Source organism: Gossypium arboreum, chromosome 8 (assembly GCF_025698485.1).
Source record: "Gossypium arboreum isolate Shixiya-1 chromosome 8, ASM2569848v2, whole genome shotgun sequence".
NCBI lineage: Eukaryota > Viridiplantae > Streptophyta > Magnoliopsida > Malvales > Malvaceae > Gossypium > Gossypium arboreum.
Window position 1 is genome coordinate 89,567,812 of NC_069077.1, and position 72,089 is coordinate 89,639,900.

The 72,089-nt window shown below is 36.9% G+C and overlaps 1 non-coding gene across 1 annotated transcript; it reads right to left on the reverse strand.

The window, feature by feature from the left end:
* Window positions 1-29,995: 29,995 nt before the first annotated feature.
* On the reverse strand, window positions 29,996-30,102 carry LOC128279772 (small nucleolar RNA R71). The gene has a single exon (XR_008269968.1). It is a non-coding gene; the product is annotated as a small nucleolar RNA R71 (small nucleolar RNA).
* Window positions 30,103-72,089: the final 41,987 nt, after the last annotated feature.

Consider the following 72,089-nt stretch of genomic DNA (forward strand, 5'->3'; position numbering starts at 1 on the left):
TTATTTTGAAAATGATGTGTATAAATAACTTTTTATATTAATAAATTATTTTATAAGAATTTAATGAATTATTAATATTTGGGTTTTAAGTTAATATATTCTATTTATGAAGTTGTCATATTTGAATTTATATGCCATATGAAATGTATATTGTTTTCAAAATGATGATATTTCTTTTACCTTATTAAAATAACAGCTAAATTATGTTTTGAATCTATAACTTTGTAAGGATTCTTCAATGCTTCTACTGAAATGTATTTAAGTCAATATGTTTTCAAGTAGTAATACACCAATCTTAGATCCCATTTAGGGTCAGGTTTGGCGTGTTACAATCTAAACCACTTTGTCTGGCAGTCTGTAATACGAAATATCCCCTTTCTTGTATAACCATGTAAGATAGTCCCAACGGACTTCCTTACGACAAGGTAGTCTTTGTTGATATTCCTATCTTCAAGTTAGTCATTGGTAGATTTTTGAACGTTCGATAGTCCCAATGGACATCCTCTTCCTTTGTTAATCCCTGGCAAACATTTCACCTCAGATTGCCCTTGGCGGACATTTCACCCTACATTGCCCTTGCTGGACTTTTCACTTATCCTTGGCAGACTTCCCTCTTATGATAGTCCTTGGTGGACTTTCCACTTACGATGGTCCTTAGTAGACTTTCCACTTACGATGGTCCTTGGTAGACTTTCCTCTTAAGATAGTCCTTGGTGGACTTCGCTTTTTTGGCATCCTCTTTGCCAATAAATACTTGGAATTAAAATTTTAAAAAATCATATCACTTTCTTATAACCCATTTTGGCTTATTTGTTATCTCTGGCGTACTCTTAGTGGCAGGTACTTATTCGAAAATACCTTGAAGGAAATACCCCTATTTCCATACATATCCACGCATAAGGTGCTTTCACATATTCCTCCTACCTTTGCAACCTGGTTGGATCTCTTATCATCATGCTCGCCTATATTCCCATAAGCACCATGACCTTTATGACAAACATGCCATCATGCGAATCACATAGTATTTTTCACGTACATGCCCGAGCGGGCTTCTTTACCTACTGTCTTGGCAGACTTAATTTTTTCATAAGGCGTACCTATCCTCCACTAAATCATGCCATGGCTCACCCTAGAATTTCAACTTCGAGGAGTCAGTAAACTTCTTTCAAGGTATCATTCCATAAGGCCAGTAGAGAGCTTGTAGACTATTTCCATGGTGTCACTCTGTAGGGCCTATAAACTGTTTCCATGTTGTCACGCCTTAGAGATCGTAGAATTTTTCCATGGTGTCGATCCATAGAGCCTATAAACCATTTGTCTAACCAAACCATCCTCAAATTCCCCTTTCAATCTGTCTATTCCTCCATTATGCCTATTTACCTATCTTCAACTAACCTGCCAAAATTACTCCCTCCATACTTCAAAGTACATATATTTCACACATAACGTTACCCTTACTAGTATAACACGTAGTACACCACATGTCAATACATCAATACAACCATATCTTGCATCCAGAGAACATACTTGCAAGCATTCTTATATTAAATTACTTTATGTAAACATAACTTTCTGATTCACCATAATCATATACAAGCATGGAATTCAAACTAAACTCAAAACAAACATACAAGCAGAACATGCAAGCACCAAAACAACCAGCAAACACCCAAAGGTGTAGTACAAAAACTCACTTTCAATCCTTCATCCTCGTTAGCTCAGCTTTTCCAAATGCTAGAGCCTCTTTTGTCCTAACAGCTAACCAAGACAACCAAATATACCAGTTAAATCGAAATCTTTCTTGCAATAAAATCCAAAATCCAATAACATGAAGGACTTTTCAAAGATTTCATAAATCCTTAAGTTCATTTTTTTCTCAATTCCACGATTACAGAGAGATTTAGAAGCTTATCGGTTCTCCAAATTTACTACATTCTAGACTTAAACCTCACATCACTATCCCATGCAGTGCTTTCCTCAACTTTCTCTTCTTTAGAGCAGCTAAAGAACATGGTGTAGGAGAGAAGATAATAAAACAAAAATGAGAATATTTCTACCTTTAGGAAAATCCTTCTCACGTAAATATGTAACCTTTCACACACAGTTACCAAAGCCCCGAATAACCATTCGTCAATAATCATTCAGTCTCCTACTAAGGAACTAGTTGGTTCCAACTTAAATAAACCAGAAGTGAGACTCAACTAATTACCAATCAGCCACAAAAATTCCCATATTTTTCAATAGAGCCCACCAACTTACTATATCTTTCAATTTACCCCTAAATATTTCTAAATTCCATGACCTTAATGAAAACTGGGTGTAACATATATATATTAAACTTCTAATCATACTACGATAGTTACTAGGATTAGTTGTAACTGTCCTTACATTTGGGAATCTAAAATCAACATAGGAGTTCTAACTAGCCTTGAACCTTCAAGCCCAATTTTTTTTCTGAGTTTAGTGCTTACTTCTCTTATGATAAGAAAATTCCATATTTAAGATGTTTGATCTAGAAACCTAAAAAAAATAGGACAATTCTCCTACCATGCTCATCGAACTCAGATTGCATCATTTTCACAAATCCTTCTTTGGCTTGCTCGAAGTTGAGCCAAATATAATACCATCTACATATATCTAAACTACTTTAATAACACCCTTCTACTTCTTAATTAACATGGTCTTATCCATGCACCCTTGCTCGAGAAAAACCTTAGAAGCCTCTTATACCATACCCTTAAGGACTGCTTCAATGCATATAAAAAATTTATAAACATCATTGGGATGCTTAGGGGTCTTTGAATCCTTTTTGATTCTCCACTAACACCTTTTCATTGATGAAGCCATTCAAAAAATGCATTTTCACATCTATCTAAAATACCTTTATTTCCAAGTAGGTTGCAATTGCTAGTAGGAGTTTGATTGTTTCTAATTTTACCACAAGTTTGAGTGTCTTAGCAAAGAAAAGTCCTCCCTCAAAAGTGTAGCCCTAAGCCACTAATCTGGCCTTATTCATGGTGATGTTTCCATGTTTGTTAGTATTGTTCTTAAAGATCTATTTTGTCCTAGTTACTTTGCAATCCAAAGATCTAGGGACAATCTACCATACATCATTTCTTTCAAATTGATTTAACCTTTACTACATGGCTTGAATATAATTTTTCATATTTGTGATCAACGGAGGAATGTATCATGCCAGTCTAACCATATCACAATAGTTAAGCTTAGGCTTGCGTCTAACCCTGAATCCTCCCTCAACATCACTAATTACATCAACCAGTGGATGGATCTTACATACCCTTGAAGATGGTTGAGGTTGAGACACATGAATTATATGTAGATCCCCATTGTCTTCAAGCTCACTTGCATGATTAATTTTAGGTTCAATTGCAATTGATTCTACATCTAGTTTAATTAATTCTCTATCTACACATTCATTGGATAAACAACTTGCTTGTTGACGTTTAACATAACCTTATTTGTTTATTTTTTTAAAAAATATTTTTTCTAGCTTATTTGTATATGTATATAATATATCTTTCATTTGAAGACTTAAAACCAACTCATAAGTATATATGAAAAAGTAATTTAGAAATATTTCAAATTTGAGTCGTAACATTAAAACACATGAATATTGATACATATTAATACTAAAAATATTAAAAAATAAGTTCATCGACATATTAATACTAACTAATTTTAAAAATTATAACATAATATTTTAGAAAAATTGATTTATCTATAATATATATAAAAGCACGAGTTTAGAGAAACTTTTAAATCTACGACTACTCTTTATTTTTCATCATATTACTAAATTAACTTTAAGATAATTATAACTTAATTTAGAATTATTAATGAAAACAAATTGTTATTATCTTAAGAGAGAGTTATTACTTGAATAGAACTCTAAGCATAAAATATACAAAAATTTGTGGTAATTATAACTATAATTTAATTACAATTATTAATTAAAATTTTGTGTTAATTTTTTTTCAAAACTGTGTTAGTTTTATTAATGTAAAATAGAGTTATTACTTATATAAAAATCTAAGCATGTAACACCCCTAACCCGTAACCAACATCAGATTAGGGTTACGAGGCATTACCAGACAGACAGAACATTTCGGACCAATTCAGAATCACGGATACTATTTAACATCATTTCATAAACAATCATCTCTAATTATGGTCTACGAGACCTAAAATATACATTTAAAGAAAGGTCAGAACTAAACCGAACTTATTCAGAATTTTCAGAACTTAACCAATTCTTTCAAACTGTTAAAGTCACACGCCCGTGTGACTAGGCCGTGTGGTACACATGAGCACTTGACACGCCCATGTGAACCAGCCGTGCCAAAAATAGGTCCTATACTGACTTTTTCACACGGCCAAAAGGCACGCCCGTGTACGATGGCCATGTGATACTTAGCTAGCAACTGACTTTAATCCACGGCCATATGACTTGCCCATGTGTCGAGATCGTGTGATTCTTAGAAGAATACTACTTTTCTTACACGGCCACAAGGCACACCCGTGTACCTTGACTGTGTGGCATTAAACAGGCTTGGTTAAAGCCAATTTGCCACCCCTTTTTGGGTCCAATCCTACAAACAATAATATACAACATTCACACCAAAATTTCCAACCAATTCCATGCTTAATAATGACCAAAACACATTAGAACTTAGCACATTACAAACATACACCAAAACTATACACAACTCATCATTGTTAGCCAACTCCCATGGAAACGTATATACATAGACCTTTTAGCCTATACATGCCAAACTTTAAAATATTTATGCTTTCAAAAGTACCAAAATGAGATCGATAGTGTGAAGACGATCCTCGACTATCCCTGAGCCTTCAGTAGCTACGATAACTGTAAAACAGACAGTAAACACACAGAGTAAGCTACAAAGAGCTTAGTAAGCCAAATACAATTCATATAATTACTGAAGCATATATATACCATTCAAACATCTAGATTCATAACCATTTCATAGAATAATTCATAAACTTAACCATGCTCCTTTGTTTGCATATATGTCATGCTTCATTTCCATACATATTTCACAAAGACAGAGTTTTTCATATTTAGAAAATTTAGTACGATACAAATGTACCTGCATAGGTTATACAATCCATATACTCAATCTCAAATTTCGTACGCTATAATCAGTCGGGTCAGAAACGATACAGATGCTTATATTCAAGTACAATGCCAACGTCCCAGACGTGGTCTTACATGTAATTCAATATCGATGCCTCTGTCCCAGACAGGGTCTTACACGAAATCAGATGCGATGCCGATGTCCCAGACATGGTCTTAGACGTAAATCTCAATCGAGGCCTGTGTCCCAGACACGGTCTTACACGATGTCACAGACAGATGTCAACTTTGCTTAAGAACAAACAGAGTTTTTTAGATATTAATATATTATCATACTATACTCCAAAGATATACATCAGGCACTCAAGGCCATCCAATACAGATTACAGTTTATATGTGCAAAATTTATTTCAATTAACACATAATTGTAATTTGACTTACCTCATACGGATTTCAGACGGAACGAGTCGACTATTCAACTATTTTGGACTTCCCTCGATCTAAGTTCGATTTTATTTGTTCTTGATCTAATACAATTCAAATTCAACCATTCAATCATTCATTCACTCAAAATATTCCATGAACACATATTTAGGGCACTTTTCATTTTAGCCCTTATATTTTCACACTTTGACAATTTAGTCCATTTTTCACAAAATAAAAAATATGTAAAATTCACCAAGACTGTAGCTTGGCCAAATATACATAGCTTCCATACAAGTCCAAATAAAATAATTAATTCATAATTTAGTCCTTCAAAACTCCATTCTCACAAATTAGTCCAAATGACTCTATTACATCAAAATTCAAAGAGAAAACTTATAACCCATCTACCAAGCCTTCATAATTCATCCAAAAACATTTCAAAACTCATGATATCAACAATGGCATCTCATGAAATCTTTAACTGAAACAGAAATTCAGACATGGGCTTTGAAGAACATGAAGCAATGATCACAAAAACGTAAAAATTACTAAAAACTAGGTCAAAATGGACTTACAATTGCTTCCTCAAAGTGTCGAATTATTTTGAGCATTCAAACCCTATTTCCATGGTAATATTCGGCCAAAAAAATGATGAGCATGCAAAACCATTTCATGCTTTATTTTTATTTAATATATCATTTATACACTTTTTACCATTTTAGCCTTGTTAATAAAACATTAATTTTCATCCACTAATGTCCATAATTGTCCATACCATCTAACAATGGTCTAATTGCATCTTAAAGACCTCATATTTAACAAGATAAATCAATTAGATAGAAAGCTACTTTTGCATTCACTGCAATTAAGTCCTTTTTCATAATTAAGCACAGAAACAGACAAATTAAATCATAAAAATTTCATAGATATAAATTAACATATCGCAGATATAGAAAATAATATTAAAATATTTTTTTAACTCAAATTTGTGGTCCCGAAACTACTATTCCGAGTAGGTTCAAAACCAGACTGTTACAATTCTCCCCCTTAGGGATTTTCGTCCCTGAAAATCTTACCATTAAACAGATTCGGATACTGTTGTCTCATTGCATCCTCAGGCTCCCACGTAGCCTCTTCTACTCTGTGTCGATGCCACATCACTTTAACTAGAGAAATTTTCTTATTTCGTAACTCTTTAATCTCGCGAGCTAAAATACGGATCGACTTTTCTTCGTAAGTCATATCAGGTTGAATCTCAATTTCAGATGGGGATATCACATGGTACGGATCAGATCTGTACCGTTGAAGCATTGATACGTGAAATACATTATGTATCTTTTCTAACTCAGATGGTAGCCTCAATCTATAAGCAATCGGTCCAACTCGCTCGATGATTTCACACGATACAATGAACCTCGGACTCAACTTCCCCTTTTTACCAAATCAAAATAGTTTCCTCCACGGAGACACTTTCAGAAACACTTTATCACCAATCTCATATTTGATATCTTTTCGTTTTAAATCTGCATAAGATTTCTGACAATCATAGGCAGCTTTCAGACTATCTCGGATTACTTTGACTTTCTGTTCAGTTTCCTTTATCAAATCAATACCGTAAATCTTATTCTTACTGAGCTCAGACCAATATAACGGAGTTCTACACTTTCTACCATATAAGGCTTCGTACGGTGCCATTTTGATGCTCGATTGAAAGCTATTATTATAAGTGAATTCAATCAAGGGTAAGCATTGTTCCCACCCACCTTCAAACTCAAGAATGCAACATCTCAACATATCCTCGAGTATCTAAATAATCCATTTTGATTGACCATCTGTTTGTGGATGAAAAGCGGTGCTAAAATGCTGTTTCGTACCCATAGCATCTTGCAATTTCTTCCAGAATCGTGATGTAAATCTCGGGTCTCTATCAGACACTATTGACAATGGCACACCATGCAATCTCACAATATCAGAAATATACAACTTAGCTAGCTTATCAAGCGAATAATCAACCGAATTAGAATAAAATGAGCTGATTTTGTCAAACAATCAACTACAACCCAAATTGCGTCTATCTTTTTCAGAGACACAGACAAACCTGAAACAAAATCCATGGTCACACGATCCCATTTCCACTCCGGAATCATTATTGGTTGTAATAACCCAGATGGCACTTGATGCTCAGCTTTAACTTGCTGACAGATCAAACATCTCGAAACAAAGTCAGAAATATCTCTTTTCATTCACGGCTACCAATATAGTTTTTTCAAATCGTTATACATTTTCGTACTTCTCGGATGTACAGAAAATCTACTATTGTGGGCTTCACTTAAAATCATTTGAATCAAATCTGGATTTCTTGTAACACAAAGCCTATTCTGAACCTCAGACAGTCATCAACATCTATTTGGAATTCAGAATCAGAATCAGAATTACACTAAGTTCGTTTAGCCATAATCCCATTATCAATCTTCTAAGCTTCGATAATCTGTTGTAGAAACAAAGGTCTTGCTTTTAATTCAGCTAAAACTGAACAATCATCAGACAGAACTAAATGAGTATTCATTGAAAATAATGATTTTCGACTCAAAGCATCAGCAACCACATTTGCTTTTCCTGGGTGATAATCAATCACAAGTTCATAGTCTTTTAACAGTTCTAACCATCTTCTCTGTCGTAAATTCAAATCTTTTTGCGTCATTAAATACTTCAGACTTTTATGATCAGAAAACACGTGACATTTCTCACCAAACAGATAGTGACGCCAGATCTTCAAAGCAAACACAATGGCAACTAACTCAATGTCGTGTGTAGGATAGTTCTTCTCATGCGGCTTTAATTGTCTCGAAGCATATTCAACAACTTTTCCTTCTTGCATTAAAACAGAACCGAGTCTATTCAATGAAGCATCGCTGTAAACAACAAATTCTTTACCTGACTCAGGTTGTACCAATACCGGAGCTTCAGTTAACAGAGCTTTTAACCAATCAAAACTTTTCTGACATTTCTCAAACCATTTAAATTTCATATCTTTCTGAAGTAATTTTTTCAACGGAGTTGCTATCACAGAGAAATCTTTTACAAATCGTCTGTAGTAATCGGCAAGTCCCAGAAAACTACGGACTTCAGATACATTCCTAGTATAGCTGAAATCTTGCTCGGATCAACTCGGATACCGGAAGCTGATACAATATGACCCAGAAAACCAACTTCTCGCAACCAGAATTTACATTTACTAAACTTTGCATACAACTGTTTATCTAGCAAAGCCTTTAGCACTATTTTCAAATGTTCAGCATGCTCAGATTAATCACTTGAATAAATCAATATATCATCAATGAATACAACAACAAATTGATCTAGACACGGTCTGAAAATTCTATTCATCAAATCCTTAAAAAATGCCGGTGCATTCGTTAAACCAAAAGGCATAACTAAAAATTCATAGTGTCCGTACCTCGCTCGAAAGCGCTGAATGTCGAGTCCTTTACTTGCAACTGATAATAACCCGATCTCAGATCTATCTTTGAAAACACAGTAGCACCTTTCAACTGATTGAATAAATCATCAATTCTAGGCAGAGGGTATTTGTTCTTTACAGTCACTTTATTAAGCTATTTGTAATCAATACACATTCTCATTGTGCCATTTTTCTTTTTCACAAACAGAACAGGAGCACCCTAAGGTGAGAAACTTGGTCTAGCAAATCCTCAATTGGTCAATTCCTGGAACTGAGATTTTAATTTCTTTAACTCAGTCGGAGCCATTCTATACGAAGCTATTGAAATTGGAGTAGTACCAGGTACTAATTCAATGCCAAACTCGACTTCTTGAATTGGAGGCAAACCAGGTAGTTCTTCAGGAAACACATCAGAGAAGTCACAAACAACAGGCACTGATTCAACTTTCTTATCATTCACTTTCGAATCTAACACATAAGCTAAATAGGCGTCACAACCTTTCCTCACATATTTCTGTATTTTCATTGTAGATACCACAACTGGTAGTCCATTCAAATCACTAAACTCAATTCGAATTATTTCATCATTCTTACACCTTAAATCAATGACTTTTCATTTACAATTCATAATAGCATCATGCAGAGTTAACCAATCCATTTCGAGAATTATATCAAATTCGTCAAAAGGAAAAAGCATCAGATCAGCAGAAAAATAGACACATCGAATCATTAACAGGCAATTCTTGCAGACTTTATCAACCAGGACACTTTTTCCTAAGGGGTTCGATACTCTAATTACAAATTCAGTAGACTCTACATGCAAAGTCTTACTGTGTACAAAATTTATACAGATATAAGAATACGTTGATCCAGGGTCTATCAATGCAATCATAGAAGTATCATAAAGAGTAAAAATACCAGTAATCACATTTGGAAATGAAGCTTCCTCACGAGCTCGGATAGCATAGGCTCTGGCAGGTGCTCTGGCCTCAGATCTAATAGCAGTATCCCCAGTAGCTCTTTGACCACCACTTTCATTTCTTGAATTTCTGAAAGGTCTACCTCTAATTGAGGGGTTACTCGGTCTCGGATTCTGTACATTCTCTTGCTTAATAGGTTCAGAACAATCTTTTACAAAATGATCCAGAGATCCACATTGAAAACAGGCTCGATCATTCAATCTACAATTTTTCAGATGTCTTTTACCACAGTGTTTACATTCAAGTTTTTCAGATCGGACATTTCCAACACTTGTAGCAAAAGTAACAAGAGCTCTGGAATTCGAGTGCAATCTAGCTCGATCTCAGTTCGAATATCTTACATCAGTCTTTGAACAGTTTTGATCATCTCAAAATTTCTTTGACTCAGATTGAAATGCTCTACCCAAAGATCTCTTTCTAGCATCTCTAGCTTCAAAATTAGCTTTTCTTTTCTCTTTACTTAATTTTTTAGCTTTACAAGCTCGCTCAACGAGCACTACCATTTCTTTAATCTCCAAAATCCCAACTAACAAACGAATATCTTCGTTTAGTCCATCTTCAAAACTTTTGCACATTATTGCTTCATTCGATACACATTCTCGAGTGTACTGACTCAATCTCATAAACTCACGTTCATATTCAGTGACAGATATACGGCCTTGTTTAAGCTCGAGAAACTCTTTGCGTTTCTGATCGACGAATCTTTGACTGATATATTTCTTCTGGAATTTAGCTTGGAAGAAATCTCACGTAACTCTTTCTCTCGGAACCACAAATATTAAGGTTTTCCACTAATGGTACACCATATCTCTCAGAAGTGAAATTGCACATTTCAGACATTCTTCAAGATTCAAAGACATTTCATCAAACACTCGTATTGTATTCTCTAACCAGAATTCGGCTCTTTCAGCATCATCATTTGTTGTAGCTCAGAACTCTTCAGCTCCATACTTTCTAATCTTATCAACTGCTGGTCTACTCAACTGTACTGGATTCACCGGTGGCTTATCAGAAGTTTAAGGAGGATTAACCGGGGGTGGAGGTTGTTGTACAGCTGGATTGGTTCTAATATATTGAGTGAACCAATCATTCATCATCTGATAGAAGGCTCGCTTAGCCTCACCATCACAGCTACTCGTAGCCGATCGATAATCAGCTTGCACTGTCTCTTGCACGGGAGCAGGCGCATTGCTTTCAACATCGTCAGCTACAGCTCTATCGGGATCCATTGCTATACAAAAGCACATTTCAATTTCAGGATTCATCACACTATCGCAGTTTCAGATATATATGGCATGTATAGCTAGACTCACATATGCTATGGTAGTCCTAGAACTGACTAAACCTTGCTCTGATACCTACCAAATGTAACACTCCTAAATCGTAACCGACATCAGATTAGGGTTACGAGGCATTACCAGACAGACAGAACATTTCGGACCAATTCAGAATCACAGATACTATTTAACATCATTTCATAAATAATCATCTCTAATTATGGTCTACGAGACCTAAAATATACATTTAAAGAAAGGCCGGAACTAAACTGAACTTATTCAGAATTTTCAGAACTTAACCAATTCTTTCAAACTGTTAAAGTCACACGCCTGTGTGACTAGGCCGTGTGGTACACACGGGCACTAGACATGCCCATGTGAACCAGCCGTGCCAAAAATAGGTCTTATACTGACTTTTTCACACGGCCAATAGGCACGCCCGTGTACGATAGCCATCTAATACTTAGCTAGCTACTGACCTTAACCCACGGCCATATGACACGCCCATGTGTCGAGACCGTGTGATTCTTAGAAGAATACTACTTTTCTTAGGCGGCCACAAGGCACGCCCGTGTACCCTAACCGTGTGGGACCAAACAGGCTTGGTTAAAGCCAATTTGCCACCCCTTTTTGGGTCCAATCCTACAAACAATAATATACAACATTCACACCAAAATTTTCAACCAATTACATGCTTAAGAATGACCAAAACACATTAGAACTTAGCACATTACAAACCAAAACTATACACAACTCATCATTGTTAGCGAACTCCCATGGCATAATATATTCACATTAAAACTTATATACATAGACCTTCTAGCCTATATATGCCATACTGTAAAATATTTACGCTTTCAAAAGTACCAAAATGAGATCGATAGTGTGGTGACGATCCTCGACTATCCCCGAGCCTTCAGTAGCTACGATAATCGTAAATGCAGAAGAACACACGTAGTAAGCTACAAAGAGCTTAGTAAGCCAAATACAATTCGTATAATTACTAAAGCATATATGTACCATTCAAACATGTAACACCCTAAACCCGGCCCAAACGTTATTGCCAGATCTAACGTGTCACATGGACTTACGACTTAATATGCATTCGTTGGTTTAAATGATTGGGGTGGTCTTTGTAAAAACAACGGTTGAATGAAAAGTCGGTTTATTAATATTTAGGCTATCCATTTGTTGTGCTTGTTGAGTCTTGGAAAACGTTCATTAATTATGAAAACCTGCGCAGCCTAACACTAGTAGTTTCGACATAGTATAAATATAATCAGAAAATAAAACCATAGCAGAAAAAGAAATTTAAATAGCGGCCTTATTACAACTTAAAACCAAAAATTAAATCAGAATATAAAATAATAAAAATAAACTAACTTAGAAAACCAACTTTGCGATGATGTGGCCACTCCGAATCCTCACACTCTAAGCCCACTATGGTTGGGGATTTCCTGCAGAGATTGAAAATAAAGGGTGAGCTCGGTAAACTCGAAGTGTAACATAACACAACCATAGCCCAAAACAGATCAAACCTCGAGTCGACGATTCGGCCTTGGCCCAAGATGTAAATCGAATGAAACCCATAGGCCCATAGCAGATATAGAACAAATATATCATGAATGCAGAAATCCCAACCTAGAGCCATCCATAACACCCCCGTACCAGCCTTACACCATGTGAGGAGACTACTCGACCCACCCAACAAATATTGTGACGAAGTCACCAGATACAGATATTGTGGCCAGGCCACCAGAGCAGATATATGTATGTGGCGAAGCCACCAGATTGCAGCGAGGCTGCCAGGTATTGTGACGAAGTCACCAGAACAAATATATGTGGCAAAGCCACCAGATTGCAGCGAGGCTGCCAGAATGCTTCCTCCATCAATATAAACCCATGTCCCATGCAACAGAAATAATATGTCATGGCATACGCATACAGAAACAAAACATCATGCTTTTCAGAAAAAAATAACCCTAGGGGTAAAATCGTAATTTTGCATGCATAAGGGTATTTTAGTAATTATTACCTATTGCTAAGGTTTTATGCTCATTCTAACGTTTACCAAGTAATCAGAAGTACTTACCTCGTGTTTTAACCAAAGTGGGCCCGTTGGCCCATTGGCCCGTTTTCGGCCCATTAAGCCCAAAAATACCGTTGTGCACGAAAATGCACACTCTGCACTCTAATCACGCAAATGCACCACATTCATTAACAACTGTCTCACGAGCGCTCGTACGCTTGCGAGTTCACAAAATACCAACGGTTCGGTATTACGACTTTTACCGATTCAGTCTAAGGGAGGGTGTCATTTACACACCTGGTTGATGACGATTGATGAGGATATCTCCCACGCGATAATCCTACAATCGATCACTAACACATTAGACTTACGAATTAATGATAACTAACATAAATCCACATCAACTAACCCAATCATCACACAAGTTAGTCATTGACGCACGAGGGGCAAAATAGTCATTTAACACCCTAGGGGCAAAATGGTAATTTTACCCCACAAGGGTATCTCGGTAATTCTACCCTACAGGGGTATTTTGGTATTTCTACCCTATAAGGGTATTTCGATAATTCTATCCTACAGGGGTATTTCAGTAATTCTACCCTACAAAGGTATTTATATAATTCTACCCTACAGGGGTATTTCGGTAATTCTACCTTACAGGGGTATTTCGATAATTCTACAACTTATCCACTTGGGCATACGGACCTATTGGGACCACATAGCCCATTTTAGCCCATCAGGGCTCGAAATAGCCATCCTACTACTAGAGTAATGAGAAATACACACCTGTTAGGAGACTGCAGTTAATCCACGCTCCAAACACTCTTAGCTGACGCCCAACCCAAACGAACACGTCACAAAGCGAAAGGGATCAGTCAAGAAGGGTATGCCTACTCTCCTCATGGTTTGATCTATTTAAAACCAGCTCTCCATCTACTCTTATGTTAGCTTCCCGATGTGGGATCCTTCCATCAGCAGAGTTTAAAACCAACATCAACTCTTGCCGTCCCAACATAGCAAAATAATCAACCTTTGCATGCCAAGGGATTCGAACCAAAGTCCTCTCACATGCCAACTCTCGCACCACCACTAGGCCATCAACTCATTTCTGTCATAAATCCAACACATTAAACTTTAAAGCGCAGCTACTTGCTTCTAAATTTATTGAAAAGAAAAACCAAAATATATTGCAAGAGCCAAGACTTGAACCTTGGACCCCTTGCTTCCTCTATGGCGTCACTTCCTTGTCCCCTAAGTGGCGCCACCTTGCCACTACACCACAGTCCTTTTTGTGTCATCTTTTAGCCCTTTACTCTTAAAACCCCAAACGCCAATTGCATCACCTGTTCATAAAATTAAAATTCCGAAGACTACCACGGATTTAACTTAAGTTTAGGCCTTCCAAAGGCCCACTAACCTACTAAAATATATATATTAACCAACCGGAACAGACACAAATTTTAAAAATCACAAAAACACAGAAAACTTGAAAATTGGGGCGTTACAACTCTACCCTCCTTAAAGAAATTTCGTCCTTGAAATTTTACCTGAATCAAACAGATGGGGATATTGTTGACGCATCGCCACTTCTGGCTCCCAAGTAGCTTCCTCTCTGCCATGATTACGCCATAGAACCTTTTCCAGCGAAACTGATTTCCTCCTCAAAATCTTAACATCTCGATCCAAAATCTGCACAAGCTCTTCCTCAAAAGTGAAGTCTGTTTGGACCTTGATCTCTGCAACTGGCACAACATGAGTAGGGTCAGAACGATACCGCCTTAACATGGAGATGTGAAAGACATCATGAATCTTATCCAACTCTGGAGGTAGCTCCAACTGATAAGCCACTGGACCCACTTGCTTAAGAATTAGATAAGGCCCAATGAACCGCGAACTTAACTTGCCTTTCCTCCCAAACCTTAATATTTTCTTCCAAGGTGAAACCTTCAAGAAGACCATATCACCCACAGAGTATTCAATTTCCTTGCGCTTCAAATCTGCATATGACTTCTATCTATCAGATGTTTCCTTCAACCAGTCTCTAATCATCTTGACCTTATCCTCAGTATCTGCCACCAACTCAGGTCCAAGAACCTGTCGTTCACCCAACTTGGTCCAACAACTAGGTGTACGACATCTTTGCCCATACAGTGCCTCATAAGGAGCCATTCGAATACTTGCCTGATAACTGTTGTTGTATGCAAACTCTGCCAACGGTAAGTAATCCTCCCAATTGCCTCGAAAGTCGATAACGCATCCCTTAGCATGTCTTCCAGAATCTAAATAACCCTTTCCGACTGGCCATCAGTCTGAGGATGAAAGGCTGTACTAAAGTTCAATCGCGCACCCAACACCTCATGCAACTTTTGCCAAAACCGAGATGTGAATCTAGGATCTCAATCAGAAATAATCGACACTGGCACTCTGTGAAGTCGCACTATTTCTGCCACACACAATTTGGCTAACTTCTGAAGTGAATAATCAGTGCGGACAGGTATGAAATGAGCAGATTTGGTCAACCTATCCAAAATTACCCAAATCGAGTCCTTCTTCGACGGTGTCAAGGGTAACCCACTCACAAAATCCATGGTTACCCTCTCCCACTCCAAAGTGGTACTTTCACTGGCTGCAAAAGTCCAGGAGGTAATTGATATTCAGTTTTCACTTGCTGACAAGTCAGACATTTTCCCACAAATTCCGTTACCTCTCACTTTAATCCAGGCCACCAATACAACTTCTTTAAGTCGTGATACATTTTACTCCCTCCAGGATGCATAGCACACAGACCTCCATGAGCTTCTTTCAGAATTTCTTGCCTCAAGTCAGAGTCCTTCAGAATACAAAATCTACCTCGGTAACACAAAACTCCCTCACTATTCAGTCCGAACTCAAAAGTATCCCCATTCTTAACCTGCCGAAATTGAGAAACCAGGGACTCATCCCTCGACTATTTTTCCTTAATCTCATCCATCCAGGTTGGCGTAACTTGCAGTTCTGCTAACAGACTACCGTTGTCATACAGACTCAAACGAGCAAACATGGCTCTCAGATCAGTTACAGTTTTAAGACTTAGGGCGTCAGCCACCACATTAGCTTTGCCTGGGTGATACTCAATCGCGCAGTCATAATCCTTAAGCAACTCTATCCATCTCCGCTGCCTAAGGTTCAGCTCCTTCTGAGCCAGCAAGTACTTAAGACTCTTATGATCTGTGTATATAATACACCTTTCTCCATAAAGGTAATGTCTCCAAATCTTAAGCGCAAAGATTACCGCTGCCAACTCCAGATCATAAGTAGGATAGTTAACTTCATGTGGTTTAAGCTATCGTTATGCATAAGAAACCACTTTACCCTCTTACATCAGCCCACAGCCCAACCCTACATGTGATGCATCACTGCATACGGTAAAATCTTTTCCAGAGTCCGGCTGAATCAGTACAGATGCCTCGATCAGAACTTTCTTCAGCTTCTTAAAAGATTCCTGTTGTTTCTCAGTCCAAACAAACGATACTCCCTTCCTTATAAGCTTTGTCAAAGGCGTTGGCATCATAGAAAATCCTTCCACAAACCTTCTATAGTACCCAGCTAAACCCAGAAAACTTCAAATTTTTGACATTGACCTCAGTGGCTTCCATTACAGAATTGCTTCAATCTTTCGAGGGTCCACCTTGATCCCTTCAGCAGAGACAACATGCCCCAAGAAAGTTACCTCTCTAAACTAGAACTCACACTTACTGAATTTCGCATAAAGCTCCTTCTCCCTCAGCACTTGCAGCACAATACGAAGGTTCTCATCATGCTTCTCCTCAGTTTCAGAATAAACTAGAATATCATTGATAAAGACGACCACGAATCGATCCAAGTATGGCTAGAACACTCGATTCATTAGATCCATTAATGCCGCAGGTGCGTTCATCAACCCAAATGGCATAACCAAGAACTCATAGTGACCATACCGAGTTCTGAATGCTGTCTTGTGATATTCACCTCCTTAACCCTCAACTGTTGATACCCAGATCGAAGGTTAATCTTGAAAAATACTGAAGCTCCTCTAAATTGGTCTAATAAGTCATCGATTCTCGGTAGTAGGTACTTGTTCTTAATCGTCAGTTTGTTCAACTACAGATAATCGATGCACATCTGCATTGACCCATCTTTCTTCTTTAAGAACAACACTGGTGCTCCCCACGGAGACACACTTGGTCTAATGAAGCCTCTATCCAATAACTCTTGAATTTGGGCTTTCAGCTCTACCAACTCCTTCGGTGCCATCCTATAAGGTGCAATGGACACCGGTGCCGTTCCAAGCAATAAGTCGATTCCAAACTCAACCTCTCAGTTCAGGGGCAAACCTAGAAGCTCCTCTAGAAAAACATCTTGAAAATCCTTGACGGTTCTAATTTTATCCACTGTCAGATCCTCAGTTTTCGATTGGCTTACAAATGCCAAATAAGCCTCACATCCCTTTCGAATCCATTTCTCGGCTCTCAATGCTGACACCACATTAGACAGATAATCCTTACACTCGCCTATCACCAAAACCTCCTCATCCTTTGTGGTCTTTAACATTATTCGCTTAGCAGCACAATCCAGAGTAGCCCTATGCTTAACAAGCCAATCCATTCCCAAAATGAGATTGAATTCTCCGAAAGGTAGCTCTATCAAATCTCCTGAGAAAACTTTTCCTTGAGTTTCTATAGGCATATCTCTATACAGTTTATCTACCGTAACCGAGTGACCTAAAGGATTTAGTACAGATACCCCACTTAAAGTCTCTTCAGAGCGCACACCCAGCGACCCAAATATAGCACATGCAACATATGAATGGGTAGATCCAATATCTATCAACGCAGTGTATGGCATACTGGAAATCAGAAACGTACCAATTATGACGTCAGGTGCATTACCCTCCTCTCGGCGACGAGCTGCATACACCAACGCCGACTGACGAGCCTGAGCAAATTCAGCACCCCTGCCAGGCGCTCTTCTTCCTCGACCATTTCCATGACCACCTCTGCCTTGCCCACGTCCTCTCGAAAACTGTAGTCCACCCCTCACTGGTTGAGCGACCCTCTGCTTCTAAAACTTGAACTCGATCCGTTCACGGGACAATCCTTAACCCTATGCTCCATAGATCTGCATCAGAAACAAGCACCAGAACGTTTCTGACACTCGCCCATATGCATCTTCCCACAATTCCTACAACCCTACGGTCTAACAGCATTCATCGATACTACTCGAACTGGCTCCATTACCCTTGCTCTCTTAACATTCCTATTCATACCACCTGAAAGTCCTGAATCTCTCCTAAAGCGGTTCCAATCTTTCTCAGGATTCTGTATTTCTATATGCTTCACTTCCTCAGCTTTTTCCACTAAAGCAGCGATGTTACGCTCCCTCTGCGGAGTAATCAGCACCCTAAGTTCATCTCTCAGACCATCCTCAAAGCGTACGCTACGCTCATACTCGGTAGCGACAATCCCGTAGCATACCGCTCGGCCTCGTAAACTCAAACTCATACTCAGCCACTGACTTACTCCCTTGGACCAGGTTCAGAAATTCTTTCCGGCGAGTGTCCACGTAACTAGCCCCAACATACTTTCCATTGAAGGCTGTCTTAAATTGCTCCCAAGTCACACTATCAGCAGGAGTTCCATCTCTTACCATGAGCCACCACTGATAAGCCTCATCCCTGAGTAACGATTTGGCTCCTTTCAGTTTCTGCTCCACAGAGCAGTCCAGATCATCCATAATCCGCTCTGTGGCTTCTAACCAATACTCAGCCACATTCGGAGCTACACCAGATACGCCCCTAAATATCTCTACTCCATTGGCTTAGAGTCGCTCAGAAATAGACCCCCGAATTTCGTTTCCCGTACTCGCCCCAGCAACCCTTTCCAAAACTTGAAGCATTGCCTGAAACAGAGCATCGTCCTTGGCACCTCGATCATGAGACTCTACCTCCGTTGCCAGTGGTATCGGTGTATCTGCTGCCGGCACATGTCCTGAAGATGAAGATTCAGCCTTAGCATTACCTCGGCCATGTCCACGGCCTCTTCCACGAGCTGCTCGTGTACTCATTTCGTATTATCTGGTTAAGAATTTTATGAATCAGTTTAATATTTCAGTGTTTATTACAGATGTCTTATGAATAACAGTAATTTAGAGTTTGAGTCTACAGTCTCAGTCTACTTATCAGAGTTTCTATAGTTCCAGTGTTACCGTAACTAAAGTACTATGATAAGGTTTTGTACAAGCATATAACAGATATTCAGAAACAATCAGAAAGGCTCAGAAAACTTATAGACTTGGGCCGGAGATTCGTTGTGCCACCTTCTAAAAAAAAAACCTAATTTTAGAAAACTGATTTTAATCTTTAAAATCATCTATTTGTAAAGAGAAAATATTGGAAACATTCTCGAAAACAATTCATAATCAAGTTCCAAAAAAAACGATTTGTGAAAACCTTTATTCAATGTTTCTTTACAAACTCCCATTTTTAGACTCGTTCCACAGCTGATTTATTGCAATTAGCTCTGATACCACTAAATATAACACCCCAAACTTGGCACAGACATTATTGCCAGATCTGACAAGTCACATGGACTTACGACTTAGTATGCACTTGTTGGTTTAAGTGATTGGGGTGGTGTGACACCCCTACTTTGACCCTAGTCGAAAAGTGGTTTCGGGACCACAAAATCGAGTCACAAAAATAATTAATTGTTATATTTTATGCTTATTATTTATGAATAAGTATGTCTGAAAATTTCATGCTTTAAATTTTGTCATTTGGATGTGAAATAAATAAAAAAGGGGGCTTATGTGAAAAATCTTGAAAATGTCATAGGTTAATTGGAAGTGGCTAAAAATTGCATGGTTTGAAGCATGAGGGACTTGCATGTCAAACATTCCCTTTTCTTGGTAGTGGACGGCAAGGATGGGCATGAATGACACATTTTGGCATTTTGTGCTTTGTATGTTAGTAAATAATGTTAATAATATATTTGTTTATATTAAAGAAAATGGTTTCATAAAATAGAAAAAATAAAAGAAATTGAAATAAATGAATAAAACATGTTTGAGGTGAAAATAATAAGGCCATTTCTTCTTCTTCTTGCCGTGAGTTGAGAAAGAAAATAGAAACCTTTGAGTTTAGGGCATTCGGCAAAAGAAGGCTTCAAATAAGGTAAGGTTCATGTTATTTTCTTTGAAAAGTTGTGAATTTTGGTTGGTTTTGAAGCTTGCAACAAGACCCATGTGAAAATTTTTGTGTTCATGAAGCATGTAGCAATCGGTCATGAGCTTAATGGGGTATATTTTGTATGTTTGATGATTTTGGGAGGATAATTGATTCTAGTTGAGTATGAACAAACTAAATGTGCTTGATGGCTCAAATGAGCTTGGAAAGTTGGCCAATGTTGTTTAAGTTCATGAATTAGGCATAATTTCATTCGCCATGGAAATTGAGCATGGAAAAAAAAATCTGGTGTGGGATATATGAAGCTGAAAATTTAGTTTGAAGTGTGGTAATTGTGTTAAAGATGATCATTAAACCTTTATGTTTTATGGTCTTGTAAGTTAGGTGTAAAACCAATGGCCTTTTTATGTTTGGCATGGAATTAGTGGTTAAATGAGTTATGAACCTATTATAATTTGAAAATTTGATGGTTTTATGGAGAAGGGGGCATTCGGAAATAGAGGTTAAATTATAATAACCTCACCTCAGTGAATTGAAGTAAAATTTGACTCTTTATAGGATTAAATTACCAATGACCGAATGTGATGAAATTGTCAAGAAATAAATTTGATTAAATGAGATTCGGTTAATGGTGGGTTTATAGAATAATTGAATGCTAATTTGATTAACTCTCTAATGGTCAAATGTGTTAAACCTTAAAGCGTGATTTAGTTTAACCAAGGGAGAACTTATATATTTGTAGGAGGGCATGTTTGAACGTGTATTGATAATTGATTTTGAAGGTTCGGCTTTATGCTTTGATAGTTGGTTTTGAAGTATATGATGTCTTGGTATAAATATATGTGCATTCGGTTACTCTCATAACATGCATTTAAAGTGTCCTTTGGATGTAATTGCTTATGCACTTGAGGGTATATGAGTTAATTTTCTTTATGGCAAATTTGGATAAGAAGCTAACTAATAATATGATAAGGTAGTCATGTGGATAATCGGCTTTGTGAATATTATTAAAGGTGTAATTAGTTATATGCATAGGTCATCGGTAAAATTGACCACATAACTAGTATATGTATATAAGGCGACATGGTGATACCTAGGTAAATGTATTTGGGATGGTTTTTATGAAATACCGAATGTGTGCAGATGTATCGAGGTGTTGCCTTATGTATGAGTTTCATTGAGAAGATTTACCTTGTTGTTTTTAATGATATAACAAGGTGATTAAAATAGTTTAAATTTTGTTAATTAAGCTAAAGAGCATAGAGGGGCAATTTTGGATAAAGAGAAAGTAAACGAATAGCCGTGGATATCTAGTCGTCGAACACTTCCGAGGTAAGTTTTAAGTGATTAAACGTTGAGTAAAATCAATCATAATAGGACATGATGAGTTGATTTAATAAGATATGATGTGGCCATGATATGTTCTAAAAACAAATGGTAAGTTCTTAAGTCTTTGAGCTTGGAAATTTAAGTGTAATTTGAAATAATCTGCTTAGGACAGCAGCTGTAACGTGAATTTAGAAAATCACCATAAATTTATGGACTTGAATTAGAGGCTGAATAAAACATGAAATTAAATCTTAATGAGTATAGTTTCTTATAAAAGAAACCGTGTAAGCAAAGGAATTTCCGATAATGAGATATTTAAAGTTGTGTGAGACAGTGCAGAATGACACTGTAATCCTCTGTTCTGTTTTTAGAAAATCATCATAAATTGTACAAAAATTTTTAAAAGACAAAATTTTTATTCTAGATGCCTTAGTGAGTCTAGTTTCAAATGAAATAAACTATAACATATTTTGAATTTTTTACAATGAGAAATTTGATTCGTAGTGAAGAGTGGTCAGAATAGTCAAACAGTGAAATAGGTGAAACTTTAAGAAAAATCTGGTATTGATTAGCCAAACCAAAAATTCTGAAAATTTGTTGGATAAAATATGTATGAGTCTATTCTCAGGGAAAATTAACGGCACTTCGTTTGGAGTTTCATAGCTCCATTTACGAATAATTTAATGACTGTTGCTCAGGAAAAACAGCTTGTGCTGAATTTGTGATTATGTTGTAAACCTTAATAAAACTATTTGAGTTGCTTATAAGCTATCGATTAAATATTGGTAATCAAAGTACCAAATCTGTATTAAAGTGAAGCTATAAGCCGTAAATGACTAGTATACCTAGTCAATTTTGTTATGATGAAATTGATGTACAAGATATGTATATGTGATAAGGCCGAATGGCCAATGTGATGAATGTGAAGGTGTATGTATGTGATAAGGCCGAATGGCCAATGTGATGAATGTGAAAGTATATATATATGATAAGGCCGAATGGCCAATGTGATGAATGTGAAAGTGTATGTATGTGATAAGGCCGAATGGCCAATGTGATGAATGTGAAAGTATATATATATGATAAGGCCGAATGGCCAATGTGATGAATGTGAAGGTGTATGTATATGTGATAAGGCTGAATGGCCAATGTGATGAATGTGAAAGTGTATGTATGTGATAAGGCCGAATGGCCAATGTGATGAATGTGAAAGTATATATATATGATAAGGCCGAATGGTCAATGTGATGGAAGTGGAAGTGTATAATCGTGATAAGTCCCAAGGACATTTGTGTCAAGATTATATCCGGGTTAAAACCCCGCAAGCTTTATCGAGAATATTATCTCGATTAATGTCCGTAGGCTTCGTGCTCATACTATATTCGAGCTTTAAAGACCCGACGGCTAAATGCTAGGATTCAAGTAAGACTTTGATATTGAGTATCTGCAATAAGTTACCATCAAATAAGTATTATGTATTTAAGATGTTCAGTACGTATTACTTACTCATCGGTGGAGTGATTTCGAGGTGAATTATCAGTATCAAAGAGGTAGGTAAATGTGATTAATATTATAACTCCAAATATGAGAATGATCTAATTGGTAATGGTATGCTTGTATAATGAAGTATGCGATGAAATATTCTTATGTATTAGTGCATATTCGCCCAAAAGCCTTATGATTTGAGTATGGGTTGGGTTCACTAGATGTGCCAAGACAAGGTAAGGATTATGTTTTGTAAGCTTACGATATGTGATAAGGAATATGTTTGGTTCTTTATGTGCCTACGGTCATTTAGTACTTGTCATGTTGAAATACTTAAAAATATGGATGTGATTATGAACAAGTGGAAAGGATTATTGAAAGTTGAAAATTGATGAAGAATGTGCTTTGGAAATATTCGACCATCTAGATCACTATTGTACGAAAGTATATATATATATGTGAGAGTTAAGTGATGCATTTATTGATATTATAGTTCGAGATGAAGCTCTAGATTAACTTCATCGAACAGTTGAAATGAATGACCAAAGATATTGAATGAAAACACTTTGCGAATTAAAGCTCAGGGCTAAAGAAAGGTGAATTAAATTATGTGAAATTTTGGTTAGGTATATTGGGTCAAATGAGATTTTATCTAGATTAAGTATATGTGAAAAACGTCATTGATTCAACAAAATTATCGTTTTGCTTAAAACTTACTAAGCTTACAAAAGCTTACTCTGCTCGATCATGTTTTGGTTTATAGGTTGTGGATTTCGACTACCGGTTGGGATCATCAAGACTTCGTCACACTATCTACCATTACGACAACTATGTGATTAGACTTAGCTTATGGCATGTATAGGATAGACAATATAGTAGAATGATATTTTGACTATTGTATATAAGCCATATGAAAATGGCATCTTTTGAATGTTTACTTATAGAAGTTTACATGTCATCCATGGCTGTGTTTAGTGTTTATCCAAATGAATGATCTAAAAAAAAAAGTTTTACTGCTCATCATGAGTTACAAGTCCAAGAATGCCCTTACTTATTCCGCGATGGTTACGGGATAGGGGTGTTACAGGTGGTCTTTGTAAAAACAGCGGTTGAATGAAAAGTCAGTTTATCAACCTTTAGGCTATCCATTTGTTGTGCATGTTGAGCTTGGAGAACGTTCATTAATTTTGAAAACCCGCGCGCCTAACACTAGCAGTTTCGACATAGTATAAATATAATCAGAAAATAAAACCATAGCGGAAAAAGAAATTTAAATAGCGGCCTTATTACAACTTAAAACCCAAAATTAAATCAAAATATAAAATAATAAAAATAAACTAACTTAGAAAAACCAACTTTGCAGATGATGTGGCCACTCCGAATCCCTCACAGCTCCAAGCCCACTATGGTTCAGGATTTCCTGCAGAGATTGAAAATAAAGGGTGAGTTCGGTAAACTCAGTGTGTAACATAACCCAACCATAGCCCAAAATAGATCAAACCTCAGAGTCAGACTTATCTGGGCCTTGGCCCAGTACAGAAATCAGAATGAAATCTATAGGCCCATAGTAGATACAAAACAAATATATCATGAATGCAGAAATCCCAACCTAGAGCCATCCATAACACCCCCGTACCAGCCTTACACCATGTGGGGAGACTACTCGACCCACCCAACCGCTACACACCACAAAACTTACAGCGAGGCTGCCAGATATTGTGACAAAGTCACCAGATATAGATATTGTGGCTAGGCCACCAGAACAGATATATGTATGTGGCGAAGCCACCAGATTGCAGCAAGACTGCCAGGTATTGTAACGAAGTCACCAGAACAGATATATATGGCGAGGCCACCAGATTGCAGCGAGGCTGCCAAAATGCTTACTCCATCAATATAAACCCATGTCCCATGCAACAGAAACAATATGTCATGGCATACGGATACAGAAACAGAACATCATGCTTTTCAGAAAAAAATAACCCTAGGGGTAAAATCATAATTTTGCATGCGTAAGGGTATTTCAGTAATTATTACCTATTGCTAAGGTTTCATGCTCATTCTAACGTTTTCCAAGTAATCAGAAGTACTTACCTCATCTTTTTACCAAAGTGGGCCTGTTGGCCCATTGGCCCATTTTCGGCCCATTAAGCCCAGAAATACCGTTGGGCACGAAAATGCACACTCTGCACTCTAATCATCCAAATGCACCATATTCATTAACAACTGTGCGCTTGCACGCTCGCGAGTTCACAAAATACCAACATTTCGGTATTACAGCTTTTACCGATTCAGTCTAAGGGAGGGTGTCGTTTACACACCTGGTTGATGACGATTGATGACGATATCTCCCACGCGGTAATCCTACAATCAATTACTAACACATTAGACTTACGAATTAACGATAACTAACATAAATCCATGTCAACTAACCCAATCATCACACAAGTTAGTTATTTACGCACGAGGGGCAAAATAGTCATTTAACACCCTAGGGGCAAAATGGTAATTTTAACCCACAAGGGTATCTCGGTAATTCTACCCTACAGGGATATTTTGGTATTTCTACCCTACAAGGGTATTTCAGTAATTCTATCCTACAGGGGTATTTCGGTAATTCTACCCTACAGGGGTATTTCAATATTTCTACCCTACAGGGTATTTCGGTAATTCTACAACTTATCCACTTGGGCTTACGGACCCATTGGGACCACATAGCCCATTTCAGCCCATCGCGGCCCGAAATAGCCGTCCTACTTCTAGAGTAATGAGAAATACACACCTGTTAGGAGACTACAGTTAATCCGCGCTCCAAACACTCTTAGCTGATGCCCAACCCAAACAAACACATCACAAAGCAAAAGGGATCAGCGAAGAAGAGTATGCCTACTCTCCTCATGGTTTGCTCTATTTAAAGCCAGCTCTCCATCTACTCTTATGTTAGCTTCCCGATGTGGGATCCTTCCATCACCAGAGTTTAAAACCAAAACCAACTCTTGCCGTCCCAACATAGCAAAATAATCAACCTTTGCGTGCCAAGGGATTAGAACCAAAGTCCTCTCACATGCCAACTCACGCCACCACCACTAGGCCATCAACTCATTTCTGTCATAAATCCAACACATTAAACTTTAAAGCGCACCTACTTGCTTCCAGATTTATTGAAAAGAAAAACCAAAATATATTGCAAGAGCCAAGACTTGAACCTTGGACCCCTTGCTTCCTCTATGGCATCACTTCCTTGTCCCCTAAGTGGCGCCACCTTGCCACTACACCACACTCCTTTTTGTGTCATCTTTTAGCCCTTTACTCTTAAAAGCCCAAACGCCAATTGCATCACTTTTTCATAAAATTAAAATTCCGAAGACTACCACGGATTTAACTTAAGTTTGGGCCTTCCAAAGGCCCACTAACCTCCTAAAATATATATTAACCAACCTGAACACACACAAATTTTAAAAATCACAGAAACACAGAAAATCCAAAAATTGGGGCATTACAAAACATCTAGATTCATAACCATTTCTTAGAATAATTCATAAACTTAACCATGCTCCTTTGTTTGCATATATATCATGCTTCATTTCCATACATATTTCACAGAGACAAAGTTTTTCATATTCACAAAATTTAGTACGATACAAACGTACCTGCATAGGTTATACAATTCATATACTCAATCTCAGATTTCGTACGCTATAATCAGTCAGGTCAGAAATGATACAGATGCTCATAATCAAGTACAATGCCGTCGTCCCAGATGTTGTCTTACATGTAATTCAATATCGATGCCTCTATCCTAGACAGGGTCTTACACGAAATCAGATACGATGCCGATGTCCCAGACATGGTCTTATACATAAATCTCAATCGAGGCCTGTGTCCCAGACACGGTCTTACACGATGACACAGATAGATGTCAACTTTGCTTAGGAACATACAGAGTTTTCCAGATATCAACATATTATCATACTTTACTCCAAAGATATACATCAGGCACTCAAGGCCATCTAATACAGATTACAGTTTATATGTGCAAAATTTATTTCAATTAACACGTAATTATAACTTGACTTACCTCGTACGGATTTCAGATGGAGCGAGTCGACTATTCAACTATTTTGGACTTTCCTCGATCTAAGTCTGATTTTCTTTGTTCTTGATCTAACACAATTCAAATTCAACCATTCAATCATTCATTCACTCAAAATAATCCATGAACACATATTTAGGGCACTTTTCATTTTAGCCCTTACATTTTCACATTTTGACAATTTAGTCCATTTTTCACAAAATCACAAATATGCTAAATTCACCAAGACTATAGCTTGGCCAAATATACATAGCTTCCATACATGTCCAAATAACATAATTAATTCATAATTTAGTCCTTCAAAACCCCATTCTCACAAAATAGTCCAAATGACTCTATTACATCAAAATTCAAAGACAAAACTTATAACCCATCTACCAAGCCTTCATAATTCATCCAAAAACATTTCAAAACTCATGATATCAACAATGGCATCTCATGAAATCTGATAAATGCCAAATTATACATACCTACACCCCAAATACTTAGCATATTTATGGATGTTTATTACTAGATTTGTGGATTTTGGTGCTTTTAATCCGGTTATTTCATGTTTTGTACTCAGGAAAGCACTAAGAGTCGAAAGGAGCCAAAAACGAGCTAAAAAGGGACAAAACAGACCAAATCGAGAAGATGACATGGCCTAAGCCTTGCTACACAGGCATCTCACACACCCGTGGCCTTTGGGGGCATCAACCAAGGTTTTCACGATTCACATGGCCTGGCCATTGAGCCCACACGGTCATGTGTAATTCAAACGGATCGAACACGGCCTGGTAATCACGTCACACGGCCGTGGCACACGGGCGTGTCCCTTTTTCAAAGAGTTGTATTTTACACGGAAAAAGGTACTTAGGGAGGAAGAAAGCCAATCCAAAGCCTATATAAACACCCTAAGTGTGACCTAGAAGGAGGCCGCTCTTTCCAGAACTTTTCTGGAATACAGTACCATACACCAAGAATTACTTGAAGGAGGCCAGACAATCCATCTCAAAAGCCGGAGCTACTCCAAGACTGAAGATCTCTCTCAAAATTCCTTCAGGGGTTTTCGAGTTTTCTTTATGTTTTGTTATTTTCATACTTTTGAGATGTACTCCTATTTTATTATGAACTAAACCTCTTAGATACCTAAGGGGGATAAAACCTATGATGGATCTTGTTATTATTATCTGAACTGTATGATAAATACTTGATTTGTTCTTAATTATGTGTTTTTAATGCTTGAGTTAATATTCCGGGTATTAATTCATGATTTTATGTGATTAGCAGAGGAGGAATAGACCCTGCCTAAGAGTAGATTTGGCATAATTAAGCGGAGTTGATCGAACGCCTAGAAATAGAGTTACAAGATTTTGTCAGATTAGGGTGAAACCTAATAAGGGGATCCATAGATCGAGTTAATGCAACCCTAGAGTGTTAATTAGAGAAAAGTCTCAGTTATTCAATCTAGGGATTAGACGTTATTAGTCTTGAATAAGGATAATAACTTAACTTAGGGATCTCTACGAACAAGTCAAGTGAATAAATCGTCCGGTTCAGAGTCAGATAACAAGTGAAATCTAGGTGGATTCCTCCTTGGGTGTCGTCTTTATCAATTACTTTTCTTCAAGTCTTTTTCCAAATTTTCTCTTTGCTTTAATTAAATCAGTTAACTAGTTTAAATAATTAGTTTAATAAGCAAACCCTTTTATTCTTAGGCTAGATAATAAAAAGATAGTTATTAATAGTACTTTTGGTTCCCTTGGGTACGGTATCCCGGTCTTGCCATTACTATACTATTGTTCGATAGGTGTGCTTGCCTTTTCGTCGTGATAATTGTTAGTCTATGTTTGATCTTCATTATAAATATTTATTACTTGTTACGAATCACACGATCAAGTTTTTGGCGCTGCTACCAGGAATTGAAATATTAGGAACACTAAATTTTTATTACTTGATCCATTTATTTTTCTTGCAAATTTATTTTATTTTAATATTTATTAGTTTACTTGTTTATCTCTCTCTTGGCAGTTTTTTTTATATAGTTTATGACTAGAAGAAACCCGTCAGGACCATTACTCTTTGACGAAGAAATCAATCGTACAATTCGCAAAAATCAAAGAGAAATAAGGTGTAGTTTACGCTACACGGAGAACGAGTGAGAAGACGATACTCAACCCCCAAACGAAGAGATGGCCGAAAACCCATGCGATCAGCTGCCTCCTGCAATTGCAGCTAATCAAAATCCTACTCCACGTACTATAACTATGCTAAACCTTCTTTAACAGGAACTGAGTCTAGTATAGTTAGACCTGCTATTGCTGCAAATAATTTTGAACTAAAACCTAGCACAATTTAGATGATACAGCAGTTTGTTCAGTTTGATGGTTTGCAGGATGAGGATCCCAACACCCATTTAGAGAATTTTCTTGAATTTTGCGATACATTCAAAATCAATGGCATTTCTGATGATGCCATTCGTCTTTGATTATTTCCCTTTTCACTGAGAAACAAAGATAAACAGTGGTTGAACTCGTTACCACGAGGGTCTATCACTACTTGGGTACAAATGACCGAGAAATTTTTACTTAAATATTTTCCGCTGGCTAAACCGGCTAAATTGCGTAATGATATATCTTCTTTTGTGCAAATGGATTTAGAAACACTTTACGATGCATGGGGGAGATACAAGGACTTACTGAGAAGGTGCCCTCACCTTGCGTTACCGCTTTGGCTGCAAGTTCAAACGTTCTACAATGGTGTGAATCCCTCGACAAGACAAATGATTGACGCAGCTGTTGGCGGAACCATTAACAATAAAACACTAGAAGATGCCTATGAATTCATAGAGGAGATGTCACTGAACAACTATCAGTGGCAAGTTGTGAGGACAAAGCCAACGAAAACAGCCGGCGTCTATAACATCGATTCAGTCACCATGCTCTCTAATTAGGTAGAACTTCTCAATAAAAAGATTGACGGTTTACTTGGTTCTACACAGGTACATCCAGTAATGAGGTGTGACTCAAGCGGAGGAGGTGTACATATAGAATACCAATCCTTCAATCCTACAATTGAAGAGGAACAAGTCATCTGTATAGGTAATAATAACTTTAGATCTCAAAATAACCCATACAGTAATACTTATAATACAGGTTGGAGGGACCACCCAAATTTCTCCTAGGGTGGTCAAGGAAATCAAAAGCTACAAAATCCTCAGGGTTTTCAACAACCACCTTACCAATAGGAGAAAAAACCAAACCTTGAATAGATGCTTTCTAAATTCATCTCGGTGTCAGAAACCTGTTTCCAAACTACCAAGACAGCACTTAAGAATCAACAAGCATCGATCCAAGGATTAAAAACTCAGATAGGCCAGCTGTCAAAACTAATCTCCGAATGACAACAAGGTAGCCTACCAAGTAATACTGAACTTAATCCAAGGGAACACCTCAATGCAATTAGCACTCAAGATAAGGAAGGATATATTGGACCCGAGCCAGAAATATAGCAAGACAACACGATGAACAAAGGACGAGAAGAGGTAAACAATAATGATCCTAAACAGGTAAGGATAACTCATGAACCCTATGTGCCATATCCTAAAGCGATGATGAAAGACAGGATAGAAGAACAATTCGGTAAGTTTGTCAAACTCTTAAAGAAATTACATATTAACTTACCCTTTATTGAAGTTCTTTCGCAGATGGCCAACTCAGCAAATTTTTTAAAGGAACTTCTGAGCAATAGAAGGAAATTAGACGCTACATCACATGTGGAACTCAATGCAGTCTGCTCAGCTATTCTAAAGAATGAGCTACCTAACAAATTGAAAGATCCAGTGAGTTTTACAATTCCTTGTTTAATTGGTAGTCTATCTGTGAATAATGCTTTAGCTGATCTAGGGCCAAGTATAAATGTTATGCCATATAAAATGTTTAAACGGCTAGGTCTCGGTAAACCCAAACAGACTAGGATAAGCATACAATTGGCTGACAAAATACTTAGATTTCCTAAGGGTATTATTGAAGACGTTCTCGTTAAAATTGATAAATTTATTTACCCAGTAGACTTCATTGTCTTAGATATGGATGAGGATAACGAGGTACCTTTAATTTTAGGATAGCCATTTTTAGCAACTGCCAGAACCATTATTAATGTAGGTACAGGAGAACCAACACTTCGTGCAGGTGACGACGCAGTAACACTCCAAGCACGCGACTCAGTCAAAACCTCTAAGACTCAAGCTAATGCTATAAAACCTGTCGATGATAAAACTAATATTCAATCATCCTTGTAGGAACTTCCTTGAACAAGGACAACGGAGACAGTGCGCTATTTTCATGAAGAGAACAAAGATGTCCATGAAGAACAAAGACTACAGATAGAGGAGCTAGATGAATTGCGAGAACACAAACTGAGAACACATGATAAACCGAAGCTACGCAAACACAAGCCCGATACCTCTCCTAATCAACTTTAGGTCGACGATACAGTCTTACTAGATGCCGTTGATCCTCACATTGTCACTACCACACCGAATGAGGAAATCCCTCTTACGGTACTTAGTATTTTTCCATTCGGTACAATGGAGGTGAGTCATCCTAAGTTTGGCACTTTTATGGTAAACAACACCCGTTTAAAACCTTATTTTAAAATTGACAGCAGGAACGAGGAGTATGAACTCCTCAAACCACTATGATAAATGAACGGAGAGGTAAGTCGAGCTTAGACTATAAATAAGCGCTTCTTGGGAGGCAACCCGAGCACTAACATATTTTGATTTCTTTATTTTTATTTTCTAACACTTTGGATCCTTAACTTAATCTTTGAATTGCACAGTTTTTCAGAACAGACAGCCCAGCACACGGGCGTGCCTAAAGCCGTGGCCAAACAGGGGAAGCGACACGGCCGTGCGATACGGTCGTGTTGAAGCAGGACATGATTTCCCAAAACACGGGGTACGCTAAATCCCCACGACCGTGTGACATGGCCGTGGGTGAACTTGATAGGAACACACGGGCGTGGGAATGAAAACCCATGGGCATGCCAGGGAAAAGGCTCAATTCTGTTTCTTCGACACGGGCGTGCAACACGCCCGTGCCATTCAGTCGTGTACAACAATACACGGGCGTGCTACCATAACACACGGACGTGAGAGAAGCGAACAAAGCTAGGCACGGTCGTGCGACATAGCCGTGTGCCACACGTGCCCAAGCCACATGAGCGTGGGACAGTAGCCGAGCACGACCTAAATTTAAAAATTCAAAAAACACAGGCTCACACTCAAAGCACACGGTCGTGGCACTAGGCCATGTGACCCTCCCCTATATAAACAAACCATTGTTCATCTTCTTCCCCCTTTCAAAACCCTAGCCGAAAACTTCTCCTCCCCACTTCCTAATCCTTATTCCGGCCACCATTCCCAAGATTCTCACTTCCCCAACCCTCAAACCACCCTGAAATCCATTTCCCTTGCATTAATCCCACCTTCCCCTCTCTATACCCTCCATTTTTCCCACCACACGACTTCCTCTTCGCGTCACATGCCCGTGCGTCACCATACAACAACCCTTGGTTCACTTTCTCAACTTTATTTTTTCAATTTGTATTGTTACATTAGTATTATACATGCTTTACATGGATATTGTACTATTTTGCTTTAGACAAGTTAAGAATTTGACTTAGAATTTTCTATATTTGAATTATTTAAGCCACTAAATAGCATATACTAGTTTTGGGCCTCTTGCTTAACTACTGATGTATCGTGAATTCTATCACTGCTCATATATTTTCAGGTACATTATGTCGTCATCAAGAGGAAAGAAGGTCGCAGTCCTATCCTCAAAGAGACGTAGGGGACTGGGTTCTTCCTCGGTGCGTGCTACAGTTGAAGTTCGGCACCTGTTCCTTGAATTTCTGCAAGCTTCACAGGAGGAGCTATTCCAGATATTACGCGCACAACCCATTACCACAAATCGTTGCATCGAATGGGCTATCGTAGAGCAAGTCCAGCTCACTGACGCCATCTGCGCCCTCCTGTCCACAGACCCATTGGAACGGTCCTTCGCTATTACCAAGCCCACTTATTTAGAGCTAACTTTAGAATTATGCTCTACTTTTCATTTACAGGTGGTGATGACGAACAATGATGACCCAGGCACCATTCACTTCCGATTAGGCGGTCTAGTTCATTTGATAAGTGTCCCAGAGTTTGGAGTTGCTCTGGGACTTTACACAGATGAGTTTATGGAGGAGGAGGACATGAAAGCACTACCATGCAATATCCACATCTCCCCCTCCTTATGCTGCAAGGCTTTAGTACCACTCTCTTCCAACTACGACCCCAGCTACTCGAAGGCCTCAGCTCTCCCCCTTCCCTACGATATCTCTATGCCATATTGGCATACACCTTGATAGAAAGGACAGAGAGCACCAACGTCGTTAACACCCACGACGCCTACTATTTATGGTGCATGGCGAATGCACACGTGACTGACTTGGACAACTTCATTGCTTTCGCCATCCGCCATCAGACCGAGCGATATAGGAAGGGTGTGATCTCCATTGGCCCCTAAGTAACGCGCCTTGCTAGACAATTCGGCCTCCTCAACACCTGGCTCAATTATCAGCGCTTACCCTGATAGGTCTGATGTCCCCACAGGGTATCACGACTCTGTTACACACGAGGATGATCGAGCGTCAACGTGGGACCGATCCTCCTCAGTACAGTCTCTCGCATTCTATTGACGAGGAGGATCTTGAGGACATCCCTGATGATGTTCCCCCACAGCATGAGGAGCCTCCTACCGTGCCACCTAGGGAACGACCAATTCATGTGGCTGCTTCATCGGCACATCTTTTCGACTGACTCGCCCATTTCGAGCAGTATTGCACTACACAGTTCAAGATGATCCACGAGCGAGATCGACGACGGGACCGACAGATGGACGACATGTAGGCCATGATGCAGCAGCTGTACCAGCACTTCCACATCGCCACTCCAGCACCACCACCTGAGGGCCCCACCGATGAGGATCATTGAATCCTCCTATTTTTTATTTTTTAGTTTTATTTTTATTTTTATTTTTATTTTTATTTTATTTTATTTTTATTTTTATTTTAATTTTATTATTTTATTTTGAAAGGCATATCTATATTAGTAAATTTTATTTTTATCTTTCCATTTTCTGGTATTTCTAATAAGTAATTCTGCTACACTCTCTTCCACACAAACTCTTAATAAGCTCTTCATGATTCTACAGCTTGCAAGCAAAGCTGCTAGGAATATTTTACGGAATGAGGAAACAAAAGGGAAACAATACCTCACGAGTGCCATGTTCAACGACCCAATTTCTTCATCTAGCCAAGAACAACGGTAGCCATCACTTTCCCCGAACACTCCATCCTCAGAATCAAGCTCCACATCCATATAACAGGGAGTTTCACCTTCTTTCCTCTTACGATTTTCTTTATTTTGAATAATATATCTTTGTACATTGAGGGAAATGTACATCTTAAGTGTGGGGGGGTGAACATGAACCTAACTTTTTGCATTATTCTCAAATCCCTGAAGTTGATCTTGTGCTTAAGTGATTTTCTCATAATCTTAATCGAATAAATTCTGATTGATCTATAATTATTGTTGGTATGTCATGAATTAGACCATGGGAATTATGGATGATTATTTGATTATAGGACATTAAAGCATCGAGCATGATAAGTTGATATTTTGAGAACTAAAATTTTTAGATTATTTTCCTAAATTGAGGTATTATCTTGAAATCTTAAAGTATACATGAATGACATCAAAAACCCAAATTTTTGGTGAGATTTTTGAGCCTTTTGAGCATATAGTTTTCTTTCTTGCTCATTTCTTTTGTGGTTTGAGTGTGTCAACATTGAACTGTTATTCTAGAACTTGTTTCGATTATACATATCGAGATCACACGTATGATTTGATATACTGAGATGATAAAGACACTTAGGATTTAACTCATTTACTCCATAAAAAGACTTCCCACATAGTTAAACCCTTGGTGAAACCCCTTGAGCCTACTAACCCTTTTTCATTGATTAACCCTCATCATTAACCCATTAACCCATTATTGTTGAAATCCTCCTACTAAATTTGACCCTTTTTATCGAGATTGAATTTAATATTGTTACCTCGTTATGTTCACAATTTTTTGTTACTGAATCATGAAGTATGACTTCTATATTGTATCGACTTAATTTGAAGTATGATTTCTATATTGTATCGACTTGATTTGCTCTTAAAAAAAAACTCAGTATTATATTGTAATTCTCAGCAAGCTAAAGTTGTCATGAACTCATGTAAACTAGTTCTAGATATTTGTTTGTGATTCAGTAATTAAGTTTTTGATTGTGGGGTAATATATTGAAATTATCTCGATTCTAACCTTTGTCTCTTCAGCTTGTATCCATACCTGTAACCTAAACCCCGTTACAACCATGCAAAGACCTTTTGATTAGTGTATCATGTAACACCCTTACTGTCCAGCCGGGATAAGGGTGTATGCGTTACTGCACAAACATACAAACATTAAACTAAAATATGGGCCATAAAATTTCATTCATATTTCAAAATGTTCATTCACTTACACATAGTCCCTTATTTGAGTCTACGAAGCCTAAAACATACTTTAGAAAGGGTTCGGGACTAAACCGAGAACTTACAAAAATCTTGGAAATTTCATGCTTTAAGGCTCCACACGCCCGTGTCCTAAAGTCGTGTTCCATACATGGCTGAGACACATGGTCGTGTCTCTGCCTGTGTGGAATATACCTAGGCTATTTTCCAAGTTTTGGTCAACCTTAATCTCTTACACACTTATACAAAATCAAAAGCATATAACATGGTATTCATTTAATGATTAAATATTCTCAATTAAACCACAAACATAGCATTTGTATGTCATCATACATGTGTATCTCATACTCATTTTACCTTGTTTATTATAGTACCACTTATACATTTATACCAAGATTATCATCTTACCAAATATCTTTAGCTTAATCATCAAGCATTCATATTTAAAACTAGATCATATCTTTATAAAATACCACAATTCCGATGCGTAAAATAACATGTTTGCTTGAAACATTTCAATTCAACTCCATACCCAACAAGAATTACATTGAGACTAGTCATATACATATATATATATATATATATATAAATGTCATGATACATATCATTCTCTTTCTGTTTTCTTATAAACACATATCATTTATTTCATTATATCAATATTTTATATACCATAGTTTCCATGTATTCCACATATATTTAATTTCCTCCTCCTCCTCTCCATTCCACATCCTTAATGTATATAGCATTCTTGTAAGTATGATTTCACAATTTACTAATAAATGCTCACATCAAACTGTCTACACGAGTCATAGTCACTTATTTATAATTCGAGCTACAGAACTCCAAATTAAGATCCCGAAATTTTTCCTTAAACTAGACTCACATATCTTTCCACCATAAAATTTTCATAATTTTTGGTTTAGCAAATTAGTACATTTTATTCATTAAAATTTCCCCTGTTTCACATTCTGACAGTTCTGACCTCTCTTCACTAAAAAATATTTATCTCACAATACAGAAATAGGATAATGTTCTTGTTGATTTATATTGAAAATAGACTCCTTAGGGATTTTAAAAATATAAGTTTAAGCCTCTAATTATTTTTATCCAAATTTTTTTGATTTTCCAAATTCAGAACAGGGGATCACGTAATCATTCTGAACCAGTCTCACAAAAACATAAATATCTCAAAATATAGAACTCATTTTCTTGCTTTATTTCTTTTATATGAAAATATACTCATTAAGATTTAATTTTATATCTCATTCAGTCTCTGATTAAATTTCTACTATTTTTGGTGATTTTTGAAAATCACATCACTGCTATTGTCCAAAATAGTTTTATTGCTAATTCACTCTTTCACACTTTCTTTGTATTAACCTCATTTTAACATACATATCACAAATCATTTTCACCACATGTCATACATCACAAGTATAGGCCCATGATCACAAGGTCACCATAAAATCATCCTCATGTATAACTTACTTGTTTATAACCTTACCACATCCTGGTCACTTAATGAACACATCATTCACATAACCAAGTTCATGCACTTATTCATCACAAAACTCACAAAGCAATATATAGAGAGTCTCCGTTGAACACTTGGATCAATCCTCGATACTTGGTGGTTTCAGCACATAGCTCCACCCATCATATAGTTCGGCTCTCTTGTACACATGGTGAACACTCAAGTACCACCCATGTGACCTAGCCAATTTATCTCGTAGCTCTCTTGTCTACATGGTGTCCTTCACCTGGAACCACGCATGCGACCTAGCTAAATATATCCCGTAGCTCTCTTGTCTACATGGTGTACACATAGTATCACCCATGCGACCTAGCTACATCATAATGTCTTGTAGCTCTCTTGTACACATGATGTGCACTCAACACCATACATGTGACCTAGCTACACACTATCTCAGATCATCCAATCTTTCCAAGGTTCAACTGGATTTTCTCTCTTTTCCAACAATTTCACCAATCAAGTAATTATCCACAAACATATTTCCAATATTATTATAAAATATCATAATACAAGTAATATTAATGTATTACTTACATATAAACTTACATCGCATTTAATATCAAGGCAATAACATTAAATTACACATTGCCTTATTAAAATCATATGAACTTACAATTTCCCATAATATCCATAATCATAGAAATCACTTTTATATATGATAATTCAATGCACTTCATGTACCATAGACATATTTTTAAATCAATTCATAAACTTGGCACCATAATCATTTAATTTAACATAATTCAATTAATTCACTAAATTTAACTTTCAAATATAAATTACAAGATTATTGATGTATTATTATCAAACCAACTTACATACTTTCAACACCTCGGAAATTATAATAAATATATCAAATTTACATTGAAACATGCATAAATTAATACTTATTATACATATGAACTTACCTCGATACTAAAATGATCATTTTACCAACTTTCCCAATTTTCGATTTTTCTCTCATTCTAGGTTCAAATCTCATTTTCTGGGATCTAAAACATCATATTTTACTTATTTAATTAATTTACTATTCAAAACAGTCCTTAACTCAAACTTTGGAAAAATTACAATTTTGCCCCTAATTTTTGCATATTTACACTTTTGCCCCTAGGCTCGGGAATTAAACTTCATCCCTTATTCTTATGTTTTATGACATGCTAATCACTTTTCACTTCTATGGCAACATCAAATTCTCACTCTAACATATACTTATGACTATTAGGTATTTTTACTGATTAAGCCCTTTTACTCGTTTTCACTCAAAACGAGTAGCACAAGTTGTCTAACATAATTTAAAACCTCATATTCTATTATAAAATAGAAAAATAAACACATTTCACCTATGGGTATTTTTCCAAATATGAACCCTAGATTAAATTATTGCTAGAATAAGCTTAATCAAATTACCGAGATTCTAAAAACGTAAAGAACTTGAAAAATGGGGTTAGAACGGACTTACTATTGAGCTTGGAAAGCTTGAAAACCCTAGCCATGGCTTCCCCCATGCTAATTATGGCCTCCAGGAAAAAGATGAGTTAATTTTGGCTTTATTTTCCCTTTTTATTTCTTTTAATTACCAAATGACCAAAATGCCCTTCCTTACTAAACTTTTGAAAATTCCATCCATGTCCAATTTTTTTCCATCACTTAGAAATTGGTCAAATTGCTATTTAAGACATCCTAATTAATATTTCAAAGCAATTTCATACTAGACACTTCTAGAATGCAAGTTTTGCAACTTATTCAATTTAGTCCCTAACTTCAAATTGAACACTTTATGCATAGAATTTCTTCACGAAATTTTCACACAATCATGCAAGCATATTATAGACCTCAAAATAATCATAAAATAATTATTTATATCTTGAATTTTTTGGTCTCGAAACCTCTGTTCCAACTAGACCCAATTTTAGGCTATTACAACTCTCTCACCCTTTAGAGATTTTCGTCCTCGAAAATCTTATCGGAGTGAAGTTTATTACCTTTCTCATAATTTCCAGCATTACTAGCTAATTTTTTTCAAGACGATACTTTCAGAAACACTCTATCATCAATTTGAATCCCAAGATAACTCAGTCAATTCTGATATTTCTCTAACTCTGTCCTTCACTTGTCAACTATTCTCAGTCTCTGGTCATATCTATAATTATTTTATCACTGAACTCTTTGATTCCACACTTAGGAACTTAGTCAACATGATTCTCATGAATTTCCGTTATATACACCTCGTCGGTAAGGGGGTGAGGTCGTACAGTCTCTAACCCGATTCTGACATATATCTATATGACACATTTTTTTCATTATCCACATATGTCATTATAATCATACTATCCACTTCAAACAATTTATTATTCATATCTGCCTTACATAAAATTTCCAATTATCTCATTTCAATCAAGTGCACTCACTCATACATTCTATGAATTTTGAATAACTTTAGTCATCACATTTACTAATTAATTTAGTCAAGCATGCAACAACATATGTAGGCCAAACAAATATGAATAAATATATCACTATATAAACTTTCATCTCAAATATTATCACATATACATACATCACGAATTCTTATTCATACATTCCCGAGTTTAACACATCATAGCTACATTTTATTAAATACTTCAATATTACTATTAAATGGTCAGATGTAGCTCGGTTGGAGAATACTTCATTTTAAACAAAATGGTCCTCATTAGTGTCGGGAGACATCACACTATCACATATTTGTGGCACGTATAACTAAACTCTCACACTTACTATGTTAGTCCGAGAATCGACTAAACCTGCTCTGATACCACTAAATGTAACACCCCTTACCCGTACCCAAGGCTGGGATAAAGTACGAGGCGTTACCGGACAAACATACAAACATTAAACTAAAATACGGGCCATAAAATTTCATTCATATTTCAAAACGTTCATTCACTTACACATAGTCCCTTATTTGAGTCTACGAATCCCAAAACATACTTTAGAAAGGGTTTGGGACTAAACCAAGAATTTACAAAAATCTTGGAAATTTCATGCTTTAAGGGTCAACACGCCCGTGTCCCAAAGTCGTGTTCCATACACGGCTGAGACACATGGTCGTGTCTCTGCCTGTGTGGAATATACCTAGGCTATTTTCCAAGCTTTGGTCAACCTTAATCTCTTACACACTTATACAAAATCAAAAGCATATTACAATTTATTCATTTAATGATTAAATATTCTCAATTAAATGACAAACATAGCATTTGTATGCCATCATACATGTGTATCTCATACTCATTTTACCTTGTTTATTATAGTACCACTTATACATTTATACCAAGATTATCATCTTACCAAATATCTTCAGCTTAATCATCAAGCATTCATATTTAAAACTAGATCATATCTTTATAAAATACCACAATTCCGATGCACAAAATAACATGTTTGCCTGAAACATTTCAATTCAACTCCATACCCAACAAGCATTACATTGAGACTAGTCATATATATATATATATATATATATATATATATATATATATGTCATGATACATATCATTCTCTTTGCTTTTCTTATAAACACATATCATTTATTTCATTATATCAATATTTCATATACCATAGTTTCCATGTATTCCACATATATTTATTTTCCTCCTCCTCCTCTCCATTCCACATCCTTAATGTATATAGCATTCTTGTAAGTACGATTTTACAATTTACTAATAAATGCTCACATCAAACTGTCTACACGATTCATAGTCACTTACTTATTTATAATTCGGGCTACAGAGTCCAAATTAAGATCTGTAAATTTAGCTTAAAACCGGACTCACATATCTTTCCACCATAAAATTTTCATAATTTTTGGTTTTAGAAAATTAGTACACTTTATTCATTAAAATTTCCACTGTTTCACATTCTGACAGTTCTGACCTCTCTTCACTAAAAATTAATTATCTCAAAATACAAAAATAGGATAATGTTCTTGTTAATTTTTATTGAAAATAGACTCATTGCGGATTTTAAAAATATAAGTTTAAGCCTCTAATTATTTTTATCCAAATTTTTGTGATTTTCCAAAGTCAGAACAGGGGATCACGTAATCATTCTGAATTAGTCTCACAAAAACATAAATATCTCAAAATATAGAACTCATTTTCTTACTTTGTTTCTTTTATATGAAAATAGACTCATTAATCTTTAATTTTATATCTCATTCAGTCTCTGATTCAATTTTTACTATATTTAGTGATTTTTCAAAATCACGTCACTACAACTATCCAAAACAGTTTTATTGCTAATTCACTCTTTCACACTTTCTTTGTATTAACCTCATTTTAACATACATATCACAAATCATTTTCACCACATTTCATACATTTCACTCTTGTACACATGGAGAACACTCAGTACCACCCATGTGACCTAGCCAATTTATCTCGTAGCTCTTTTGTCTACATGGTGTCCTTCACCTGGAACCACACATGCGACCTAGCTACATATATCCCGTAGCTCTCTTGTCTACATGGTGTACACATAGTATCACCCATGCGAGCTAGCTACATCATAATGTCTTGTATCTCTCTTGTACACATGATGTGCACTTAGCACCATACATGTGACCTAGCTACACACTATCTGTATCATCCAATCTTTCCGAAGGTTCAACTGGGATTTCTCTCTCTTTTCCAACAATTTCACCAATCAAGTAATTATCCACAAACATATTTCCAATATTATTATAAAATATCATAATACAAGTAATATTGATGTATTACTTACATATAAACTTACATCTCATTTAATATCAAGGCAATAACATTAAATTACACATTGCCTTATTAAAAATCATATGAACTTACAATTTCCCATAATATCCATAATCATAGAAATCACATTTATGTATGATAATTCAATGCACTTCATGCACCATAGACATATTTTTAAATCAATTTATAAGCTTGGCACCATAATCATTTAGTTTCACATAATTCAATTAATTCACTAAATTTAACTTTCAAATATAAATTACTGCATTATTATTTGTATTATTATCATACCAACTTACATACTTTCAACATCTCGGAAATTATAATAAATATATCAATTTTACATTGAAACATGCATAAATTAATGCTTATTATACATATGAACTTACCTCGATACTAAACGATCATTTTACCAACTTTCCCAATTTTCGATTTTTCTCTCATTCTAGGTTCAAATCTCATTTTCTGGGATCTAAATCATCATATTTTACTTATTTAATTAATTTACTATTCAAAATAGTCCTTAACTCAAACTTTGCAAAAATTACAATTTTGCCCCTAAATTTTTGCATATTTACACTTTTGCCCCTAGGCTCGAGAATTAAACTTCATCCCTTATTCTTATGTTTCATGACATGATGATCACTTTTCACTTCTATGGCAACATCAAATTCTCACTCTAACATATACTTATGACTATTAGGTATTTTTACCGATTAAACCCTTTTACTCGTTTTCACTCAAAACCGAGTAGCACAAGTTGTCTAACATAATTTAAAACCTCATATTCTATTATAAAAAAGCAAAATAAACACATTTCACTTATGGGTATTTTTCCAAATATGAACCCTAGCTTAAATTATTGCTAGAATAAGCTTAATCAAATTAGGGATTCTAAAACGTAAAGAACTTGAAAACGGGGTTAGAACGGACTTACTATTGAGCTTGGAAAGCTTGAAAACCCTAGCCATGGCTTCCCCCATGCTAATTTCAGCCTCCATGAAAAAGATGAGTCAATTTTGGCTTTATTTTCCCTTTTTATTTCTTTTAATTACCAAATGACCAAAATGCCCTTCCTTACTAAACTTTCAAAAATTCCATCCATGTCCAATTTTTGTCGATCACTTAGAAATTGGTAAAATTGATATTTAAGACCTCCTAATAAATATTTCAAAGCAATTTCATACTAAAAACTTCTAGAATGCAAGTTTTGTAACTTATTCAATTTAGTCCCTAACTTCAAATTGAGCACTTTATGCATAGAATTTCTTCACAAAATTTTCACACAATCATGCAATCATATCATAGACCTCAAAATAATCATAAAATAATTATTTCTATCTTGGATTTTGTGGTCCCGAAACCTCTGTTCCAACTAGACCCAATTTTGGGCTATTACATATCATATCATTTACAAGTGGAGATTTGATTTTCATGCAAGCCTATGGTAATAACTTTTCATGTTAGACAATCGAGTGCTTAATCTTGAACCTTAAACACTTTGAGTGATTTGACTGAATCTTTAGTGAGGATGTCATCTCTTGTATATTTAGGACTAAAGTTAATTACTTGAAGGAAGGAGATTACCTATAATTTTGTTGTCAAAGTATTCGATTTAGATTGTTTGAGGCTTTTAATGCCCTTATAGTTGAATTCTCACTGTATGATTTTCTGTGGAATAACTTGTGACATTATCAGTACTGATTATGTGATTGAAAGGAATGAATTCTAGTAGTAAATGAGAATTTTTCTTGAGGACAAGGAAATGCTTAACTGTGGGGGTATTTGATAAACGCCAAATTATACATACCTACACGCCAAATACTTAGCATATTTATGGATGTTTATTACTAGATTTGTGGATTTTGGTGCTCTTAATTCGGTTATTTCATGTTTTGTACTCAGGAAAGCACCAAGAGTCGAAAGGATCCAAAAACGAGCTAAAAGGGGACAAAATAGACCAAATCAAGAAGATGACACGGCCTAAGCCTTGCCACACGGGCATCTCACACGCCCGTGGACTTTGGGGGTGTCGACCAAGGTTTTCACGATTCACACGGCCTGGCCATTGAGCCTACACGGCAGTGTGCAATTCAAACGGATCGAACACGGCCTGGCAATCACGTTACATGGCCGTGGCACACGGGCGTGTCCCTTTTTCAAAGAGTTGTATTTTACACGGAAAAAGGTACTTAGGAAGGAAGAAAGCCAATCCAAAGCCTATATAAACACCCTAAGTGTGATCTAAATGGAGGCCACTCTTTCCAAAACTTTTCTGGAATACAGTACCACACGCCGGGAATTACTTGAAGGAAGCCAGACGATCCATCTCAAAAGCTAGAGCTACTCCAAGACTGAAGATCTCTCTTAGAATTCCTTCAAGGGTTTTAGAGTTTTCTTTATATTTTGTTATTTTCATACTTTTAAGCTGTACTCTTATTTTATTATGAACTAAACCCCTTAGATACCTAAGGGGGATAAAACCTATGATGGATCTTGTTATTCTTATCTGAACTGTATGATAAATACTTGATTTGTTCTTAATTATGTGTTCTTAATGCTTGAGTTAATATTTCGGGTATTAATTCATGATTTGATGTGCTTATGCAAAGGAGAAATAGACCCTGCCTAAGAGTAGATTTGGCATAATTAAGCGGAGTTGATCGAACGCCTAGAAATAGGGTTGCGAGATTTTGCCGGATTAGGGTGAAACCTAATAAGGGGATCCATAGATCGAGTTAATGCAACCCTAGAGTGTTAATTAGAGAAAAGTCTCGGTTATTCAATCTAGGGATTAGACGTTATTAGTCTTGAATAGGGATAATAACTTAACTTAGGGATCTCTACGGAACAAGTCAAGTGAATAAATCGTCCGGTTCAGAGTTAGATAACAAGTGAAATCTAAGTGGATTCCTCCTTGGGTGTCGTCTTTATCAATTGCTTTTCTTCAAGTCTTTTTCCAAATTTTCTCTTTGCTTTAATTAAATCATTTAATTAGTTTAAATAATTAGTTTAATAAACAAACCCTTTTATTCTTAGGCTAGATAATAAAAAGATAGTTATTACTAGTACTTTTGGTTCCCTTGGGTACGATATCTCGGTCTTGCCATTACTATACTATTGTTCGATAGGTGTGCTTGCCTTTTCGTCGTGATAATAGTTAGTCTAGGTTTGATCTTCATTATAAATATTTATTACTTGTTACGAATCACGCGATCAAAATCTTTAACTGAAACAAAAATTCATACATGGGCTTTGAGGAACACGAAGAATGACCACAAAAATGTAAAAATTACTAAAAACCGGGTCAAAATGGACTTACAATTGCTTCCTCAAAGTGCCAAATTATTTTGATTATTCAAACCCTATTTCCATGGTAATATTCGGCCAAAAAAAATGATGAACATGGAAAACCATTTCATGCTTTATTTTTATTTAATATATCATTTATACACTTTTTTTACCATTTTAGCCTTGTTAATAAAGCATTAATTTCCATCCATTAATGTCCATAATTGTCCATACCAATAACAATGGTCTAATTGCATCTTAAAGACCTCGTATTTAACAAGACAAATCAATTAGGCACTTAAGCAAATAGAAAGCTACTTTTGCATTCACTGTGATTAAGTCCTTTTTCATAATTAAGCATAGAAACAGACAAATTAAATCACAGAAATTTCGCAGATATAAATTCACATATCGCAGACACAGAAAATAATATTAAAATATTTTTCAGACTCAGATTTGTGGTCCCGAAACCACTATTCTGACTAGGGTCAAAACCAGACTGTTACAAAGCATCTTAATTATCACTTAATTTTTTGAACAATAATTATTACTGAATTAATATTAGAGTTATATACCAATTAAAATTTAAGGTTAGCTTTATAAATAGCATTCCATAGTTAGACATGTTCAATCAAGTAGTATCCAAAAGAATATTAATAAATAAATGAAGATTGTTAGCATTAATCAAGTAGCATTGAATCATATTCGAACAACAATGATAACGGTGAGGTAATATAATATTATAGGTTATTTATATCTATGAAGTAAGCTCCTTTAAGACCATTTCTCTTTTATATATTAATTATTTGTTTGGTGCAGGTAAAAAATATTTTGTGAGTTTTTTATAGGAAAGTTAAATTTTCACAATCATTTTTAATTACAATTATTACTTTTTTATTAATTTAGGGTAAATATATTTTCTATTTATCATGAACTATTATAATCGTTGCATGTTGTTTTACTTAATTTATAATTTTGTTTCAAATTAAAATTAAAATTTACTTTATTATATTGACCTAAATCAGCATACTATTTTAAAATTAAGATAAATTATCTTTATCAATGATAAATAACAATACTTCAAAATAAATTATTTAAATATTAACTAAAAATTAAATCATAAATTTACATGCAACACATATAACATTAAAACTAATAGATTTTAAATATCGGGAAGGATCAATTCACCTTACCTTACTCAATTTCATTGGTTACCTACTATAAAGTTTGGAAGAGATAGGTCTCCAAATCAAATCAAATTCGATTACTTTTAGAATTGTTATTTAATATGTTAGTGGTTGAGTTTTTTTTTTTTTTACTTTTAAACGAGATTAAGTGATTGTTATGTATTTCATTTATTTTCTAAAATATCAATTAAAATTATTCATTCCATTTATAAAATTAAAACTCCATCATTAGTGAACTAAAAATAATTAATGTTTCTTTTTGAATAAATAATAATCAGTGTTTTCAAACTTTTTAAAAATAAATAATTTATTTTTAAATACCAAGTACATGACAATGAAAACTGAATTAACAAGAAAAAGGGCAATTCAAATTTCAGAGAAAAGGCAAATACATAATTTATATCATTGTTGTTTTAAAGCATGCAATACTGATAATACCTTAGAAAAAGTTGTACAATATAATGTGTAAAGATAAGATAGGACAGGAAGAAAAATTGGGCAGGGACTTCTTCCCCAACTATCAGATAGAAAATTTTGATAATTCAATTGGCGGATGAAAGATGGTGTCATTATTGGTATAGTTGGAGATCAATTATTGATATAAATCCCATGATGAAATTAAGTACGATAAATTATTTCAATCAAACACAATCACATGAACCGGCTTTATTTCTTGCCCTTTTCTCTTCTCTATTAGTTTTTTAGTAAGTTTGAATAACCCAAAAAGGAAAAGTTCATTACTCGCTTGGATTTTGTTCTACATGATTTTCGTTTTCCGCATTATGGTATGAATTTTTTTTTTGAAAAAATCATCTTTATCTTTTATTCATAAAAGCAAAACCCAAAATCAAGCCCAAATCAGGCAAAAACACAAGAGCAAACATTAACAATCGGTCAACCTAGAAACAGGCCCAAAACCAAATAGAAAGAAAATGAAAAAAAAAAATTAAAACAACCCAAACACAAATATCTAGCTTGCAGAAGGGGATGCTCTAGAGACATTGTCAACCAACTGTTATCCATTAAAAACCCCTCTCCTCAAAAGCAACAAAGCACCTGGGAAGCCACATAGACTTCATCATTACTCTTCATTAATTTTCAAAAGCATCCATCACTTCCCACAGAAAATATCTTTGAAAAACACCACACTCCCTAACTCTTCAAACCCCTTTCCAAAACTTTCCTTCAGCAATCCAAATGGTTCATTCCCTCATGGGAACAGTCCAAATTCGACCGGCGACCACCGCGTCCTCTGCACCAGAAATAACCATATTCAACAGTTAAGTTGTCTCTCTCTTTTGGAGTCCCTCTTTAGCTATGAGATGAGCAACCTTGTTAGATTTTCTATGAATAAACCGAAAAACGCAGAATTCAAAACCTAAACTCAATTGCTTTGAATCTTTTATAAAAACTTCAATTTCTGGTCTATCTTCTTTCTCCTCTTACAGTTTTCGAATCACCAAAAGGGAGTCACCTTTAATCTGAACCTCCCTCAGCCCGAGATACAACCCAAGATTGAGCGCTTGAAAACACGCCATCATTTCAGCTGCAAAAATAGATGGTTTATTCACATGCATAATTGTTTTTGAACAAATCAACTCTGCTTTTTCATTTCGTACCACTAACCCGGGGCATGACTAATTTCTTTACTTGTTGAACACTGCATCAAAATTGATTTTTAACCTCAGACCATTTGGAGCGACCCATCTACCCATATGAAATCAACTTGCTGGTATGTTCGTATTCAACCCATCCAGTTCTTTTAGGTAGTTACTTACAAAATCTGCAATTTGAGAACCCTGTTTTTTTTCTCCTTTATGAATGAATCTGTTTCTTGATGTCCAAATTGCCCATAAAGCACATGCTATCATCCTGTACTTGGCCAGAAATTTTGACTCAAAAATGTTTTTAAACCATTCTTTGAAATCTGTATTTTACTCAGTAATAGGCCAGGTAACACCTAACTTGTCCCATGTCTTCTTCGCTATAGGACACTCCCTGAACAAATGCTCTCTCATTTTCGCTCCTTTCTGACACCTTCGACAAGTTGCGGATCCCAGTCATCTTCTAAAATGCAGATTATAGAAAGTAGGAAAATAGTTACAAGATAACCTCTAGTTTGTAATTTTAATTTTTAGGGGTGGATCTAAGATCTACAATCTTTTGTAAAATTGTCTGTAGTTATATTGTATTTGATTCTGTCTATCATGTAAAAGAAATTTTGCCCGCTATGAATTGTATACTCCCCCGTTAGCTCACCGCGCCAGATTAAATGGTCCTTATGTGGGCTCATAGACAAAGGAATGCATAAGATCCTCTCCGCATCCTTCTCTAAAAAGGTATTATAGATTAGTTCAGTTTTCCATTTTCTTGTATTGGCATCAATTAAATTTGCAACTATTGATATATTAGAATTAGCATTCAAGTTCTGAACTCTGAAATCATCACTTCCAGGAACACATCTATCACCCTAGATAGAGACATTCTTCCTATTGCCAATTCTCTAGCCCAAACCTTTCAGAATGAGCCCTTTTGCAGTCCATAAACTCTACCATGTAAGAGAAGGTAAATTTCCTAACCTAGAGTTTAAAAAATCTAAATCCTTAAAATATTTGGCCTTCAAAGTATGCGCTAGTAACGAACTGGGATTACATAACAAACGCCAACCCTATTTGGCCAATAATGTAATATTAAAAAAATCCAAATTACAAGACCCCATACCGCCCTCTTCCTGAAGCGCACATAACGACTTCCAGTCAAATCAGTGCATTCCTCTCTTCCCTTTTTTTTCCACCAAAAGGCCCTTATTAGATTTTCCATCTCCACATAAAAAGTTTTTGGCAAAAGAAAGCAAGACATCATGTATGTAGGAATTGCTTGTAAAACAACTTTTGTAAATACCTCTTTGCCACCTTGTGAGATATGCCTTATACTCCAACTATTAATCTTCTACTTCAATCATTCCTTAAAGGTTTGGAAAGCCATTTTCCTTCTTCAACCCACCATATTTGGTAACCCCAAATATTTCTTTGGATTAGTCAAACAATGAACATTAAGTACTTGGAAAGCCAAGTTCTTATCCTAATCATTCACATTCGAACTAAAAAAATCGTGGATTTTTCAAAGTTTACACATTGGCCCGAGCAAGATTCATATTCTCTTAGAATATCTCTAATCACATTAATCCCCCTATCTGAAACCTCTCTAAACAGTATACAATCATTCGCAAACATGAGGTGGGTTAATGGTGGGAAAGATCTACATACCTTTTCTCCTAAGATTTTTCTTTCTTGGCTTGCAAGTCTCATCAGAGTAGATAAACCCTCTCTACAGAACAAAAATAAGTAAGGGCTTAAAGGATCCCCTTAACGCAGCCCTCACGATGGATTGAAACTAAGACCTTCTTCATCATTAAGTAAAATTGAATAATTGACTTAACTAATACAATAAAGTATAAAATCAAGAAATGGATCGACAAAGCCCAATTTTGACATCATACCTTTAAGAAAAGGCAATTCCACTCGATCATAGGCCTTGCTCATATCTAGCTTTAGAGCCATAAATCCTTTTAGCCCTGATCTTTCATTCTTGAAAGAGTGAAGTACCTCATACGCCAACAAGAAATTGTCAATTATAATTCTACCCGACACAAAAGCACTTTGAGAGTCATCAATACAGATATCCAATACCTTTTGTAAACGGTTAGCAACTGACTTGGCAATAATCTTATAGATAACCATATAGAGGCTAATAGGATAAAAAAATTTCAAATTAAGGGGATTTGCAATTTTTGGAATTAAAACTAACCGAGTTTTGTTGATTTCTTCCAAAGATTTGCCATTATTCAAAATATCCAAATAGAAAGCACTAGTATCTTTACCAATAATATGCCAATACTTTTGATAAAATATTGTCGAAAAATCATCTGGACCTGAAGCCTTTGTAGGACCCATTCCTTTTAACGCCTCAACAATTTCCTCCTCTATGTAAGTAGCCATCAAACTTTGATTTATGCTGTTAGAAATATAACACGGTACCCCTGATAGAATGTGATCCAAATTGCCAATTCCTCTAGAAGCGAAAAGGTTTGAGAAATATTCACCAGCAATATTCCCAGTTTTGATACAATCAGTAGCTAAAGAACCATCATTCCTTTGTAATCCTCAAATACAATTAGTACGCCGTCTCTAAGAAGCAAACTTATAAGTGTTCTTATCACCCATTTCAACCAATTCACTCTGGCTCGTTGCTTCCAATATCTTTCTTTCTTATCCATCTCCATATTCAGGTGTACTATGACATCAACAAGTTCAACCAAAAATTCTTTCGATCGCTCAGAACAATTTAATTCCTCTAATCTCCTTGTTAATCTTTTAACATCTTGACCTCGTTTGTGTTTAATCTTGCCCGCCCAACATTTTAAGCCATTAGCAAGAGTTAAAATACGATTTTGAAAAGAACCCAAACTGCCCTCCCATAGCTTTCTTATCTCTTCCTCATAGGACTCCTCCAAAACCCACCACACTTCAAAATGAAACATTCTAGATCTTTTACCCATTCCTCCAACCTTTGTCTCAATAAGCAATAGATAGTGATCCGAGAAAGAATGAGGAAGATGCCTCAATGAATAAGTTGGAAAGAGTTGAATCCATGCGTTAGTGGCAACACTTTTGTTAATTCTTTCTCTTATGATATTTTCCAATATTCTACCCCTCTCCCAAGTAAAACATGTCCCAGAATACCCTATGTCCTCTAAATGATAACCCTCCAAAGTTCTACGAAAAGCCTCAATTCTAGCCTCATCCCTTAAAATCCCTCCATGTTTCTCATTCTCAAAGAGAATATCATTGAAGTCCCCACCAACTAGCCATGGTAGCGAATTATTTCTCCCTAATCGTCAAAGCAAATCCCACGTCATGGCTTTATCCTTTACATCTGGCCCCCCATAAAAACCCGTAAATCTCCAACATGGATTACCTTCCTCTTCTTGAATTTCAACATCAATGTGATTTTTAGAGAAACTATTCAAAGTAACTAAATAATCTTTATTCCACCCAATACTTAAACCCCCCGTGTCCCATTCGCAGGAACATCAATGCCATTTAAAAACCCACACCGTCTCCTAACATTCTCCATTCGATTAGTATTCAATTTTTTCTCCAAAAAGGAGACAATGGGATGATAAATTTTCCGCACATGTTGAAGTCTTCGTACTGCTCGCAGACTCCCCAATCCACAAACATTCCAGCAAAAAAATTTCATTTCTTCCGGTTGGCATACCCACTGGTAGCCGCCGATAATTGCTTAACATGGACTGAATGCCCAACAATGATCTCCAACGAATCCTGAATAGTGGAAAGATTAGAAATTAAAGAATCAAACCTTTGTCTTTTTTTACCTTCCTCATTAACGACTGGATCCTTTTCTAACTCACAATCCATTCTCGTCAAATCTAGCCTATTAGTAGGGCCCACATCAACTGGAGCATTCCTTATTTCCACCACATTCAAAATAGTCTCCATCTGTTGACTTCTACAAGGCTCTAAATCTTTCCCAAAAAAGTGACGTGATTCCTACCTCTGTACTAGAACATTTGTAAATTTGGAACCTTCCAAATTAATTCCAAGAATAGGGTTAAAATCTGCCCATGATCCTCTCCCATGATTGTGCATTGAATTTTGGCCAGATTGCTGCTCAATATGTTTCTTTCCTAAAAAAGTGTTTTCACCCTCCTTCCTTAGCCAAACGCTGCTTACAATGGTGGCTTTCCTCAGCTTAGCCCTCAGCATCAAATCCAACCCATTTCCATTTCCTGCATCCTGCATTGTAACCTCATCGGGCAGAAACTATCACCATGCCCAAGGCAGCCACATAAAAAAAAACAAAGTTAATTTTTCATATTGAATTTTGCATAAGTAAAATTTGACTCAAAGATTATAACACCCCAAACCCGGCCTAGACGTTATGGCCAAATCAGGTGTTTTCACTTAGTTCGGGAAAACGTGTTATAATTGATTTGATTTAAAACATTTATTTTGTGTGGAAGCTTTTGAAAAACCCATTAAATTTTTTGGAACCGTTTCGTGTACGAAAACATTAGCTTTTAGGAAAACCAAGTTTAGTCTAAAATCCCCTAAACAGTTCAAAAATCCAAATAAAGTCCATAAAGTCCTAAATTACATCAACCAACCCATACCATAAAAAAAATAAATACTGGAACTGAAATTAAAACAATCTAAATATGTGTGGCCACCGTAGAGTCTTCTGCTGCACCAAACCGTCAAGCTGGGGGTTACCTACACATATTAAACAAAAATGGGTGAGTTTTCACAAACTCAGTGTGTAATCTTCTCAAAAAATATACACAATAGCAGAAATTAGGCATACATCCAAATATCAGATAACTCGGGCCTGAACCCTTTACAGAACCGGTGTGAACCTTAGTCCACTCAGATACAGAATCAGATACAAATGGGCCTTAGCCCATCTCAGATATATCATGCATAACAAAGTAGAATAGTAAAGTCTTACCCACCAGCCTCTACATCCCAACTCCGTCCAACCCTACACACTATGTGGGGATAAAATCGACCCACCGATCCCTACACACCATGCTGTACCAAAATTCGGCACATAATCATATAATTGCAGCTGTGCTGCCAGATATTAGGCTTAGGAGCCTTTCAAAATACTCCCTCCATGTACAGTAACCCAACCCCGATGCAACGCAACATACAATACATGACGTGCAAATATGCAATTAACAGATCATACATACAAATCGATTTAAATGTTAAGAGTAACGTGCTAGAGCACATATATCACATAGTCAGATCTCGAATCAGGGGTCAAGTAACTCTTACCGACCTTACAGTAGGTCCCAGTCGACTTGGGCAACCTGAGCAACATTTTAGAGTATTTTAGTAAATTGGGCTCACACGCTCATATGGCTGCTCGTGTTGGCCCACACGCCCGTATGGCTTACACAGCCTAAATTTGCCTTGGCCCTGTGGATCACACGGCCTGGCCCAGAATTCCACACGCCCGTGTGGTTCACTCGTGTTGGCCCACATGCCTTGTGGTTCACATGGCCCAATTGGTTGAGCCCGTGTGTCGCACACGGCCTCATCGGCCATTACATGGCAGTGTCATGCGCCCGTGTCTTACGCGCACGGCCTAGCTCGTCGACCACATGCCTGTGTGCTTCCACACGGCCTACCACACAGCGTGTGGCGTTGACAGAAAGGTTTTTGGCTTTCGCTAAAACCTCATTTCTTGCTTTTTCGAGTACTCACCTGTTACGATTTCGGTCCTACACGCAATCACGAATCTTCAAAACCTATAATAGATGTTACCAAGGCCGATTTTAGCGATACAATCGAAAACCAAACTGAAAATGTTTCCCAAAAAACCCTTAGAACATTGGAAAAGTGGACTCGTCACTTACCAAAGCGAGCCAAAAACCCAATGTTCAAAACTCTACAGAAGTACCAATCGCTACTTGATTTCCACCTAATTTGAAAGGACCAAAATAAACCTTTTTTTTTCAGAGAACCAACTACGAAACAAAAGAAAGTGGCAACACGAAAACTTACTGAAACGAGCGAGTTCAATCACCGGACACGATGGAGGCACAAAAGAAAACAAAAGATAGAGGAAGAAAACAATGAAAAATTCAGCAGCACATCAGAGAGAATTTTACAAAAATCAAAATTTTGAAAAATATTCCAATTAAAACTGATAACTTCCCAAATCCTTTAATTATCTCCCTACTAACCCACTACATAGAATTCTAACTGCATTGAAACACCAACGCAGAGCTAAACAAAAATAAAACTCCCCTGCTCACGGAGGAATTGAAACTCTAGACCCCCAACACATCAACACACATTTTAACCACCAGACCAGTAGGCCATTCTGATATGAAATTAAAAATGCTTAAATTTAAGCCCACAACTCAAGTATCAAGCTTAATTCAGAAAAGTACCAAAATTTACCCAAGCTAATGCTTGAACTTGGAACCTTTCAAACACTTCCCATAACACTTAACCAGTGAAGTAGACACACAATTGTGTGTAACAATTTAACAGAATCAGAACATGAAATTTGGGGCATTACAACTCTACCCCCTAAAAGAAAATTTTGCCCTCAAAATTTTATCTAATCAGAAAAGGTGAGGGTACTGCTGATGCATTGACTCCTTCGGCTCCCAAGTGGCCTCCTCAGTGCTGTGATTTCGCCACAGCACCTTCACTAAAGGAATAGATTTTGTTCATAGAACCTTAATGTCGTGATCTAAAATTTGAACCAGCTCCTCCTCAAATGTTAGATCCGGCCTCACCTCAATCTCCCCCACAAGAACAATGTATGTTAGATCAGAGCGGTAGCGTCTTAACATCGAGACGTGGAAAACATCATGGATACGGTTTAGCTCTAGAGGTAACTCCAACTGATAAGTGACTAGCCCCACTAGCCTCAGAATACGGTACGACCCAATAAACCTAGGGCATAGCTTACCCTTGTGATCGAACCTCAAAATCTTCTTCCATGGTGAGACCTTGAAAAACACAAAATCCCCTACAAAATAGTCAATCTCGCGTCTCTTCAGATCTACATAAGACTTCTGCCTATTAGAAGCTGCTTTCAGATGATCCTTGATCAATCTAACCTTATCTTCTGTCTCAAAGACTAATTCAGGACCCAGAACACGTTACTCACCCAACTCAATCCAACATAAGGGAGTACGACACTTACGACCATACAGTGCCTCATAAGATGCCATTTGGATACTAGACTAGAAGCTGTTATTATAGGCGAACTCTGTTAATGGCAAGTACTCCTCCTAATTGCCTCGGAAATCAATAACACAGCTTCTCAACATATCCTCCAGTATCTAAATCATCCTCTCTAACTAACCATCTGTCTGAGGATGGAAAGCAGTACTGAAGTATAACCTCGAACCCAAAGCCTAATGCAGCTTTTTCTAGAATTGAGATGTGAAATAAGGATCCCTATCGAAAATGATCGAGACGGGTACCTCGTGAAGCTCACTATTATGGAAATGTAGAGCTTAGCCAACTTCTGCATGGAGAAGTCCATCCTGACCAAAGTGAAGTGAGCAGATTTGGTCAATTGATCCACGATGACCCAGACAGAATCTGTCTTAGTGGGTGTTAGAGGCAACCCACCAACGAAGTCCATCGTTACTAACTCCCATTTCCATAACGGTATCTTAACCGGCTGCAGCAAACCTGAAGGTAACTGATGTAAAGCCTTAACATTCTGACAAGTCAAACATCGAGAACCGATGTCAGTAACCTCACGCTTCAACCCTGACCACCAGTATAATTCTCACAGATCCTGGTACATCTTGTTCTTGCTGGGATGCATAGCATAAGGTCTAATATGCGCTTCCCTCAAAATTGACTGCCTCAAGTCCTCATCATTCGGTATACAAATCTGACTACGAAAACACAATACCCCATCCTTATTAATCCTAAAATTCGTAGTAGCACCACTCTCCACATGATGGAAATGCAACTCCAGAGACTTGTCCCCCAACTGTTTATCTCTGATCTGATCAATCCATGTTGGTTTCACTTAAAGTTCAGCTAGCAGACTCTCATCATCGAAAGGCTCAGTCGAGAGAACATCGCTCTCAAATCGATCATACCCCTACGACTTAACGCATCGACCACCACATTGGCCATACTAGGATGGTACTCGATAGTGCAGTTGTAATCCTTAAGCAGTTCAACTCATCTAAGCTACCTAAATTTAACTCCTTCTAGGTGAGGAGATATTTGAGGCTCTTATGATAAGTGTAAATAGTACACTTCTCACCATATAGATAATGCCTTCTAATTTTCAGAGCGAAGACTATCGCTACCAACTCCAGTTCATGCGTCAAATAGTTAGCCTCATGACTCTTGGGTTGTCGAGACGCATAAGCAACTACCTTTCCGTCTTGCATCAGAACATAACCCAGACCCACTTGCAACGCATCACTGTATACCATGAAGTCTTTACTGAGCTCAAGCTATATCAGAGTAAGAGCCTAAGTTAAAACCATCTTGAGCTTATCAAAGCTCTCTTATTGAGCATCACTCCAATCGAAAGGAACTCCCTTATGCAGTAGCTTAGTCATCGGAGCCACAGTTAAAGAGAACACTTCTATGAAGCATCGGTAATATCCTACCAGCCCTAGAAAGTTATGGATCTCATACACATTCTTTGGCTGTTTCCAATCCAACATAGCCTTAATCTTATGAGCATCGACTCGTGTCCCCTCAGTAGAAACTACATGTCCTAGAAATGTCACTTCCTGAAGCCAGAACTCACACTTGCTAAACTTCGCATACAGCTGTTTCTCACGAAGAATCTGTAGAACCACTTTGAGATGCTCATCGTGCTAATCCTCTATTTTAGAATACACCAGTATGTTATCAATGAACACCACTACAAATTGATCCAAATAGGACTAAAATACTCGGTTTATTAAATCCATAAATACCGCTAGTGCATTAGTCAGACCAAAGGGCATAATTAGGAACTCGTAATGTCCATAATGAGTCCTAAATGCTGTCTTATGCACATCGGCCTCCTTAACTCTCAACTGATGATAGCTCAAACGTAGATCGATCTTAGAAAACACAGAGGCCCCTCTGAACTGATCAAATAATTCATCTATTCTCGGAAGTGGGTATTTATTCTTGATCGTTAGCTTATTCAACTGATGGTAGTCGATACACATCCTCATTATTCCATCTTTCTTTTTCACAAAAAGAACAAGTGCTCCCTATGGAGACACACTAGGACAAATGAACCCACGACCCAACAACTCCTGAATTTGAGCCTTAAATTCCGTCAGCTCTTTCGGTGCCATTCGGTAAGGGGCGATACATTGGACCTGTACCAGGAATCAACTCAATCCCAAACTCTTCCTCACGGCTGGGAAGCAGCCCCAATAACTCCTTAGGAAAGACATCTAGAAAATCTCTTACAGTTCTGATATCCCTAACAGAAGAGTCCCCAAAATCCGAAACACTCACAGAAGTCAGATAAGCCTCACATCCTTTTCGGACCAACTTTTCCACCACCAACACATAAATCACATTAGTTAGAAGATCCCGACGTTCCCCAACCATAACTACTTCTACGTCCTCCTCAGTTTTCAGAATAACCCTCTTAGTCGCACAATCTAGACTTACTCGGTGCTTGACTAACTAGTCCATTCCCAAAATTAAATTGAACACGCCAAATGGAAGCTCCATCAAATCTGCCAGAAACACTATCTCTTGGACCTCTAACGAAATGTTTCTATACAATTTGTTGACTCAGATAGATTACCCCAATGAACTCACAACTGTACCTCACTAGAAGTACTCTCAATTGGAATGCTTAAGGTTTCAGACACAGTACTAGTTATGTATGAGAGTGTAGAGGCTATGTCTATCAGTGCAAGATAAGGTACATCAAATATTAAAAAAATACTCGGAATGACATCAGGAGCATCTCGTTCCTCATGGCGATGATCAGCATAAACAAAAGTAGGCTGCCTCACCTTAGACGGTCCAACACCTCTACCAGGTGCTCTCTGTCCTCGGCACATGCTGTTACCACCCTTGGCCTTACCTCGGCCCCTAAGTGGCTGCTGAACTATTCTCGGCGGCTGTACATTACCAAAACTTGAAGCTTGCACCTGATCAGTTCTTAATGAGAAATCCTGAACACGGTGCTCAGTCGACCCACATCTCAAGCACCCCCTAGTAGTTCTCCAACATTTGCCCGAATGGCGTCTACCATAGCGCCCATACAACACCACCCCAGTTGGTACAACAAGAGGCCTAACTCTCACTAGCACATCAGATCTGACCTTTTTCTTAGGCCTCATCCCAAAACTCGAGGGCTCCGAATCCCTTTTGTTCTTACCCCTCTCTCGATCTCTGTTCTGGCGCTCCGCGCGCTTAATATCCTCAGCAATCTTGGCTTTCTTGACCAGAATAGCAAACTCACGTTCCCTCTACGAAGTTATCATCACCCTCAGGTTATCCCTAAGACCTTCTTCAAAACAAACACATCTCTCATATTCAGCCGCCACCATGCCTCACGTATAATGGCTTAGTCTCAGAAATTCGGCCTCATACTCAACCACTGAACGGTCTCTTTGGGTGAGATTAAGGAACTCACGCCTCCTGGCATCAATGTAGATGGCCCTTACATTCTTACCCTGGATCGTAATATTAAAATAATCCCAAATCAATCGATCGGGCTGAGTGCCCTCCTTAACCTTGAGCCACCACTGGTATGCCTCATCACGCAACAGAGAAACAACCCCCTTAAGCTTCTGCTCAGCAGTAAATCCAGGTCATCCATAATTCTCTCTGTGGCCTCCATCTAGTACTCAGTCATGTTAAGGGCGACTCCAGCGACACCTCTGAATAACTCAGCCCCATTGGACCAGAGTCGTTCCAGAACCGACCCTCGGCCTTTAGAACCAGTATTGGGCCTAGCGACCCTCTCCAAAATCTTGAGCATAGCCTGGGACAATGTGTCGTCCCTGGCCATGTGATCACGAGACCCAGTCTCAGCAATAGTCGACACAGGCATCTCACTCGTGTCCAAATTTGGTATATTATCCATGGAAAAGGACTCAGCTCGAGCCTCTCTACGGCCTTTACCTTGGCCTCTAGTACCACGTCCGCGGATACCTCGTGCGCTCATTGTCTAATCGAATTTATCTGTATTACAATTTTTTATGTATTAGTTAACAATTTTGATATTTTATTAACAGATATTTTATGGAATACAGTATCAGAAGTTTAGAGTCCGTTATCGCGAACTGTAGTCTCGCTATTAGTTTCAGTTTACACTTCCTAGAGTGTTTTCAGTATGGTATGCTACCTATAGTAGTTTCAGAATATTCTAATCATATTTTCAAACAATTCTAAATAGAGTTTATGTAACGCCCCGTATTCGAGACCATCGCCGGATTCGAACACGAGGTGTTAACAGGCTTAATTCATTACTTAAACAGTTCAAACAATTTATTTTTAAAATTTTCAGTCAAGCTAGCAATCTGCGTCACAGTCGCTTAAAAATTCATATCTCGAGTTCCAAAACTCGAAATCCAATTCCGTAAATTTTCCCTAAAACTAGACTCATATATCTATTTACTAATGTTTTTTATATAATTTTTTGTCTAGAAAATTAGTACAGTTTATTAGTTAAAGTCTCCCCTATTTCAGGGTTCGACTGCTCTGACCTCTGTGTATTACGAATCAGATATCTCCTTGTACAGAGTTTCAATGACTATGCTATTTGTTTCTAATAAAACTAAACTCAATAAGGAATCTGTACATATAAATCATGGCTTATAATTATCTTTTAACAATTTATGGTGAATTTCCAAAGTCAGAAAAGGGGATCCAAAAATCGCTCTGGACCTGTTTCACAAAAATTTAAACATCTCATAAAATATAACTCATATACCTGTTTTGTTCCATCCATATGAAAATAGACTCATAATTCTTAAATTCCATATTTTATTCATCATCTAATTGTATCTCTACTATTTTTAATGATTTTTCAAACTCACATCACTGTTGCTGTCTGAATCTATTTTATGGTAAATTTTACCTATTTCATGGTTTCCATGGATTAGCTAGCAATTTAGCATACATAACACAAATATGATCATGATTAGCCATTCCAATGGCTAATCATTACCAAGCATTTCCATACCACTCAATAACCATATCATAAGACCATATATACAAAATGATTATAATGCTATACATGCCATACTCAAAATATACAAGCCATTATGCCAAGATGGTATACGGATAGTGTGAGTGTGCCTCCAACCATTCGATTTCGAGTGGCTTGTCAACACTACAAGGAATGAAAAGGAGGAGTAAGCATAAATGCTTAGTAAGCTCACATGCAAATAGCAAGTAACACAACTATATACGCAAACATAAAACATCATTTGCATAATCATCACCGAGACATTCATATCACATTTTCATTTATCATCTTACCATATTGTTGTTATATCGAGTTTTCAACCTGAGGGTTAAGTACATACCTATTCAAAGTATTCATTTCACAACACTTACCAATACATCCCTTTCATCTCGAGTATTCCTCCATTTGAGTAGAATTTTACCCGTTGAACACATCGGAATATAATTCGGATACATAGAAAGTTTGCACATAAGTGCCACATATGTAGCCAAGCTACCATGTAACCCGCCCATAAGTGAACTCGAACTCAACTCAACAAGCTCGAGCGTTCGCATCCATAAGTGAACTCGGACTCAACTCAACGAGTTCGGATGCCTAGTTACATCTCTCGAAATCGGACTCAACTCAATGAGTTCGGACATTCACATCCATAAGTGAACTCGGACTCAACTCAACGAGTTCGGATGCTCAACCATCCTAGTGACATGTCACTTGTATCCTAATCTATTCCTAAGGTTCAAATGAGCTTTTTCCTCGATCACACATCTTTACCGTCTTCCACGGAATATTGAAACCGATACTCGGTAGCAATTCATATTTAACAAGTAATAAACATAATTTGCATATTACTCAACAATAACCACAAAGCATAATATTCCATAATAATAATCATCATATCATATAAATATCATTAAGTTACTTAAAATGACAATTATGTTACTACATTTACACATGAACTTACCTCGTATGCGAAAATGGCTACTTTTACCATTTCATCCACAACTTGGTATTTTCCCCATTTTAATTTTAGTTTTCCTTGCTCTATCATTTAAAATATAGTCTAATTAGGACTCACATTATACAAATTGACCCAAAATCATATTTTGGCAAAATTACAGTTTTGCCCCTAAACTTTTGCATATTTACACTTTTGCCCCAAAGCTCGTAAATTAAACTTCAGGCTATTTTCTTATGTTTTATGACATGCTGATCATTTTTCCCTTCTATGGTAACATCAAATTCTCACTCTAACATGTACTTATGACTATTAGGTATTTTTACCGATTAAGCCCTTTTGCTCGTTTTCACTTAAAATCGAGTAGTACAAGTTGTCTAACATAATTTAAAACCTCATATTCTATCATAAAACACCAAAATACACAAATTTCACCTATGGGTATTTTTCCAAATATGAACCCTAGGTTGAATTATTGCTAGCATAAGTTTAATCGAGCTACGGACTCCAAAACGTAAAATCATTAAAACGAGGCTAGAATGGACTTACAATCGAGCTTGGAAGCTTGAAAAATCCAAGCCATGGTTTCTCCTTGCTATATTCGGCCATGGGGTTGAAGATGAGCAAAATTGGCTTTTAATTTTGTATTTTAATTCATTTTACCCCTAAATGACCAAAATGCCCTTACTACTAAACTTTCCAAAAATTCCATCCATGTCCAATTTTTGTCCATAGACTTATAAATTGGTAAAATTGCTATTTAAGACCTCCTAATTAATATTTCAAAACAATTTCATACTAGAAACTTCTAGAATACAAGTTTTACAAATTATTCGATTTAGTCCCTAAATTCAATTTAAGCACTTTAGGCATAAAATTTTTCATGAAATTTTCACACAATCATTCAATCATATCATAGACCTCAAAATAATCATAAAATAATTATTTCTATCTCGGATTTTATGGTCACGAAACCGCTATTCCGACTAGGCCCAAAATCAGGATATTACAGTTTAAGAAAAACTTATAGGATCGGTGCTGGAGGCTCAGTGTGCAACATACTTATTCCAAAAAATATTTCAAATTATTTACAAATCATTTCTTTAAAACCAATGTTAATACCCAAATCTACAATCGAGTTTTGCAATCTGACTCTGATACCACTAAATGTAACACCCCAAACCTGGCCTGAACGTTATGGCCGAATCTGGCGTTGCCACATGAGAGTATTATTGAAAACGCATTGACCTTAAAATCGTCCCAATTATTAATTTCACTTAGTTCAGGAAAACGTGTTTTAACTGATTTGATTTAAAACATTTCTTTTGTGCAGAAGCTTTTGAAAACCCATTAAATTTTTGGGAACCGTTTCGTGTACGAAAAGATTAGCTTTTAGGAAAATCGAGTTTGGTCTAAAATCCTTTAAACAGTTCAAAAAATCCAAATAAAGTCCATAAAGTCCCAAATTACATCAACCAACCCAGAACATAAAAAAAATGAATACTGGAACTAAAATTAAAATAGTCTAAATATGTGTGGCCACCGTCGAGTCCTTCGCTGCACCGAACCGTCAAGTCTGGGGGTTACATACACAGATTAAACAGAAAAGGGTGAGTTTTCGCAAACTCAGTGTGTAATCCCCTCAAAAAATATACACAATAGCAGAAATCAGGCATACATCCAAATATCAAATAACTCGAGCCTGAACCCTTTACAGAACCAATGTAAAATTTGGTTCACTCAGATACAGAATCAGATACGAACGAGCCTTAGGCCATCTCATATATATCATGCATAACAGAGCAGAATAATAATGTCCTACCCACCAGCCTCTACACACCAACTCCGTCCAACCCTACACACCATGTGGGGATAAAATCGACCCACCCATCCTACACATCATGCTGTACCAAAATGCGGCACATAATCATATAATTGCAGCTGTGCTACCAGATATCAGGCTTAGGAGCCTTTCAGAATAATCCCTCTATGTACAATAACCCAACCTCGATGCAATGCAGCATACAATACATGACGTGCAAATATGCAATTAACAGATCATACATACAAATCGATCTACATGCTAAGAGTAACATGCTAAAGCACATATATCACATAGTCAGATCTCGTAATTAGGGCTCAAGTAACTCTTACCAACCCTATAGTAGGTCCCAGTCGACTTGGGAAACCCGAGCAACCTTTCAGAATATTTTAGAAAATTGGGCTCACAGGCCCATGTGGCCTGCTCGTGTGGGTCCACATGCCCGTGTGGCCCACACTGCCCAAATTGGCCTTAGCCGTGTGGATCACATGACCTGGCCTAGAATTCTGTGTGGGCCCACATGGCCCAATAGGTTGAGCCCGTGTGTCGCACACGACCTCACCGGCCATCACTCGGCTGTGTCATGCACCCGTGTCTTGCGTGCAGTTAATTAACATTATTTAATTATATACACATTATTTCATTTATGAAGTTTCTCATCTTCAAACATAACCTTTAACTTAATTAACATTGCAACTTAATCAATTTCATTGCTTTTCATTTATCAAGCAAACAAACTCAATTACGACAAATGTAAATAGGTAACAAATCACAAAAATAGAAAATAAATTTGTTTAATTTAATTTTATGAACTTACCTAAACACATTAGCTATGAACACTTCAACAACTATTACTCAACGACTATTCCTTTCCCACAATTATCAATCGACTGATCTGTTTCTTTATCTAAATATAATATTTTAATTTAATTAACCAACTTAATTACTTTAAAACACTTAGATTCAACTATATAACCCTTTATCAACATTTAACCTTATCACAATTTAACCTTAACAATGCTTGACGAATTTTATATAGACTCTATGCAGTCAATATTTAACAAATTTTCACAAGAATTTTATATAATTTTACTATTTTAACAACTTAGTCCTTAAACTTTAAAATCTACCAAACATGTTTACAAAATAGTCCTATTTAACTATCAAACTTATAAATCTATAACCAAACTTCAAAAACATCACAAATCCATCAATGCCATAACTCAAAACTTTTGACAGTTTCACAAATTAGTCCCTAGGTTAGCTAGATCAAGCTACAACGATCTCAAAAACATAAAAATTAATAAAAACTGATAGCTAGAGGACTTAAATGTGTGAACAAATACAAGACCGAAGCTCCCAAGCTTTAAAAATGGTGTTTCGATTTGCCAACTAAAGATTAAAGAAGATGATTCCTAACTTTCTTTTCTTTTTTTTTTTTTTACTATTTTAACATGTAATTAATTTAATAATATTATTATAAAACATATAAATTTTAATCTAGTTTTTCCACTAACCATCCAAGCTTTATCCTAATGGATTAATTACCATGTAAGTCCTCTTCCATTAACTAAATAAGCCATTTAATTAATAAAAACCACTAGCAAGAAAATTTTACAACTTTTATGATTGAATCCTTTTTCCTTAATTAATTATCCAAACGTGAAAATTCCTGGATGAAATATACCTATATTGTAGCCTTGTAAATATTTAATAAAAATATTTATGGGCTCGATTTATAGAAATGAGGTCCCGATACCTCATTTTCCCAAACCAGTTGACTTTAAGGACAAACCACTTGAACTTAACTATTAGTCCAATGAACAAAATTCATCAAATCAAAGACTATATTTGACTCGTAAATATTAGTTAATAATATTTATAGACTCACTCATCAGATTTGTCGTCCCGAAACCACTATTTTTGACACCACCAAAAAACGGGTTGTCCCAATCTCAAATCGCTAGCAGTAGACAATTTAGGGTGAATACGATGCAATGATTGTGGTGATTGATGTTGACCAGGATGTTGGGTATAACACCCCGAACCCGAGACCGTCGCCGGAATCGAACACGAGGTGTTAACAGACTTCCAACCACTTATTAGAAATTTCCCAGACAAGCTGCCAACCTGCGTACGGGTCGCATTAAAAATCATATCTTGAGTTCTGAAACTCGAAATCCAGTTCCGTAAATTTTCCCCGGAACTAGACTCATATATATATAAGGTAGAATTTTTATAGAATTTTTGGCCGGGCCAATTGGTACAGTTTATTAGTTAAAGTCGTCCCTGCTCCTGGGTTCGACTACTCTGACCCTTGTGCATTACGACTTAGATATCTCCCTTTACAGAACTCCAATACTTATGCCGTTGGTTTCTAATGAAACTAGACTCAAAGGGGAACTATACATATAAAGCATGACTTCTAATTTTCTCTGATTAATTTAGGGTGAATTTCTAAAGTCGGGACAGGGGATCCAGGAATCGCTCTGGCCCTGCTTCACAAGAGTTTAATTATCTCCTAACATACAGCTCATATGGTCGTTTCGTTTCTTCTATATGAAAATAGACTCATCGAGCTTCGATTACATAATTTATTCATTATTTAATTATATTCCTACTATTTTTAGTGATTTTTCAATCTCACGTCACTGCTGCTGCCAGCATCTGTTACTAAAGCAACTATGCCGATTTCGTGATTTCTCCTTGATCTAACTATTGCCATATCATGAATTTTAACACCAAAAATAATCAACCATGGCATATGGCATAAAAATCGAATTACCAAGACTTGCGACCTAACATTATAGAACCAAATCCAACCGAATATTTATGCCATTTTCGCATGGCTAAAGTTTACATACCAAATTTCAACAAAACATATTAGCCTATACATGCCAAAATGTTCTCCTAGACCCACTAAGAAGAAAATACCAAAAGTTGCTAGCCGGTGTGATGACTTTGACGACGGTCTCGAGCACACAAAATGGATCAAGAACCTAGATAAGCAACAAACAAGCACACCAAATGAGTACATAACTCAGTAAGTCATAAGCACTACTCTACCGTCCAACAATAATAATCATAAGTGAATAACAAATAACACAAAATCGATTCTTCCAGTCATAACAACTATGCTACAATTTCTTAAATTTTTGGTTCGATCTCATGCCAAGTCTTTCAATTAAATCAATGCCAAGTCAGCCCAATCGATTTAGATCCATTTCCTCAAGTTTGGAGCAACGATGCACTAGATAAATTTATGCATACATGATGTCCTTGGCTTTGCCCTTGCTTGACTCCCCTTCTTTAACTTCTCGAGCTTAATAAATAAATTAACTAGTTTAATCATCTTGCTATACATTTATAATTCAATTAGACATGCATATGTATGTTTGTATATTCGGCAACCCCTCTTACTAATTACCCATTTAGTCGATTATATACATGATTAAAGGTAACATCACGAATGTGCATACATATATATATATATACATACCCAAATGTGCACCAAAAATTTGATTCAACATCACCTACATACTCACTTTGATGGCCGAATATATATACATGTATAATGTCATCTATAACATCATCTAAACACCTAAATTCTTCTCATGCACACTTGATCGACGTTTTTTTTCCAATCTAGCATAGCTTCACCTCTATTTGTAATATCATATAAATTTGCATGTTGCTACATTTCTTAAGTTCAACATCTTTATGCCCATTATAGCCACTCCCATAATCAAATTCTAAAAAAAATTGGCAACATCCCCTTTCAACTATGTTAGCCGAATGCTCATCCTCTTCTTAGTCCCAACTTCGGCACCTCCAACAAAATGACTTAACATCTTCACTTTCATGCTAACATAACAAGCAACTTAATTCATCCATACAACTAACATGTTAATAGCATCAAGGTATTAACTAAAATTTTTAAGCTTCTTTGTCAAATCCCAACTCTCCAACAACCCCAAATCCAACCATGGGATAGATAGGATTCAAACTAACAACCAAAAATATACATGAATTTAAAGGAATAACTTCAACATACCTTAACTTAGATGCAAATATGGCCGAATATCTTTAACCTTTCTCCTTTCAAACCGGCCAAGAAGAACCAAAGGATGAAGCTTTTTCTTTTCTCTCTTTTTTTTTCTTCCTAGTTTTGGCTCAAAGAAAGGATGAACAAAAATTTCTTTTTTTCTTTTTCTTCCACTCACGGCAATGGGGGATTACACACCTTCTTTCTCTTTTTTTTTTTTCATTTCTTTATTCCTCACCTTAGTTTAATGTTTCCTCCCATATTGCACCAACAAAACATGTCTATGACATGTTTTGCCCATAATCCCTTGTCATGGCCGGCCACTAGTTCTTAGATGGGGGATAATTGACATGCAAGTCCTCCTTTTTGATTACATGCACTATTTGATCCTTATAGATTAGCCTATCACATTTCAAAAGTGTCACACAAGTCCTATTGACTAAATTCTCCTGAAATTTACTAAATCGAAACTTAAAACTTTCACACATTCATAATCACATATTTTAAACAATAAATATCATATTCAAATAATTCGGTGACTCGGTTTAGCGGTCCCGAAACCACTTCCCGACTAGGGTAAATTTTGGGCTGTCACAACTCTCCCCCACTTGAGAAATTTTCGTCCCCGAAAATCTTACCGGTAAATAGGTTTGGGTATCGCTCTTTCATAGAGTTCTCGGGTTCCCAAGTAGCTTCTTCCATCCCGTGTTTGGGCCATAACACTTTTACTAAAGGAACCCTTTTGTTTCGCAACTCATTCACTTCACGAGCTAGGATACGAATCGGTTCTTCTTCATAACTCATATCGGGTTGAATTTCGGCCTCTGATGGACTAATTATGTGCGATGGATCAGATCTATAGCGTCGAAGCATCGAAACATGAAAGACGTCGTGAATCTTTCCAAGTTCAGGGGGCAAAATCAATCGATACGCAACTGGACCGACTCGCTCGGATATCTCATATGGCCTGATGAACCTCGGGCTCAGTTTGCCCTTTACGGCCAAATCTGAGTATCTTATTCCAAGGTGAGACCTTAAGAAACACTTTGTCTCCCACCTGATACTCAATATCTCTTCGTTTCAAATCCGCATACGACTTCTGACAATCTGATGCTGCCTTCAAACTTTCACGGATTACCTTTACTTTCTGTTCAGCATCTTTAATCAAATCCACTCCGAAAATTTTGCTCTCACCGAGCTCGGTCCAAAACAATGGCGTACGGCATTTACGCCCGTACAGAGCCTCGTAAGGTGCCATCTTAATACTTGATTGAAAACTATTATTGTAAGCGAATTCAATCAAAGGTAAATACCGTTCCCATGAACCACTAAATTCGAGGATGCAACATCTCAACATATCCTCAAGTATCTGAATTATCCGCTCGGATTGACCATCGGTTTGGGGGTGAAAGGCGGTGCTGAAATGCAGCTTGGTACCCAAAGGTTCTTGCAATTTCTTCCAAAATCGTGAGGTGAATCTCGGATCTCTATCCGACATGATAGAAATAGGTACCCCGTGTAATCTCACAATCTGAGAAACGTACAATTCAGCTAATTTATCCATTGAAAAATCCGTGCGTACGGGGATAAAGTGAGCCGACTTAGTCAATCTATCAACAACGACCCAAATCGCATCTTTCTTACTTGCCAACACTGGCAACCCAGATACAAAATCCATCATTACTCGATCCCATTTCCATTCAGGTATCATGATCGGTTGGAGTAAACCCGTAGGCACTTGATGTTCCGCCTTCACTTGCTGACATATTAAACACTTCGAAACAAAATCGAAAATGTCTCATTTCATACCATACCACCAAAATTGACGTCTTAGGTCGTTGTACATTTTCGTACTCCCCGGGTGGACTGACATTCGGCTACAATGAGCTTCGTTCAGAATTATCGAAATAAGTTCTAAATTTCTTGGAATACACAAACGATTTCTGAACCTCAAACAATCGTTATCATCAACTTGAAACTCTAATTCCCCATTCGGAACACATTCAGCCCGTCTTGCAACCAACTCATCGTCGTCTTTCTGAGCTTCACGAATTTGATGAATCAATGATGGTTTGGCCTTTAATTCGGCTACTAACACATTGTCGGGTAGAATAGACAAGTGAGCATTCACCGCTCTCAAAGCAAACAGTGCTTTCCGACTTAAAGCATCGGCAACCATGTTAGCCTTTCCCGGGTGATAATCAATAACAAGTTCATAGTCTTTCAACAACTCAAGCCAACGTCTTTGTCGCAGATTTAGATCTCTTTGAGTCATCAAATATTTAAGACTTTTGTGGTCCGAATAAATATGGCACCTTTCCCCAAACAAGTAATGCCGCCATATTTTCAGGGCGAACACTATGGCCGCCAATTCAAGATCATGGGTCGGATAGTTTCTCTCATGCGGCTTTAATTGTCTCGACGCGTAAGCCACAACTCGACCTTCTTGCATCAACACACAACCTAGCCCAAGTAAGGATGCATCACTATAAATGACAAACTCTTTGCTGGGACTCGGTTGTACTAGCATCGAGCTTTGGTTAAGCAGTCTTTAGTCGATCGAAACTCTTCGACGCTTTTCTATCCATTCGAACTCAACATCTTTTTGGAGTAGTTTCGTCAACGGCGCAGCTATCATCGAGAAACCCCTTACAAATCGTCGGTAGTATCCGGCAAGCCCTAAAAAGATCCTAACTTTAGTAACGTTCCTCGGAGGTTTCCAATCGAGTATGGCCGAAATTTTGTTCGGATCTACTCTAACGCCGGATGCAGACACCACGTGCCCCAAAAAGCTAACCTCTTTCAACCAAAATTCACATTTACTGAATTTTGCGTATAACTGCTTGTCTCGCAAAATCTGTAATACTAACCTCAAATGCTCGGCGTGTTCGGCTTCATCTTGGGAGTAAACTAAAATATCATCAATAAACACAACCACAAACCGATCCAAGTATGGCCTGAATACTCGATTCATTAAATCCATAAATACTGCAGGGGCATTAGTGAGCCCAAACGGCATCACTAAGAATTCGTAGTGACCGTACCTCGTTCTAAAAGCAGTTTTGGGTATGTCCGAGTCTCAAACCCTCAACTGATAATAACCAGATCTCAAATCTATCTTGGAAAATACTGAGGCTCCCTTTAATTGATCAAACAAATCATCAATACGTGGCAACGGGTATTTATTCTTTATGGTCACTTTATTCAACTGACGATAGTCGACGCACAATCTCATGGTTCCATCCTTCTTTTTCTCCTTTCCAAGTTCTTCCGCCTTGCAGGCTCGTTCGACTAGTGTTACGAACTCCTTTATCTCCAAAATACCCACTAGTAGCTTTAAATCCTCATTCAATCCTTCTTCAAATCTTTTGCACATAGCAACCTCATCGGCCACACACTCCCGGGCATACCGATCGAGTCTTACGAACTCATGTTCAGATTCGACATCTTGTCATACGACCTTGCTTGAGTTCCAAGAATTCCTTACGCTTTTGATCGATGAACCGTTGACTAATATACTTCTTTCGAAATTCCTTTTGAAAGAAATCCCAAGTAACTCGTTCGTTTGGGACTATGGAAATCAAGGTCCTCCACCAATAGTAGGCTGAGTCCCGCAACAAGGATATAGCACACTTTAGACATTCATCGGGTGTGCATGACAGTTCATCAAACACCCGAATGGTGTTATCGAGCCAGAACTCGCCCCTTTCGGCATCATCAGTAACTATGGCCCTGAACTCCTCAGCCCCGCGCTTCCTAATCAAGTCTACAGGTGGCTTACTCAACTTCACAGGATCAGTAACTGATGGCATTACGGGCTCTTGGGGTGGATTATTCAAATTTGGAAATTGTTGGACAGCGGATTGGTTCGGGCATATTGCGCGACCCACTCATTCATCATGGTAAAGAAGGCTTGTTTAGCCCCCTCACCTTGATTATTCGCAGATGACTGAGGTTCAATAGGCGGCGTCCCTTGTACAGGAGCAGCCGCTACACTTTCAACGTCATCCGCCAAGGTTCTCTCTACATCGGGATCCATTTACTAATCAAAACAAAAATTTTAACCGTCAGAAGTCATCACACATTTAAACATTAACATTATGGCATGTATAGCTAGACTCATACGTGCTATGGTAGTCCTAGAACCGACTAAACCATAGCTCTGATACCAATTAAATTGTAACACCCCGAACCCGAGACCGTCGCCGGGATCAAACACGAGGTGTTAACAAACTTCCAACCACTTATTAGAAATTTCCCAGACAAGCTGCCAACCTGCGTATGGGTCGCATTAAAAATCATATCTTGAGTTCTGAAACCCGAAATCCAGTTCCGTAAATTTTCCCCGGAACTAGACTCATATATCTATATGGTAGAATTTTTATAGAATTTTTGGCCGGGCCAATTGGTACAGTTTATTAGTTAAAGTCGTCCCTGCTCCTGGGTTCGACTACTCTGACCCTTGTGCATTACGACTTAGATATCTCCCTTTACAGAACTCCAATACTTATGCCGTTGGTTTCTAATGAAACTAGACTCAAAGGGGAATCTATACATATAAAGCATGACTTCTAATTTTCTCTGATTAATTTAGGGTGAATTTCTAAATTCGGGACAGGGGATCCAGAAATCGCTCTGGCCCTGCTTCACAAGAGTTTAATTATCTCCTAACATACAGCTCATATGGTCGTTTCGTTTCTTCTATATGGAAATATACTCATCGAGCTTCGATTACATAATTTATTCATTATTTAATTCCATTCCAA